This window comes from Vombatus ursinus, unplaced genomic scaffold, assembly GCF_900497805.2.
Source record: "Vombatus ursinus unplaced genomic scaffold, bare-nosed wombat genome assembly UNPS02014778.1, whole genome shotgun sequence".
Classification (NCBI taxonomy): Eukaryota; Metazoa; Chordata; class Mammalia; order Diprotodontia; family Vombatidae; genus Vombatus; species Vombatus ursinus.
The window spans coordinates 17,436,740-17,508,828 of record NW_020954556.1 but is presented as its reverse complement, the minus strand read 5'-3'; the positions used below and the strand labels follow the sequence as shown (position 1 = coordinate 17,508,828).

Here is a 72,089-nt window from a genome sequence, read left to right as displayed (position 1 = left end):
TCACCTCAAAGGTCCTACCCTGAACCCTGTCCATCCAGATCCCACCTATCCAATAAGGCGAGGCTTCTGGGTCTTGTTATCAGCTCTGCCATATCTCTCCAAGGACCAGCAGGCCTTTCCATTAGGTGCTCTGGAAGCAGAACCCTTCTACAAGTATTATCTCCTTCCAATTACAGTGTGAGCTCCTTAAGAAAAGGAACCATTGATCTCACTTTTCTATTTGTATTCCTGGCTTAGCACAGTACTTGGCACATAGTAAGCGTTTAATAAATGCTTTCCCATTCTATCCCATTTTAACTCAATAACAATGAACCGTCAAATGTGGCTCTTGCATTAATGATAGCTCTCTAAATAATGACTATTACATGGAGGCTCATAGGAATCAGAACTGGAAGGAACCTTAGAGACTATCTAGCAGCTCAACAACATTTTATGGCTATGGAAACTACTATTCCTAAACACTAGCATTAATACTACAAAGATTAAAGATGGTTGACTCCTTGAAGCCAGTAAGTATGGCATTTCCTGTGTTCTAGGGGAGATGTAATGATGGAGAAATGTTTTTAAAAATACTTCCACAGCATCTCCAAAGAGTCTTTCAACAATAGAGAAAAGTACAGGCTTGTTAGGAGGAAAGAGGTGGGAGGCAATGCGGACAAAATGATACCATCAAAGCCCATACCCAAAATACTGCTCCTGGAGGTCAACGTTGTATGAGGGTCACTGGATTTTCAAAGACTAAGCCAGAGAAATGCAAGGTACTTCTAAGTCCTTCAAATTCAGTGGGCTTTCCCATTGCTTCTGTTAAAAAATCCTCACGTTGCCTCGGTAAATTCTTGTTAGAACATTTTCTTTATGTATCCCACAATCTAGTATCAGGGAGGTCTATTTTGGGCACCATCCAAAGAAACTTATCAGTGAATTACAGATCTGAACTGACCTCAGAATCCTGAGGTCCTGAATGGACCTCAGAATATTTGGTGGAGCACAGTGCCTTGAGGCAATCCCCATTTTACAACTGAGATAGCTGGTGGTACAGTGGATAGAATTCTGGGCCTGGAGTCTGGAAGACCTGAGTTCAAATCCCACCTCTGACATCTTACTAGCTATGTGGCCTTGGGCAAATCATGTAACCTCTGTTTTCTCAATTGTAAAATGGAGATAATAATAGCACCTACTTCCCAGAGTTGTTTTGAAAATCACATGACATGATGTTTGCAAAGCACTTAGCATAGTGCCAGGTACACATTAAGTGCTATATAAATGCTAGCTATTATTGCTATTGTTATTATTAGATGGGGCATCTGAGGCCCAGAGAAGCTTAAGGTTAGGTAGCAAAGGTATTGTTAGTGGGAATACTCAAAGAATACTTATAGCTGTAATACTTCTATGGAATGCACCCTAAGACAAACATTATATAGTAAAGCTTCAAGATATTGTGGTACAGTAAAATGAAAGATGGATTTAATGTCAGAATTCCTTAGTCTCCATCCCAGTCCTTGTTGTGCCATTGTGAACAAATTCCTTAACATCTTTGGGTTTCAGTTTCCTCCCCTGTAAAATGGAGCAAATACACTATATCTTACAGGATTATTGCAAAGAAAACATTTTGCAAACATTGCAAAACTACAGAAATGTCAATTATTATTATTATTACTACTAATACTACACAAATACTCATATCTATAATATTTTTAAGAAGAATTAATTTTTAGGAAGAGGGATCATATATCCTTCCTTCTCCATTACTTAAAAGTGGTTTGCTCAAGGTCAAAATGGCCAAGCCAGAATGTGAACTGGGATCTGACTCCACATCCATGGTTCTTTCTAAGCCCACCATGTTACCTCCGTGTTGACCAACAACAACAAACAATCCTTGGAGCACACAGCAACCAGGGTTATGTGTTTCTTTTTGTCACCTCTCTTATGTAGTTAGCTTGGTACAACAGAAAAAGACCTAGACTTGGAATTGGAAGACCTGTGTTTGTGATCTGGTTCCAACACCTCTCAATTCAACAACCATTTATTAAGCAGTTACTATGTTGAAGGCACTTGGCTTGGTACTAGGGTTAAAAAGGCAAAAAGCAACAAAAAAATAAAAAACAAAAAAAAACCATACTAAATTTCTGCTATCAAGGATTATACATTTAACAGGGAATACAATATTGTAAACTGGCAAGTTTAGTGTAGCAGCTCACTAGCTTTTGAGCTTATTCAGATCACTTTTCTCTAGGTCTCAGTTTCCCACATATAAAATGAGGGGGTTGGACTAGATAAGGAGTTCTTAACCTGGAGTCTATGGACCCTAAAGAGTTCTGTGGAGAGATTTCAGAAAGCCCATGAACTTGGATGGAAAAAAAAAATTACATCTTTATTTTCATTATTCTCTGGATGCCTTTGTATTCCTACGCATTTTATTTTATGCACTTAAAAACATTTATTCTGAGAAGGGGTCCATAGCTTCACCAGAGTACCAGTGGGATTCATAAGACACAAAAAATGGTTAAGAAGTCTTGGACTGAATAATCAGTAAGGTCTTTTCCAGCTCTGACATTCTATGTTCTAAGGTCCTTTACAACTCATTCTTCATCCTCTATAGCTTTCAGTTTTTGAAATCAAATAAAAATAGGTATTTTTTGAGAATATCACCATAGCTTAAGGCTCTTATAATCCATTAGAATATTCAACAATAGTCTAATTTAGGTGTATATGATGGCCAGTGTAACAGAAGTTTGAATAAATGGGTGCAACTGACAGTCCTATATGATCTAAATTTGAATGAATATTGTGTATGAGAATACATATATGCTAAAAAAAAAAGTTTGGTTAATTTGGAGGATTAAAATTCAAAATCCAAATAGTTAACTCAGACAACATATGGAGAGATCATGAAAAGCTGAGGAGTTGAGAAAGAAATTATGGTAAGACAAATTTCTTTAATAATGAAATAATTTATTATCTTTTTCTTATTATTTTTAACAGTTGAACAATACAGAAGTTTACATATACACAGCAAGGTTCTCTAAAACATGTAGTTTCTAAAAATGCATGTGCTCACTGTAGTAAAAGCACCATTCTCTATGGTCGTGACCCAGGATTTACATTGGCGCGGTATTTACATTAGGAACTGAACATCTGGAAACAGAATTTCACTCTCCCATCTGCTGCTCCCCCTATTTAGGATGTATTTACCCTTCAGAAGACATCCCCACCCCCAAATTGATGATTTTAAAGAGCAATATTACAAAGAGCACCAATTCTAGGAATAAGGGATAAAGGCAAGTGTGGTTCTTAGGCAAAATTTAAAAGAACTGCCAACAAAAAAAAAAGAAAACTTGAAGATAAATTAAATCTAGATAAATCTACAGATTGGCCACTTTACTGACTCTGATTTTTATGATTTTGCTAGAAGACAAGATACTCAATTTTTTTCAGTCATGCAACAGCTGTTTTGAAAGTCTGGATCTAGCAGTGCCAGTCAATTAATTATTTTCTCATAAGTCTATGGCACAAGAAATTCATTCATCTCATAAATACGGAGAGTAAAAAACAAAAAACAAAAAACCAACCATGATAAATCACACATCACTTCCCATTCAGGTAGCAGAAAGAAAGAAAGAGAAAATATCTTATAGTACTGAGAATTATCTAGAATGAGGCATCCCTTTTATCTGGGGCCCATTTAGGTTCTCTCCTCCCAGAAAGTACTTTAAATAGGAGTAGCCAGCTATCTATCCACAACTGTTGGTGCACAGATTTACCATGCAAGTAATAGCCATTTTTCCCACATGTTGACATGCCTGCCTTTTCCCACTAGATATTCAATTCCAAAGGGAGGGAGGTGAGTAGGATGTCAGAGAAGCCAAGAGGAAATAAGGGAGAAGGCAACTAGAGATCATCTATAGCATGGTTAAAAAAAAAAAGAAAAGAAAGAAAGAGAGGGAGGGAGAGAGAGAGAGAGAGAGAGAGAGAGAGGAAACCTTCCTAATATAGCACAGTGGCAAAACTCAAAATTAATACACAGGTACGGGCAGAAAGAGGAAACCTTACCAACTCCGTCATCCAGTCCTAAATATTGTTAGATTGTTACTGCTTTCATTGGTTGATGTGGAGTGAGTACTACCCTCCTCTCAAATACACAGTGTATTCTTGGCCACATCTCAGGGGGTCAGGGCAGAGGCAGTGGAATGCAAGTCAGAAGTTTTGTTTCATTTCATTCAAAAACAAAAACAAAAAACCCGAGGTGGAGGATGAGGGGAAGTGCCAGGGAGTCCCCCCAACCAAAGTGCTAAAGTGGTTGGCCAATTGCAGAACAAGACCCTACATAATGCCCAACACTGAAATACAGTATTGAAATCATTTCTGCCTGTTTAAGGACAGGCAGAAGAGTTCCCTGGTCTGCTCAAAGTGCTGTGCTCTTTGAATTGGTATCAAATTAGCATTAACCTTGTGACTCAAGAAATTCACATGGCATGGCTATCAGCACCTTGAAGAATTCAAGAGCTCTGCTTACCAGAAGAAAGCCTGAAATAAATACACAATGGGTGCTCAGCACTCAATACAAAGCCCCAAATAATAAAGACAATACTTTTTGGGATATTAAAATAGAACAGCGACATGCTACATATACATATGTTACTGTAAGAATTTCATTAAGCTTATTACCTAAGTGCAAGAGTTTGGTTTGTTTGTTCCAAATAAGGACCAGAAGCCTCAATTTCACCATTTGCATTGCAATGGTGAAACCCAAGAATGCAGTGATTGGGTGCTAGTTTAAATCAACTTTCACACAAAAATATGCATGTACCTATGTGTACATACATATCTATCCATAGATACAACTGTCAAAGTCTTAAAGGCTGGGGGTTTACATGTTTGGCCCCTCCCCTCCCCCACCTCAACTACCCCATCTAAAAAGGTTTTCTTTTTAATAAAAACAAAAAAAACAAACAAACAAAACCCCTGATGCAGCTCTTTAACAATAATGCTGGTGGATCAGTGAATTGGAGAGAAAAGGCTGGCAAATCAGTGCTACTATTTCAGCAACGTGGGGGGAATTAGCTGCCTTGGCATGAGTTGGTTTACAACCAAGAGGATCACAGAGAAGAAACTCCCAGGGTTGGTCCCAATAATTAAGGAATTGGTTACCCTGGAGCCCAGCTTGGCAAGCTAACTTTATCTGCTTAGAACTTTTGAAAGCCATGTCTAACCCTGGTGTCAGTTTGACATAAGTGCATTAATATATGTGTATAAATATATATACACATATGTGTATACACACATATATTTATATACTAACTTCCACATTTCTACGCAATCAAATTGAAAAGGACCAGACAAACAGTGTGAAGGTCAAATAATTACTGTTTTATATTGGGACAACACATTTATTATTATTTCAACCAAAGAGACAAAACTGCAGTTTTAAATCAAAGGCACAACAACTAAAACACAGAAAATACTGGCGGCTCTCAGACGCCTTACTTCTAAATTAAATAAACAAGTACACAATTTTGTTCCCTCCCCCAATTCAGGCCCACAAGCTTTCCTACCCCTCAAATCTACACTTCCCAATGTCTTAAAGCATCTACAACTTGGGGCTTGGACTTGTGAAGGTGGTTCAAATGTAACATTTCATTAACCAACAAAATGCTTGTGAGGTCTTGCAAAGGGCATCAGAGCAGGTACCTCAAAGTGCAGGCATATCTGTACCTTTTCTAAACATGTTACAGGCCGAGCTAACTCTCTTAACACTATCTTTCTGCTTGGACTCAGGAAGCAGGCTTAATAAATGCAAAAGGCATACAAGTTGTATTTCAGTGCAAATCTTCTGCTGGTAATCAGAAAAAGTTCCAGCTATTAAAAAAAAAATCCTTCTTTTTTACTCCACCCTCCCACCTCCCCTTTTTCCCCACAAAAACAAAATTAAATAGCACAAAAAAAGGACGGGGAAAAACAAGGAGAGACTTTGGAGTTTAAGAAATCCACTAGCCCTAATTCCCATATTTTTAAAATTCAATAAAGAATCATTTTTAAAAAGATCCTAAAAGTAATCTAGTTTTATTCAGGCTGCTGATCAATTTTAAAGTCTGAGCATAGGCTCTCTCTGAATTTGTACTTTAGAGTATATGGAATGGTTTGAGGCAGCTAAATGTATAATCAGGCTGAAGGTACATACATATGGTAAGGATTGCAGGCAAGCAAGAAAGCCCATGGTGGTTGTCTATCACTGATTAAGCTAGGTAGCCCTTAAAATTGCGAAGTATCTACGGCATTTGGGACCGCTCTAATCACCTTGTGCCAGTTGCTGTATTTTAGTTTTATGCATCTTATGAATGGTCCAAATTCAATGAACAGATTAGCCAAAGAGGCGCAAAATATGAAGGCCTTACAATGTTCAAAAGAAAAAGATTAAGGGGAAAATGAACAGATTTTAGTGAGCAGATATCTACATACAAAGTTTCTAGAACATCTATAAAAGCATGTTGTAAGAATTTCTTCTCCATTACATTAGTTTATATAAAAATGAATAAATAGTATTTATAGATTTAATGTGTTTATGTACATATACATGTGCTCTGTTAAGCTTAAATAAAAATGCTGCAAGGTGGGGGACCAAGCTGGGGAGAAACCATGGCCAAATGGGGGAAAAAAAAATCAGCTTTCTAAATTAGCAACCCCAAAGCCTCCATAAACAAGTTTCTGGGAGTGTCTAAAAATAATTCAACAAGGTGAGGAACTGTAGTAACATTGTACTATCCCCTTGTGTTTACTTGCAACATAGAAAGTAGCAATGTGAACTTTTCCTTTCATTAATGACAAAGCTAGCTCAGCTAGCTCTACAGCTCAATTATTGCTGAAGGTTAAATAGGAAAATAGATTGGAACTGGACCAAATGTTGCTTATTTTTTTTAAGAGGCATAATCATTTTTGTGCTAATGGGAAATGGAGATCATCTTGTTCATCTCTGAGGTAGAAAAAAAAATTATCCCAGAGACAAGTAGTATTAAACTTTGAGGAAAAATAAATGTGTGTCTTGGGACAGCACTATTCAGCAATAATATGGTGCAATCCCCAGAACATGAGATGGGGATAGATTGTACCATTTAGTTGGTGAGAAAAACATTCAAGAAACTTGATGAGTTGTGTAACCCCGAAGACATGTTGTCCAGTCGAGGTGCCTGGTTTAAAGCAAGAGATATTGCCCAAGGCTACATACGGGTCTGGAGAAATTCATGTGCAGTGTTTGAGGGGTAAGTTTTCAGAGGATTAGGGATTTTTTTCCTAGCATTCCCAGGAAAACCTGGGGTGAGGCACACAGTTAAGCGCTCTTAAATGCTCTTTTCAAAGCTTACTTCATAGTTCTGAGATTAGGATCTCAACTTGAAAAGTTTGGTTCCTTCAGGTTTTTTGAACAGAAGTCACAATCGAACAATTTTGCTAGACAAGATACATAAACATAGCAAACAGAAAAATTTAAGATAGGTTGAGAAGACTAAATGATGACAATAAGTAAAAGGGGAAATTACTGATACTTGGGAGTTGGCTCTAAGTCTAAATATTCTTGGATGTTTCAAAATTTGGTTGGAATGTACAGTCTCACAGAGATGAATTTTTATGGACAGAAAGAGAAGCTAGTGGATGCAATCAGATGTGTGCTCCAGAGAGTAGCTTTGTAAACCCACGACCCTATGCACTTTTTTCTGAAAACTTAGGCAAAGCTGATTTGGGTAAAGGTGGTGGAACATCGAAATTTACGTGCAAGGGAATTGTGGGAAGGTCCAATACACTACCTAATAAGATCCAAGAGGGAAAACCATAAGGAAGGTAGCCACTGCTAGAGCCGTCTCTTATAGACCGAGACAAGTCTTGCGATTGTCCTGCAGCTTTATTCTCTTAATGCTTGAGCTGGAGTAGCCCTCGTCACTGCAGAGGCTCTGCATGCTCCCCCTCTCGTCCGAGTCACTCACGCTGCTGCTGCTCCAGTCCAGATCGCCTGTGAGATAGTCTGTGCTTTCAACGTCAACATCAATTTCTTCTATAGAGAAGAGCAAAAGGGAGAGTTAAGGGCATTCACAGTCACAACAGAGCAGACATCTCGGGTCCCATCTCCAATGAATGCAAAAACGGTTTTCCCTCCCTGAATGTATCTGGGGAATTGAAGGGAAAAAGACTGTTTCCTGAAATAATCCATTTTAGCCACTGCTTAAGTTCTTCAGGTGAGTGGCAGTTCTCCATTTCAATTTAGGCTGCATCACGCCAATGAGGTAACATGGTTATTAGAGAAAAGAGTCTTGGATTTGGAGTCAAAGGAGCTTTGTTTGCATTTTGGCTCTGACACTTTCTAGCTGTGAGAACAGAGGTAGGTTACTGACTATCCTGAGCCTCAGTTTTCTCATCTGTAAGTTAGGGGTGATCCTTGCACTTGCACTACCTACCTTACAGAGTTGTGAAGGTAAGCAATTTATAAACATCAAGAGTACTAGGTAAATTCAGTACTTCTTTGTGGAGCATAGAGAAAAGAAAATATGGCTGTGGAGGAGCAAAGGGAAGACATTTCACAAAACAACCCCAGTCACTGCGGAGAGGGTCTCACCTCTGTCTGAGTCAGAGCGTTCTGAGCAGACTGTTGATCCTATGCTGTCCATTCTTATTCTCTCGATGCCCAACTTCTCCAGCTGCCTTTTCAGGTGCCGCTGTTCTCGCTGTAACTGGTCTATTTGGTGTACTGCTTTTCTGTCACAGTCTTCAAGCTTCTGCAGGTTAAAGGAGTTTTCAGAGGAATCCTTAGATTAGGTTTAACCTCATAATTAAAACTGCCTTGAATCTGTGTCTCATTCCTGAAATACACTCCTGTCCCCAGAAGGCTTTTTGGTGTCTTGACTTTCTTGCTTATCTCAGAAAGGAAGTTCACTGGGGAGCCACTGTTATTGTCCTCCAATGTCTATGACATCAGTACTCATTTCCTTAGAGGGATCCCAGCTTTAGATCATGAAGGAATCCTAGACTCCTTCTAGTTCATTTTTAAATGAGGAAACAGAGGCCCAGAAAGGTTAAGTGCCTTTTCTGAGGTCACGTGGGCAATGAGTAGGAAAGGCAGGCCTTGAAGCCAGGTCCTGTGGCTCCACTTCCTGGGCTCTTTCCACTGCACCACCTGACCCCTGAAGAATGTGGTCTGGTACCCCAGCATCCTAGCTTTGGAGTCAAGAATGCTCTGAGGTCTGTCTTATGTGTCTAGGGAGACACACTGAACTTGAAGCTTCACAACATTTGAACAGCTTTGAAGAAGCTATAGGTTAAAGGGTCTTGAGAAATATACCTTAATTTAAAGTCATTTTTACTCAACCTATCTCCTTCAGTTACAGAAGTACTTTTTTTGTGTCACGTTAAGTATCAAATTAACTTCTTTTAAAGCCCATAATAACAGTTCTTTTTAAACCATTATTTTAATCACCTGGCGTAAGAGCTCAGACATCATTTACATTTCCAGGGAGTGCTCATTTTAACACCTCCCTTCCCAATCCTGCCATGTTTCCTGCCATCAGAACACTATCCTTTACAGCAGGAGTATCAAACTCAAATAAAAACAGGGGCCACTAAATCGTACTAAGGACTTCTATGGGCAGCATACGGAGTTAAAAAACCACAGATTTATATATTTCTTATTTCATTAATATATCAAAGAATTAAAATCAGATTGGTACTACATTTTAATGTAGATTGAGCTTCACTTGGGGACACTGGGAGCCACATGTTAGACACCTCTGCTGTAGAGCGGAAAGTTTTAAATGATGGCATCTTTTCCCAGAATTATCTTAAGAGACTTATCAACCAGTGTTTCTCCTACTGAGGAAGTAAATATAAAAGTACTTTAAGCAGGAATCTTGATGACTGGGATATGGAATAAAATGAATATAATATTAACTCTTCATATAAACTATTTGTTATCAAGCAGTCCAGACCTTCATAACCAAGAAAAGTTCTTACTGGACAGTTAGAAATTCAAGGGAAGAAGCCAAATGTACACTCACCTTTATGTGTAACTTTGCTTTTGTTAATAAACTTAAAGTAGTGTGACGATTCGACTCAGGTCCAAGCGGTACGAGCCCCTTCAGCTTCTCAAGGCACAAGCGAAGATGGGCACGTCTGCAATGCAAAAAGTCACATTTTCACTTCAGAATACAATTGCAGGCAGGACAATCCAGCAAAAATAAACAGTAATAAAATAGGACAAGATAGATTTGAAAGATATCATTGGAAGAGATCTTGACAAAATCAATTTTCTTTTCCTATCAGATGACTGAATAAAAAACCAATGAGTATTTGGAGCTTTGTATATGGGGTAAGACCCCTTTTATACTACTGGTAATTTTTTGGTGATGGTGGGTGCTACCATTTGCTTCTATAGGCTTTACTAGATCATGTTTCTCTTGTTTGGAGTTATGTTTCTGGGAACATTTTATCCAAAGTACATATAAATCCATACAATTATGAGACATTCTGTGGCTAAGATCCTACTCAATTTGTCTTTGACATACTTTTAAACAGACACTGATAGGTCTCCTACTAGGACTAGAAAGAAGTACTTTATTGTAATTAATCAATTAAGTAACAGGTATTTATTAAATTTCTGTTATGTGCCAGGCACTAGGTGCAAATAATGAAGCAATCGCTGTATGCAACAAACATTATAATGGGGAAAACAAGAAGGACATATATGAATACATACAGCATAAATACAAATATATACAAAGTAGTTAAATACAAGGTGATCTGATAAAGAGGCAGTAGCAGTTGGAGAAATTAGAAAGAAATGGTTTCATGCAGAAAATGGTACTCGAGTTGCATCTTAAAGGAAGAAAGGGATTTTATGAGGTAGAGGTAAGAAAGAAACATATTTCAGGAATATGAGACAGCCAGTGAAAAGGCATGGTGATGGGAGAAGGAGTGTTGTGTATGAGGAACAAAGAAAAGGCAGGTTTGGCTGATCTCAGAATATAAGATGGGATGTAACATACACTGAGGCTGGAAAGAGAAGTTGGGGGCAGATGGTGAAAAGATTTCGAATCTAAACTGAGGGGTTTATGTTTTATTGTAGAGATAATAGTAAACTACCAGAAACGACATGGGGTGAGAGATCCTGAGGAGGCCAGGATATTACTGAGGTTACACACGTGGGAAAGTAGAAGGATGGTAGTGCCCTCAACAGAAAGAGGGGATGGATATGGAGATGGATATGTAGTTCTAGGAGTCATCTGCATAGAGAGAAAAGTTAAATTCATGGGAGCTGATGTTACCAATAGAGAATGTAGAGAGAGAAGAGACCCAGGACAAAACCTTGGGGAACATCCAGTTAAAGCCACAATGTGGTTGGAGAGCCAGCAAAAGAGATCGAGAGAGGTCAGGAAGGTAGGAGACAAACCAGGAGAGAGTAGTGTAACAGAAATCCAGAGAGGACAGAGTATTCAGGAGAAGAAGGTGGTAAATACTGTCAAATGCAGAATATAGGTTGAGAAGGATTAGGAATAAGAAAAGACAAACAGATTTGGCAATTAAGAGATCATTAGAAACTTTGGAAAGAGGAGTTTCAGTCGAGTGATAACTTGGAGGCCAGACTGCAAGGGGTTGAGAAACAAACATAAGGAGTATAGACAACTTTTTCAAGCTGTTTGACTGTGAAGGGGAGGAGATACATTGTCTGATAGCTTAAGAGAATGATAGAGTCCAGTGAATTTTTTTTATTTGTGTTATTATTATTTTCTTTTAAGAATAGAGTAGACTTGGATGTGTATACAGTAGGAAAGGAACTAGTTGATAGAAAGAGGTTGAAGATTTGAGAGGGAAGATGATACACTATGCTAGAAAAGGATGGGATCAAGTATACATGTAGAGGGGTTGGCCTTGGCAAAAAGGGTCACTTTTTTTTGGTCGGATACTGGGGAAAGGAAAAGAGAGTAGGAAATGTTGTCATGGGATTTTGAGATAAAGAGAATGTGAGAAGCTTCTGTGGGAGAAGAGGTTCTCCTTGAATTGTCCCAATTTTCTCAATAAAGTAACAAGCAAGCTCCTCAGCTGAGGAGATGTAGAGGGTGGGAAGGAAGGCTTAAAGAGAGAAGAGAAGCTTTGGAATAGCTCCTGTGGGAAGAGAGACAGGGAATCAATTAGGGAGAAATAAAACGCCTGCCTTGATGCAAGGAGGGCCCAGTTGAGGTTGGATAACATGAATTTGTAATATATCCAGTCAGCTGAGGTTTGGCAAGAGAAAAGTACTGACAGGTAAATGTCCCTTTACAGATAGGAGACAGTCGAATATAGGTACTTTCCAAGCCACTGGGCTTAACCGAATAAATCAGGGAAGTGTGCAGAAAAAGTTGGGTAAAGATAGAAAATAATATATGTCTTAAAAAGTTCTAGGTAAGAAGAATTTACTAACATATGGTGTGTGGTTCACAAGTAAGTATCCATGAGGTTTCTCTGAAATAACTGATACCTTGGTTTGGACTTAATTATGCCAAAATTTAAGAATCAGCCCAGTATAGTTTCTGTGGATATAAGGAAAAACCCTACCACAATTTACTTTTTCTTTAGGGCATAACTGAATTATACTTCCTCTATAAGGCCTTTTCAGACCGCTCTAACACAAACTGATTTCTTCTTCCCCTGAACTCACACCTTTATTATTGATAATACTCATTTTGTTGAAACAGAAAATCTATGATCTGTTGTAGCCTTAGTTTCTCAAGTCTATGCTTCCCCAATTAAAGAAAAAACTTTTTGAAGGCAAGGACAGTATCATAAATGTCCTTCTGTCACAATACTAGTCACCATTTTGTGCAAAGCTGATATGTAAATATCTGTTGATTGATTTGAGGGGATGAAGGACAGTCATAGAGTCAAAAGGATTAAGCTTCTTTTCTGCAGCTCCAGATGACAGAACTGGAACTTATGGCTGGAAGTTAAAAGAAGGCATTTTGGTTCAACATAAGGTGGAATTAAGAATATAAGCTTATCCAAAAATGGAATAGGGCTGTCTCTTGTGACATTATGGGTCCCTTCACTGGAAGTGTTAAAGTAGAGCATACATAACCCCCTTATCAGGATTATATAGAGATTTCAGTATAGGATAGGATGGACTTAATGACCTCTTACTTACTTACTTAATAACCTTCCAACTTTAAACACTATGCTACTGTGGTAGTACATGCAATAATTCCCTTGAGTTTCAGAATTTCAGATTCCCTGCAGCCTATAAGTAAAGTAATTTAACCATGGACAAAGTCAAATACATTGACACTTGGTTTCTCCTTTTGGATTTCCTCCTCTTGACAGTCTTGTTTAGTGGTCTTGTGTTAAGGAGAGAAGGCATTATAAAAGGTCTACCAGAAAGAGAACAAATCTTTAGAGAAGGGCCAACTGATCAGCATGCATGATCCTCACATAGGAGGTCAGTTCTTACACCTCCTCATGACTTGAGGATGTTCACCTACTGTGGATCAAATAAGCATCGTACTAGGCAGGTACTAGGTAACAGTATCTGAACAAAGAGGTCATCATCCATCTTTTCCTTTGATTTGACCCTACTCAAAAGCAGGGAATGGGAGTGTGTACTATCAGCAAAACAGTCACTCTAGAACATCTATAACCTTTCCTTATCACCAGGTTTTCTTAGTAGAGAATGACATGAAACAGGTCTTAAAAAGGAGTTAGTTATAAATGTAGAAATGTGATTTCACAACTACTTTGGAGTTGAGAGTACTGACTGTATAAAAAGCACCACCCCTTCATAAGGCTTCCAATCTCCCGGAAAATATTTAGATTTGGAATGATTGACCTATCTGCAAGTGAGGAATCAGATTATCAGTTTACCTCACCTCATTACCACACAAAAAATTAAAAACAGAGAAAACAGCTGTTAGCAGGTGAAAAACATTTTTACTTTGTAAGGGAATATTTTGGATGAAATTCAGAAAAATAGATTATTTTATTGAAGACACCATGTGAGATTATAGTTACTTATTCCTTCACACACATACATTTCTACTTAATACATATCTTATCAGCCAATTTCCAAATTAACAACAGAAATCAAGGTTGACCAAAACGAGCATCAAAACCATTTTAAATTTGATGGGGGGGGGGACTGGCATTTGCAAAGACTACATAACTCATAGCACTATCATATTAGTCTTTCCTTGGTATATTTAGGTTATCTGAATATTTAAATTATTTTGATGGTAGTGGGCAGATAAACATTCTTCTATTTTTAATCATTTCTAGAACTCTAAGGCTCATAAACCAACCAAGACAGCTGTTATTATTTAATAATAGGTGTGGTAAAAGTATTTAATAAAAGTATTTAATTTTTAATTTAATTTAATTTAATTTAAAAGTATTTGGTAAAAGTATTTAATAATGGGTTTGGTAAAAGTATCTCAAGCTTGTCAAAGAACAAAACAAGATTAAGTCTCTCTGCCTCTGTCGTTCTGTCTTTCTCTTTCTAGAAGTTCAAGTCAAGGGTACAAGTGGTAATTCTTCACAAACTGGCTTTGCATTTATGAAAATGTGACTGCAGTCCCTGGGGGGAATGTAAGATTTTTAGCTCCATGATATTTTATAGACATCTGTAGCAAAGTTCCTTTACCTGCTGACAATTTAGAAAGGGCAGTTTAATTATTCTAAATATACCTTTGGCCTATAATAGTTTTCATGGACCAATCTACCTTTGACCTGAACTGTAATTAGCAATTAGAAGAAACAAACACAACCCAATGATGGCCAATTTTTTTTGATCCAGTCCTTTATTTCAACAGTATAGAGAACTCCCAGTGTGGAAACTCCTTTGACTGATGAGTAGTTTAGATCCTTGGATCAAGGATTTAGAGCTAAAAGGGAATCTCAGAGGAGGCCGTCTACTCTAACCCCTTCGTATTACAGATGATAAAACTGAGGCCAGGGAAGCCATTAAATGACTTTCTCAAGGTCATAAAAGTATTAATACCACGGGCAGAATTTGAATCTAGGTCTCCTCTGACTGCAGGGACAGTGTTCACTGAATTATGATGACTCCCTTAAAACTGAAGCTTTTGTCTTGACAGTGTGTGTGTGTGTGTGTGTGTGTGTGTGTGTGTGTATGTGCATGTGCGCGCGGGTGTGCATGTGCGTGTTTTCTGTGGGAAACATGGAGGCAACTAGAGGAGTGTCAAAATTGAGTTGGTTTCTCTATTCACATTTTCTAGATCTGTGTGACAGGTATAACACTACAGTATGGGCAGATTATTGAGTATGGAATTCTTTCAACCTTGTTTCTGTTTGCAGAAGGGTGATTACTGCTAGGGAAATGAAGATAATTAAAGCAATTTAATATTTCTTTTTAAGTCAGTTGGGAACTGAACTGCATTTTACTAGGCAGATGAGAACTGCAGGCTGTTACTCTATAAAGGAGATTGAAGTCTTCTGGAATTAAAAGATTTAAGAGAATGTCTGACCCATTTCCAGGGAAGCACAAATCTTGTTTATGCCAACAGAACTTTTTTTAATCTTAAAAAAATTCACATGAAGTTAATATGTGCAAGAGGAAAGATTCCTTCATGGTCAATGATATGAAGAAAGAACAATTAGAAGGGAAATTAAACTACTCAGGTAAAGGCTCAAATACACTCTAACATCCACTCTTGTGTTCTAGGGAGCAAGATTTGAAACTCAAGTGCAGAAGAATGCTTTGTTAGATACAGTTCTGGTGGATGTTAGAGGCAGAAGGAAAGTTAGGTATCATCTATCCTTCTACCCCACACATAAATTTCCTCTACAAGATCTTCAACAAGTCTAGTTCCTGCTTTAATATTTCCAGAAATGAGGCACTTATTACTCATAAAGCTATCCCATTCCATTTCTGGATACCTCAACTTGTTAGCAGGTACTTCTAATTCATATTGAGCCAAAATCTACCTCCCTGTATCTTCCACTCATTGTTCCCAGTTCTTTCCTCTGGAGCTGCAAAAGCTCTTCACATGGCAGCCATTCAAATATTTGACATTAGCCATCATGTCCCCAGTAAATCTCTTCTCCAGGAGCACCATCCCTGGTTCCTTCAACTATCCTTCATATGGCATAGTCTCTAGTTCCTCAGTTTTGAATGACAGGATCACAAATTAAGAGACAGAAGGGACTTTAGAGATCATCTAGTTCAACCTCTTTACAGATGAGGAAACTGAGGCTCAGAAAGGTTAAATGACTTTGCCAAGGTCATATGAGTACTAAAGTACAAAGCCAGGATTTGAACCTGAATCCTCTGACTCCAAATCGAGAGTTTATCCCACTATACCATACTACTCTCTTCATCAAGATTACCTCATTCTATCTATGCTCAGTTCTTGAATGTGTCCTTCATGATGTGGTATCCAGAATTAGAAACAATATTCTAAATGTAATTTAACCTGTACAGTAAGTACATTGTGACCATTACTTCCCTTGATCTGGACATTAGACTTCTAATAATGCAGCCTTAGATCACATCTTTATCTTGGTAGGTTGAACAGTGTTGGTTCATGTTAGGATTTCAGTGAACTAAAACCCATAGACCTATTAACACCAAGTCAAAGAACAGAATTTCCATTGATACCCCTCATTTTTCAGACCTGACAAAGGACATTGTTTATATTTCTCTTATGTACCCATGTTACATTTTGCATTGTAGTTTATTACATATGTGTCCTATCTCTCTATTAGACTGTTAGCTCTATGAGGGCAGAGACCATGACTTACTTATCTTTGTAGTTCCCCGGCACCTAGCACAGTGTTATATAAAATGTTTACTATATATATATATAATAAAATGTTTGTGAAACTGAATTTAGGTTAACTATAGCCTCTTAAAGGATACATTTGCAGGCAAAAACATGAAAGAAATGAAATACAGTGCTATTCTAGGGAAGAAAATGTAGACAGAATCAAAGATCAATTAAACTTAACAAATGTTGTTATTAAATGCTTATTATGTAGAATGTCTCTACTAAGGCCCTACTCTAATGTCCCACAATGAAGTGAGGGTGACCATGGATTCTTGAAAGCTAAGCCAGTGAAATCTATGTTTTGGCAGGTCTTATCGGACTAGAAAATCTTTAAGTACAAGCTTAGTGACGGATGGTTTGTTTCTTGTTTGAGGATCTGACCACCTAAGGTGATGACTTCTTCAGCCATAGTAACTCAGAGTGAAAGGAAGTGAAAGTAAAAGGAAGCAATCTGCATCAGTAGAGAGAGTACCTATATAAAGGAAATCATAGGTTCCTTAAGTACTGAAACAAGTGATGGGCACTAGAGCCCATAAAGAAGAAAAATCACCATAGTTCCTGTCCTCAGAGTTCATAGTCTAGGAGGGGATATAACATATATACAAATGACTATAATGCAAAGTAAAATGTGGAAGGTGCCCAGGAGAGGTAAATGAGAGAAATGGGAGAACTGGACAGGAGGGATTACCTAGCTAGAAGTTCTCCCTCCCTTCTCCCCTGTAATATTCACTTATTGGGATAAAGGGTGTGGCTGTGGGTGAGAGACAGGTAGCTTCATATCTTTATATCTTCCTTTCTGAAATGAACAACTGGGATTCTACAAGACCTACAATGCATTTGTATCCATTAGTTTTACCAGAGGAGAATTTTACTAGAGCAGATTGGTCTAAGAAGGCTGGTAAAAATTCAAATCTCAAATGTAATTTTAAAGTACTCATTACAGTATAAATGCTATATTATGATATAACTAGTAAAAATTTAAATTAGTAATTAGGCCCAAACTTGCTATACCAATGCCTCCTGTACACCCAGGCACACTAAGTCAAATGGGACAACCGGCATGGAATTTAAAGACTTTTTGAAAAGACATTTTTCTAAAAAGAGAACAGAAGAAAAAAGAACTCCCATACTATATAACTGCACTGCACGTTTTCCATGATTCATGCCAGCCACAAAGAAAACTGTCTACCATACGAGGCATTCCTCTTAACCAAGCTTCATACTATAGGTAGGCAGGAGGGCAGAGCAAACTACCAACTGATAACTTTGAATCTGGCACTCCTTATTTAAGTCTTCAGACTCACTCACACTATGATTATGCTGTCTCCTCAAGCTGACAAATTTGGAAGCTTGCGAATGGGTAAGTCGAAGGGGCTAAATCACAGATAGGCCATGAATGCCATTAACTGAGGGTACTACATCTAGCCAGTGAATTTAGAAAATATATGGAGTTATATTTTTCATTTCTACCACTCCCCAAAGTATTTCTTGGCTTCACCAAATTGCTGATTGTCAGAGGAGTCTCATAGGATTGTCAAGTCAGGTCTTATTCTGTTTTTGATAGATATCAGGAGGTGCAATCTTGGCAAAACAATTATTCATACTCTCCATGGTTTAAGAATCAAGAGTGGGTAATCTGGTGGGTATAAGTAGACTGTAGTATAATTTCAGTGGTGGTCTATGCCCATTAAATGTGATATAAGGGCCATCCTTTAGGAAATGTATTATTGGAAAAGTAGGTGAATCGGTAATGTGAAAAGAGATGAACAGGCCAAGCGTCATGCTGGATCCACAAAAGACAAAAAGGAGCTCAAGTATATTGGTTGTGTCTCCTACAGAGGATCTACTGGAGAACACAGACAAAAAATATACAAGACCGAGAGGCATAGATAGGTTACATTATAGACTGATAGAGAGAACCCACATGGATAAGATCATAGTTTCATTGAGGTAGCATTTAAATCAAATATCCCCTTTTATCTGATTCTTGCAGTTATGGGTGAGGCATGGAAAGTAGTTACAGGATTAAGGCATAGCATAACAGTTGCTATATATATAAGTAGTAAAACAGGCAAGTTGGTTGAGGGCTTGAAACACACAGCCTTCTGTCACCTCCAAGTCATTACATGTTACCTGGATTGGCTGCTTCATTCCTGTCAACCAAAACAGGTCTCTTCCCTGGCTCCCATTTCAAAAACTTTAAGATACCACCTCCATAAAACTCTAGTTTGTCCCAGTCAAGGCACACTACTCACCTCCTCAAATATGAAATATTTCAATGTATTACTCTGTATGGCCATACAGCTCTCCATTAGATATTTTTTACATACTTTTCCCTTGTGTTCATATTGTATGCCTAGACATGTGCGTGTATATCTGTATACACATACATATATATTTACATACATTTTTATTTATTCCTATCTATCTCATTTTCTCCATCGGACTAGGTTCTTCAATGATAAAAGCCAAGGTTTTCTGTTTCCTTTTTAACTCTTTCATGGCCTAATAAGTATTCTGCATATCATAGGCACTAAAGTAATATGGTTGACCAATGGAATATGATCTATTATCTTTGAGAATTTTTCACCCTGTAATTAGAGTGTTCCTGAAAATTACCTTTTTTTTTTAATGAAGAACCCAATACCTAATAAGAGTAAAGCTAGGTCCAATATTGGAATAATGGGTGCCAGAGGGAAAAATGCTACTTTACTTATATGGGGAATTAATCTTACTAACTCAACTCAAAATTTTCCTGATTTTATATTTCTGGCTCATTACAATGTTAACTCTCATGGCTAATTACACAAATTTGTAAGTATGGTATGATATTTGGTGATTAGATAGGAAGAGACTAAAAATAATAAAGTGAGTATAAGAATGTGTGGCCTTTGTCAATATTCCCTTGTTCTGTTCCTCCAGGTCAAATGAGAGAAAAGTAGGGGTAGAGTTGCATGTACTGAAGATAAAAGTTATCATATTAATAGTTCTGCAGTTTCTCACAGAAATATTAACGTCCTCAAAAGATACTGATGATCTCCAAAGTCCACATTATGATCAATAAACAAAGGATCCAGTTTTAGCCTTGATAAATGTAGGTGTATTTAAATGAGAGGGAGCCAGACACATAGACATGCTAGGGAGAAAGAGAAGACAGAAGGAAAGAAAAAGGCTCTAAACTTATTCTTCAAAAGCAGCTGCAAGTGGATTACGATCATCCTCTTGTTTCTCTGGAAGGTTTTTAAAGTTTCTTACTAATCTAGAACTAACTTCTTCTGGAGTCAGAATTTACCCAGAGGAGGGTTATGACATATCATATATGATGGAGGTATGCCTTAACTAACCACAACAAAAAAAGTACGTCCTTTATAATTGGTATTTGATGATTCTCTCTTTATCCTAGTACTCTACTTTAGTTTGGAAAAGTGCTCTAACTGTTGATTTCTAAGCTAAGCAATGACTTTTGACTAGGAATGTGAGAACTGAAAGTGCTATTACACAGTGGTCTTAAGGATAATCCCATATTCAGTTTCTCCTCCAAGCTTTACTAAAACATAGGCCATCAAAGACATAAATTAGCAGTAACATATTTTTGGAATTTAGACATTGAACAATACCCACTTTGATTTTTTTCTCATCCCTTTTAAACACAGATCAGACCTGGATTATCACATCCTTCCAAGTACAGCAACAACCAAGCTAGTTACAGCAATGTTCCAACAAGTGATCCATGTGATTTCCATTTACCACATTTTACAGCAAGATCTGATGGTGGTCAAGGTGTGGAATAGTGGAAACATGGTGTAATGCCATATATGAGGCCCAGTGGGGGGTAGGGAAGAAGGGAGAAGACATCCATTCTTCTGGAAATAAGATCTGCAGTCATTTACCAGACTGAAAATCAGGGAAACCACTATCAGAACCTGCAATTAATTAGGGTAGCCTTGGAGTAGATCTGACCAAGGATTTGTATCCTGCACCAAAGGCTAGCCAACACTGAAAGCAGAAATGTTTGAGAGTAATGAAAATGGCTGTTCGGATCACAGCTTACCAAGTTCTTTCCCTAAACTATGCAATAAATCATTAAACAATAGGATCAGAAGGCTCTGGCAGAGATGATATAGTCTGGTTGCCTAATTCCAGGTAGATTTACATAAATAAACTATCTAAGAAGGATACTTCTAGAATCTTCTTTTAGTGTCCTTTTAACTGTTTGAAATGGACTCTAATTTGAATGCCCACTTACGATTGGAATTTCAATTAAAAAAACATAAAACAAAAAACAACACACCAACTCTTGTAAAAGGCTTCTCTTGTATTTCCTTACGAGTTAAAGGATCACAGAATTTAGAGATGAATCTTACACATTATCTAATCTAGTCCTTTCATGCTAAAGATGAGGAAACTGAGCCCAGAGGAAAAAAGTGGCTCGCTCAGAGTCGGACAGGCAGTGCGTGCACTGCAGGTCTTTAAAACAGTTTTTGACTCTACATCCTATCACCTATTCAGAGTCAATCAATGTGATCTAAAATGGAGATGTTCAGTGCAGCATCTCCATGGGTGGATTTTCTGATTAAATAAAACACTAATTGATTATAGAATTTCCATGATGCTTTATAGATTTCAGTTTTTTAGGAATCTAAGTGCAACTGTGCTCTACAGTATGAAAAAGAAATAAATGCCATCTGCTACAAGCCATTTACCCAAATTATTATGTTCCTTAATAAGACAAAGACACTTCATTCTTTTAGTGACTCCTGAAAATACAAATGGCTAAATTCCCCAGATTTTACGAAGCCTAGATGGTATTAATAGGATTCAACTACCAGGTGCAGGGAGATTCCATTAATAGGTTTTCACCTAATTTTTCAGCATGGTCAAATTTCAATTACCCACCTTAATGGGGGAGAGAGAATAGCATAAAAAAGTAAAATCTAAACATTTGAACCAATGGTTCTAACCTTTCTTCCCGGGCCAGTGCTGTCAAAATTTTGCTTAGCCAAATTAGCCATGTTGATTTTCTACTTTTCTGGTGCTATTCACATTCTAGGAGTGGGAGCAGTGCAAGATTATCCTTCAGACAGCAATCATGAAGCAGAGGAATGGAAATAGCATTATGGTGAAATATAAAGAATCCTGAATTGATATTCAAAAGACTTGGGTTCTAATTCCCACCCTCTTATTACTACCTGTATGACACTGGGCGAGTTGTGACTTCTCTGGGCTTTAGTTTGCTCATTTGCAAAATGAAGGGGCTGAACTAGATGATCCCTTAGGCCCTTTCAGTTCTAAATCTTAATGGTTAGGCTTGTTTTGCTTGTCAAAAGGCAGATTTTAGTGCCATATAAAATAAGTGTTTAACAATTACAGATGTCCAGAAATGGAATGGACTGCTTTGGGAGGTGATGAATTCCCCTGTCACTGGATGTCTTCAATGGAGTTTTGACCATTGTCATTTGGAAGCACTTAGAACTAGCTAGCACAACTACAGTTTCAGTCCTAGTTTCTTAGACAATAATTAGTTATTATGTGGCATCTACAGCACACTATAGAGCAAAAAGGAAAAGATTTGCAGTGAGTTAAGAGTTTTCTATCTGAAATTGTGAAAATGCATGAAAACCCCAAAAGAAATCAAATTTCCCCAGCATGAAGTAATAGTTATAGGTCATAACAAAGCTAAGAGAATAGGAGAGGAAAATACAAAGATGAACATGCTGAGAATGACAAGACACAAAAGATTTTTTTTCTTCTTGCCTTGGAAATCAGGACATATTTGAGTTTCTGGTTAACTATATATCCCTAAAGAGAAAAGTTTCAAGACTCATACAAAGCAGATTAAAGCTAGAGACTTTGATCACTGGTGAACTATAGTGATAGAGGTAACACAATATAGTAGAAAGAGCACAATATTGGAGTCCATGTTTTGCTATTTATTACCTGTGTGACCTTGGGCAAAACATTTAACCACACTGAGGTCCAGTTTCCTAATCTGTAAAATGAAGGTGTTTGAATCAATGATCTCCAGAGGTTCTTTCCATCTTGAAATCTATGATCCTAAGCCATATATGTAAAACTGAATAACAGAAGATAGAAAGAGGGAGCCAGTACAGTATAGTGCAAAGAATCATAGTTCTCTGGAAGTCTGAGTCTCAGAAGAACTAGGTTCTAGTCTTACATCACTACTTATTAGCTATACTTAGTCCAAGTTTTCTCATCTTTAAAGTTAGGATAATTATAGCTCTTTTCATCTCACAAGATTGAAGATCAAATTAGATAAGGCATGTGAAAGCACTCTGTAAACTGTAAAAAGCTATAACATTAAACTAATATATTAGAGAAGTTCATGTGCAATGAGTTTCAAACACCCTCATCTCTCAAGACATATGCCCTATTAAAACCTATAAATTCCATCTTAGCTTGAGAGAACCTTCCTATTCCCAAATCTTTCCTCTATAGCGAGTCAAAGATTCTGATCCCCGTATAGACATAGTATTCTAGAACCATTTATTTTTAATCACCTACTACATGCAAGGCATGGGAGATACAAAGATAAAAAACAAAACAAAACCCCAAACTATTGGATTGTATGAGTACAGTATTGTTCTGTGTGAGTAGCCACACAGAAAATACTAATGAAAATAAATAGATTATGATCATTAGATTCAGAGTGGAAGGATCTTAAGAGTTATCTAGTCAAACTCTTTTGTTTTACAGATGAAGACACAGAGACCCAGAAATATCTAGTGACTTGCCCCACATCATAGAGGTGTAGGTAGCAGAACCGGTGTCTGAAATGAGGTTTCCAAAACCAGGACTTTTTCCATTAAAATGGCTCCTTTTCTTACGGTCATTTGAAACTGGATACATGTTCACACATCTAGAGTGATATTAGCACAGTCCATCCTAAAGGCAGAGGATATAGCCTATATATATATATATATATATATATATATATATATATACACACACATACACACACACATACAGACATACACACATATATACATATATATACACATGTATATATATTTATATATATATATATACACACACATACATCCTCTCAAATCTTGTTGGAAGTAGAGGGAGTAAGAGAGTACAATTAATTGTTAAACAATTAATAAAATTTTCATCCAGACCCACTATATTTTTTAAGTCACACATAAAACACCCACAACTCACCTATTCTTTTCCATTTCATTGTGTGTTGATCTGAAAAGAGAGGGAAAAAAGACAGTAAGATTATTCTTGCCTAGAATGGCCATAAAAATATTACCATGTCTACCATTACAACCAGTCTACCAACTGCCAGAGCTAAAAGGGATGTTGACAGACAACCAGTCCGTATTCATTGTCACTCGAGGAATGACCAATTAGACTATTTGATGGGCTAGAAGAATGTATGCATCTAGATATTACTATGCTATAAGAAATGAGAAAGGGGATGGATTCAGAGAAACCTAAGAAGACCTGTATGAACTGATACATTGTAAAAACAAACATTTTGAAAGACTTAAGAACTCTGATAAATGTAATAGTCAACCATTTTTCTGAAGGACCAATGATAAGGAATGCTACCCACCTCCTGACAGACATGATGGCCTAAATATGCAGACTGAGACATGGACACACATTTTTAGACATGGACAACATGGAAACTTGTTTTGCTTGATTATACATATTTGTTGCAAGGGTTTTGCTTTTCTTTTCTCTTTTTTTCCAGTAGGGGGGCAGGGTTGGAGGGAAAAAAATTGAAAAATAGTTTAACAAATGTATGCAATCAGAATATTGTCCTAAGTAAAAGTAACAGAGTTATGAAGTGCTTATTTTCCTTTTGGGAAAGTAACCAATTAAAAGAAAAGGTCAAAGTGTACTTGAAGTACTCTAATGGTGTCACTCCTATGCACAAAAATCTTCAATGACTCTTTACTGCCCACACAGGAAAGTTCAAAGTCCTTTGCTTATTTTTCAAGGACCTCCACAATTTGGAACTATCCCACTTTTCTAGAATTATTTCATATTATTTTCCTCATTCCATTTTCTAGCTAAACTAGACTACTCTCTGTCTCTTGAACTCATCTTGAGATTTTCCAGCATCCTTTCTTTGTTCATGATTTTACTTAGGCCTAGAATGTTATCTTTACACCTGCTGACTTCCTACTCATTCTTTAAAACCAAATTCAAAAGCCAGCTCCTCCAAAAAGCCTTTCTTGATTCCCCCATCAATAATGACTTACCCCCTCAGACTTCAAATAGCATTTTCCTTGTTACCAATAATGTACTTATGTAATACTGCATATTAAATTTATCTGTATGTGTATCTTACTTCCCTTTTAGACTGTAAGTCCAATAAGGGTAAATTGCATGTCTATGTTAAGCTTTGTATTTTCCCCTAGGAGAGGAGTTTTATTGAAATGTGCATTAAATTCACAAAGAGAAATAACCCCACACCATATGTGAATTTAGGGTGGTATCAGTAGTAGTAACATCCACCTATTTCCCCTAGGGTGAATGTAATACAGCAGTCATCATTAGATCAGATGCCTTTTTGCTGGTTTGGATTACATAACAAAATCTCAAGTTGTTTTACTTATATCAAAAACAAGTTGTCTTACTTTGACTAAATGATATAGTTTGGAATGAATAAAACAAACTTCATAGCAATCTTACTACTAGTAACATCACCCATATTCTAAGTTCCTGATGAAGAACGGCAACATAACACCTTTTAGTAAGGAGTTGAAAAAACGCAATTTTAGAAAGATTATCAACTTGCTCAACCAGTGATGAGGGTTAGTGTTATACCATATTTCCAGTTTTGCTACCAGTATGTCCCATAACCTATGAAAGGAAGCATGTTACTGCTTCACTATGCTGTCCTTGTCCTCTCCATGAGATATGGCTAATACTACTACTTGACACATGAATTAAAACCTTCAGGATAATTAGCTTTGATATCTATAAATCTTTTTGATGGTAAACAAATCATCCTAAAACATAAAAACTTGATTTCCTTTTTCTTTTCTTTCTCATTAAAACTTCATATCCCAGAGACCTTTGGGAGACAAGTTTTAAAGCTTGGTTTGAAATTTCCTATTTCATAGGCCACCCCAGAAACATCCTAGAACAGAACAAGCCAGTAACTAATATGAATCCATACAAGTGCGGATCCATGAGTTAGCAGTTGTAAAAGGGCTTTCAGAACTTCGGGTGAAAGTTAGAGTGGATATAAAGTCCTAATATTAGTGTTCTTATAGTTGATCTTTAATAAAAAAGCATTATATGGAAAAGGTTTCTACAAATGCTATTAGAAGTCAACAGTCTCCTAAATACGTTTAGTCTGGGATAGGAAGAGCTTCACCAGCCATCTGGCCCATCAGTTTTCAGATTAGGAAAGTGAAGTCAGAGAGGTAAGGCGACCTGCTCAAGGTCACAGAGGTGGTAAGTAGGAAAGATGAGCTGAAGCCCAGGTCTTGATACCAAGTCCAGTACTTCCCCACTGTACCTGGAAGCTGTAATTTCAGAGAACTTTAAAGAATCACAAAATAGGAATTGAATCTGACTATGATGTAGACTTTTACAAGATAGCATCATGATAGACAATGAAGTAGTGGGCAGAAGTGAACCTCAGCCTAAGGTCTCGGAGTTGAGCACTTACATGAACAAGTCACAGAAGATTAATCGTAGAGGACTAGAGACCACCCTCAAGAAGTTCATTCATAGTAGTTACTGGCTTATTCTGTTCTAGGATGTTTTGGGGGTGACCTATGATATAGGAAATTTCAAACCAAGCTTTAAAACTCATCTCCCAAGGGTCTCTGGGATATGAAGTTTTAATGACAAAGAAAAGAAAAAGGAAATCAAGATTTTATGTTTTAGGATGATTTGTTTACCATCAAAAAGATTTGTAGATATCAAAACTAATTATCCTGAAGGTTTTAATTCATTCAGTTTGTCATACATAGCCTTCTTTATTCCATTGTTAAATAATGATCCAGAATTTTATTTCCTAAACCAGCTAGCTGGATGGCCATAGTTTATAAAAATGTTGATGAAGACCTTTTGTTTAAGGCCACATGGCATTTTAATTTTAACAAAGATAAAATTTTACATCTTTTTAGATTATATTTTTGACTGTACATATGACTGTGACATGGCTACAACTGGGTAAGGTCCTCCTGTCTTGGTCAAAGGAACTATGCTTAATAGAGGATGGACAGGAAAAAAAGGATAGAATCAAGAGAGGGCAAAGGTAGAGAGTGGCTGGGTGTGTACATGCTTTTCTGGTCATAGCAAGAAGTAAACCCTAATTAAAAAGCAACTATACAGAATGTATGCATGCTAAATGTAAATTTCTTATTTATTTTAACAGTCAAAAATGTAAATTACAGTTTGGATATCAAAGTTAAATTTTTTGCTAGAAAGTATATGTCTTTTTAGGCTCTAAACTTACACAGAGTTGAAAAACCACAAAAGTCTTGACTATTTACTCAAGAATGTTGCTAATACTATAAATTTTAAACCCCCAAGAGGGACAATTTTCCTAATCTCTAGCATATTTCATTCAGTCATTCAACAAACACTTATTAAATGTTTATATAAATGTACTGTGATAAAGGGAGACATGAAGATAAAGACAGTGTCCCTATTCTTAAGGCTACAATCTAGAAAGAAAAGAAATAACAAGTACACAAATAAAAAAAATTTTGAACATAAATGTATAAAAGGACTTATAAGCTAAATTGTAGTCACTAATCATAACTGAGATATTCTTTATTTAAAGAATTAAGATTCCCAAAACAGAACTCAAAGTGACTACTTCTGAGCTCCTTCCTTCTATATTTGTTTCTATGCAAACAACTTACTAATATCTTATGTCAGCTGAAGAAATATATGCCCTTTTCCAATATTCAATTTGATTATTGAAAAGTCTTGATAAATGTCAAATTTCTCCATTTAAAAAAAGATAACATTGAAAAGAACAGCAAAGAATTATAGTCCTATTACTCAAGTTTTAACCATATCAGACACTTGGGAATACTCCTCAGTTACAGAAATACTTCCCCTTTCCAAATAGTCAGTTGTTTTTACTACCAGCTTGAAATAAAGCTCATTAGCAGTCTTTCAACTACTTATCCACTAATATTCCAAAAGCTGCCTCACTTTAGCAAAGCATGTTCCAAAAAGGCTGTGGTCTTCAATTTGAAACAAGGAACTGATTAAAAAACATTAATAGGGAAAAACAATCACTACAAGCACTATTCATTACCCTTCATTCCAAAAATCTAAAGGCAGATACTGCCATTTCCAAATAGGACCAACCAATAATTCTTAGTATTCTATTTGAATAGCTTTCAATGATCCAATCTTTACAATCGTGCTTATTGACTTAGGGCAAGGAACTTCCTTCTCTGAGCCTCAGTTTCCTCATCTATAAAATAAAGGATTGTTCCAAATGATCCTTAAGATTTCTTTCTAGTTCTAAATCCTATGATCCTGTTATCTAAACATTACAGATAGAATTAAACTCAATTTAACAACTTCTTATTAAATACTATCCGCAAGGTGCTAGGGTATGCTTGGTTAACCCCTGCATTTTCAATCCCAAGAAGGTCTGACATGAAATTAAAAATTATTCCTGATAAATGAATAGCTACTTTTTCATTACATGTACCAGGAAAAAGGAACCCAGAAATAACAAAGATAAAAATCAGTGAACATGGAACAGAAACAGCCATTCCATGGCCATGTAATACAGTAGTAATTTCACCCTATCACCTCATAACAAAAGCAATATTATAACCCTAACAAGGACTTGTGCGCAATACCTATTCAAATTAAGGGGTCAAACTACATTCCCTAGTGAAAAGTGTCACTGGTTAGGTAGGGCAATTACAGACACAGGTGACTAAGAAAATGACCACATTTAAAATAAGACAACTGGCTCATGCAATTGTTTGGTGATATCTTCACATTTAATTATATTCTCTTAAAAATCCTTGAACATGTCTATGCTTTCAGATAGCACGAATTTATTTAAGACTCCTGCAAACCTCATGTCTCCAACTCACAAAACTGAGGATACCATATTTACTATGGAGAAAAGAATAAACCTACTGAGAGAAATAATAGTTAATAATAATGGTTGCAAAAAAATCTTTTCCACTTATGAACTTAGCATGAATCTGGACCCATATTATTTATTTTCATTCTTATTCACTCCATAAAAAACAGCCCTTTATGGAATCATAATATGGGTAAGTGCTATCTTTAAGGATAATATGTATAACATAACACATGGGTTGTTTTGAAAATCAGGGATGAACAAAAGCAAAAGCAATGAATGTGCATTTTCCTGAACAGATATAATTTGAAAACAAATATTCCTCCTAAACATAAAAACTTGGTTAAATTTATAGCATAGCAAAACAAAACAAAACACCCCAAAACAAATACCAAATAAATGGCTCATGGCTTTAATTCATTTCAACAAGCATTTACTACCTTCTATGTGCTAAGCACTGTGCTTGGTATTGGGGATACAAAAACAACAACCAAATAGTCTCTGTCCTCTGAGACTTACATTCTATTGGCCTAATTTCTTTTATAGTGTAAAAAATAATAATACTAACTTATACTCACAATGATTCCAGATAACAAAGTGCTTTCCCATAAATCTTTTAATTTAATTCATACCACTATGGTTAGGTATCCCAGTTTTATAGATGAAGAAATGAGGCTTAGAGAGGTGAAGGAGGTTATTTGACTTATAATCAAAGCTACCTGACATTGGATAATTGGCAGAGGTGGTATTTTAACCTGTCTTCTAAGTCCTAGGTTCTGGTAAGAACACACCTTTCTTTGCCACACCTGCCTCTTCATTTTGCATAAGCACCTTTCTCAAAGAGCCATACATATTACATATACACTAGCAGCTCTAAATTTCATGTAATGCCAAAGTGAGGGAAAGAAAAATGCCAAGTAAATACCAAATTTACTTTTAACATGTCTTCCTGAACCAAAAGTATAGCGCATGTGTGTGTCTCATACATCTTGTAGTTCCACTTGCAACAAAATGGGGGTAAACTAGGGCTAGGAAGGCAGCAAGCTACAAAGTGATTGTTAGCTTCCTAGCCTTTAGTGGCTTGCACTGTGCCATAGGGACTGTCCAAATAGAGCTACTCTAAGGAGTTATTCACTGGGAAAAAAAAAAAAAAAACCCAAACCTCAAACAAAGGTAGCTAGAAAATCACATGAATCTCTAAACCAGTGACAGAAATGTCAATGTTTTTAATTTACTATCTTGGAAGACATAGTTCAACGGCTCCATAAAAATAGCATTTCAGAAACTGCCCATTCAACTTTACACACAGCAGGCTGAATCTAATTTGGATAAATTGACTTTCCAAGGAAATTCTTACCAATCAAGAATTACTGACAACTTCTGATCCCTAGCTACACTGAAAGACTGAACCATTTTAATAATTTCTCCCCGCCCCTCAAAACAAAACATATGCCAAGGTTTCAATTACTAAACCTCCCATCTATAGCTGTTAGTAGGAAGAAACAGTAAATAAATCAGCAACCCCAAAAGAGAACCAGCCCATTTAATCTAAATGCCAAATGAGAAATTCTATGACTTCCTATGCCAAATTGAATAATTTAATCTGTTTAGGGAAAAAAAAAATCCTTCACAATGAAAACAAACCAAAGGAAAGACACTGTCCAGCATTTCCAATTACAGGGAAGTTGCTCTGAATTTGCAGCTTTTGAAAGCATAGTATTGTCACTGCTGGTGCTTTCCCCCTCATTTCTTTTGCACTCTTCCCCAACCCCCTTCCCACAGGGAGGTAAAACAAAACAAATAAATCTCCCTCCCCCAAAACCACCTGGAGAAATCTAAATTCTCTTTTCCTCTTCCTCAACAAAAGAAATGCTTTCTCCACAGGCTGGAGGTTGTGCTGCACATTACTGTATCATTGATATGTACAGAATATATTTACAGGGTTGTGATCACAACAGGCAATTGTGTTCCGCAGTATAAGTGTACAGAGAAGGGAGATAATGGACTAAAGAAGAGATATATTTTTCAAATCACCTGCTGCTGCTGCTATTCTTGGATTTGCTCCTCCGTTTTAAGGCATCTCTGTCCTTGTTATTGTATGGTAACATGGAGGCATAACCATGTTCAGCTTCTAGAAAATCAGAGGATTCAGTCAGTAAATGATCCTAGATCGTTCAACCTCTCTTCCTCTACTTCCCCCATCCAGGACACGTCCCCACACTTGGGACAACCTCCTTCTATTATTATTTTTTAAAGGGATATGTTAAGACAAACAAATGAAAGTGGTATTCAGAGAACAATGAAAAAAAAAAAAACAAAAACCTCAACACATTTAAAAAAAAAAAAACATGCTCCGAGTTTTAGGCAGGTGGAAAGGAGGATTCCAGATCCTCATTGTTGAAAAAGAACAAAACACACCACCGAAGCTCAAAAAGCCAGATGTTTCTTATACTAAATACCCAGCAGGTTGGTGGTGTTTTAAATAGGAAAACACATACACATACACACACACATGCACACACACATGCACACACACGCGCGCGCACACACACACGAAAGATTCAGACGAACAGGATTCAGAGGAGTGGAGAATGGAGGGGGGGCGGGGTAGAATGGACCTTCGGGCTGTAAGCGTGGGGAGAACGTTAGGGTGAAGTAGGAGCGAGTCCCATTCGTGAGTGGGTGGTTAGCTCCGTGGGGGAGGGCATGTGGGTAGGGAACTTGGCTGAGGTAAATCTAGGGGTGTCTCTACATTTTAGTGAGAGCTACAGGTCTGCTTGCCTCCCCAGGAGGAGGAAGGAGATGCAGCGCGCACCAAGCTACCCAGTGTCAGCTCCCTCTCCTCCTTCCCTTCCATTCCATTCATTGCCTCGTGGTGGGAGAGGGGGCCGCTGTAGGATGGGGACGCCCCCACCCCACCCCCACCCCTGGCCCCGAGTTGAGGTGGGGAGGTTGGGGCGCTCGCGGTGTTGCCCTCCGCTAACAACCCTCGGAGCGATCAGGGCTCCCCGCCCCCACCAGGGCTTTGCACAAGGTCCCTCCAGCCAGTCCTCCCTTCCCCGTGTGTTTCCCCTTTAGGCCCCGGGGCACCCCTCCCCGACCCCGGCTTCGGGCCCTCAGGGCTCCGCCCCTGTGCCTGCCCCCTCCTCCCCGTGGCTGCTCCCTCAGTCCGTCTGTCCCCCGTACCCCGTGGTTGACTGCCCCCTCAGTCCGCCTGCTTTCCCTCCCCAGTGGTTGCTCTCTCAGGCCCCTGTCCACCCCCCACCTCAGGCCCCCTGCGGGAGTCCTCCCTGCCCCCGTGCACCTCGCTCTCGCCGCTCCAGGTAATCGGCTGCCTCCAGCAGCAACTGGATGTTCATCCGAACCGCCGCCGCCGCCACCGCCATTCTGCATCCACCGGGGGCCAGAGCCGCGGGACCAAACCCCAGCGCCCGCGGCCTCGCTGCCCGTCCGCTGGACAGACGAAGAGATGGACACCCCAGTACACACACACCACGCCGGGGACCACGATCCCTGGGAGTCGGCCAAGGGGCGACAGAGACACCGACACTATGACAGGACCCGGAGCAAAGGCACTGCCACCTACACTGCCGAGTGTTTATCTCCGACTCACCCCCTAGCCACCCCCCCCAAGCTCCTTCACTTGACAGACCCGCCTTGGAGGCCGCCCTCATTGGACACGAGGTTAGACGCCCCGCCCCTTCCCTTGCCCTATTGGGGAAGGGCACCGGGGTGCCGCCCCGCGGGCTCCGCTCCTCGCTCTGGTTGGGTGAGCTTGACAAGGCCCCAGCCCCACCCCCCCAAGTTCCTATTGGGCTACCAGTTCCTATAACTCCGCCCCACACTCCCTTTCCCAAGTTTTTATTGGTTCAGAGGTCCGCGACCGGGCCCCCTTTTCACTTCATTGGCATTGGCCAATTACTATGGAAGACACGCCCCTTCCTCTATCTACCATTGGCGAATCTTTCTTAAACATCCCCGCTACGATGATGTCATCCCTTTCTCTAAGACAGGTAAAGTGTGAGTGGTTGAACAGCAAATGCCCGCCCATCTTTATTCTGTCCTTTCATTGGTTGAGAGAGACAACACGTCCAGGAGGAGCAAAGCAGTTTCGCCCCTTTTTTACATAGACTCCGCCTTCGTGAAGGGTAGCGAAACCAGAGTAGGACCTGTTGACTAAGTCCCACCCCTCAGGAAAACTTGCAGTCTTCTCTTAAGGCTCCTTCAATGTTAGGGATCACGTCACTCTTGAGGTTAAGCCAGTCACAACCTGCAGCGAGCTACCACTGGGTTTGGGGCCAGGTGCCAGGCAGGGACTAAGGGGCCTGGGGATGCTAGCGCGGACCCCGAGAAGGGATTCAAGGTACGCTTCTGGCCGAGTCTTCGTGTAGCCCTTTGCTTCAAGGCTAGCTTATACCGATTTTGCCGGGATCATGTCTTTCACCTCATTCCTATGATTCATAGGACCATGGAATGCTTGAGTTTCACCGAATCATAGAATGTTAGGGCTGAAAGAACCATATTGTCTTGAGACTTGTGGAGGCTACTTTGTCCCAGAGGTGCTGTACCTTTAAAATCACCATTATCATAGAGATTGCTGTTATCTTAAGGAATAAAATACAATTTAGCGTTTAGCTAGATTGAGTAATTTAGCACCAGTGGGAACAATGGCAGCACTGCTGGGGTTAAGTTTCTTAACTGTAAGAACAGGTTCTTTCCTCCATCCCTGTCCTCCAATAAAAGTGCTAGGCTTCCATGGTCTGAAGCCAGAGGATCATAGGATTTAGGACTGGAAAGAATCTCTAAGGTCCCTTAGTTCTGAAACCTAGTGAAAATTAAGCTTCAGCAGAACACTGAGTGAGCATTCAGGGTCCTGGCAGAACATTCCTGAAGCACCTGCAATTCAGACAGTCTGTACCGTCAGTCACAATGCCTACACAACTCAAACTGCTTTCATATCTTCTCTTGCTACCATGTGTGACAGTGATCATTTGAAGTGTGTCACATGATTATTGTGCATAGGGAAGGGAAACAAATGCTTATCTGTCAAATGCCTCAGCAAGTAGGCCTATTGCCCAAACATTTTGCCAGAACTGGAATTGGAGAATGGGGGGAAGAGGGAGAGTGTTGTTCAGCTTTATTGAAAGCAAACTTCAGTCTGCATTTTACAGTATCACTCCAGTTCAAATCTGCTAACCAACCAACCTCCCCTCCTCAAAACAAACCAAACAAACAAAAAAAAAACCCTTAAAAACTAAACCTCCCAAAGCAAGCTAGAAGTAAAATTTCCAGTAGTGTCTGCAAACAATTTTTCCCTTCATAATGTTGGGTGCAGAGGATATTTGGTTAAGATCTGGAAGTTATTAGTTATTAGTACTTACAAAACAATTTGACATGGATTTTGATCCATCTATAATCTCTGTAGGCTTCTTGAATTATAAAGTAAAAAATTCAATATAACTTGTTTCAGGACATACCAGCAACTTAAGATCTTTTGGCATAAAAGCAATATTAATTATAAATAATATGAAAACTTAACATTTTCCCCTAGAGAGCTAAAAAGTTCATTTATACTAGTTTGGTTAAGAATATAAAAATGCCTGTGAGATAAAAGATGAAAGTTACTTGAAGGTAAGTGATAGAGGCTTACTATCTCTTCTCTATTTAAACAAGAGGGAAGGTGGGCCCTTGGAAATTTGCCCAGCTTTATAGGAACCAGCAGCAAAGCTTAAAAAAAAAGAAGATATCAATTCCCAAACCACTGGATGATCAAGAAAAACAAATGTATTTTTCTAAAACTTGAATAATTTCAGTTGTCAAAGATTTGGACAATTACTAAATTCTGGACACACACAAAACAAGTAGTCAAAGGATCACTTTAACCATCCATGAGGATGGTGAAAAGTTTTTTTGAAAAATACTTCTTTTTTATGCATGTTAATAATCTTGTAGTCAACCTTACTGGAACACACACACACACACACACACACACACACACACACACACACTCTCTCTCTCTCTCTCAATGGAAAATAGAAGGGCAAAGTCTAAACTCAAGGCAGCAACTGGGAAATTTAAACAAACCCAGGTTTGTATTAAACACAAAACTAGAACATCAGGTTTAATTAAAAAAAAAACCAACAACACAACCAAAAAACCAAAAGGACTGAATCAAGGCAGGTAGTACCTGTTTAATTATGCTACTCTACCTGCAAAAGCTAGAAGTTCCACAAGAGGGCTTTGGAAGGTATATGGTGCCACCTACTGGAAATGAGACAATATAAAATGTAAAACATGATGGAATTTCTCTCCACCTGTTAGAAATTATTATTCAGAAACAAAAACAATTATTATAGAACCATTACAACTAATTAAGATAAACATAAAGTAAACTTAAAAAAAACATACCTTCACAACATACAGAGGAGTCTTCGTTTCATTTTGCTATTTATATTCTTAACATCTTGCCCTGGACATAGTAGGCACCTAACAAATGTTTTTTAAACATTTATTTAATTTTAAGGTAAATTTGAAAGTATATAAAAATAGCAGGGGGCGGTATTGAAGAAAGCAACCTTTTTTATAATGGATTATTTCAAGATATTTTGAAAACCACTACCTTTCCAGAAGACTCAACTATACAGGTTAAGAATTATAGAATCTGAGAGTTGGAAGAGACCCTTAGTCTCTAGCCTAAATTCCCAGTCATTTAGAATTCTTTTCTTTAGCATATATTTAAAATGGTCATTTAGCTTCTGCCTGAACAATTTAGATGTCAGGAAGTTCACTGCTTCACAAGGCAGCCCATGCCATTTTCAGAGAGTTGTTATAAAAATTCTTCCTTTTATTAAGCTTATAGCTTTGATCCATTGCTCTTGAACAACACAAATACAATCTGTCTTCTTCTTCGTGCCAGGGTTTCAAATATTAGAATTCAATTATAATGCCTAACCTGAGTTTTATAAGGAAAGCTAGCCATACACAAAGGCAAAGTGGCTGAAGAATATAATGTGATGTTAAGGTTTATATGTAAGGTTCTTATGCATATAAATATCTATAAAGGTCTTAGTGTGGGATTTATGGTCACTATACATGTCCTCTTTTCTGGAAAAATCACATTTAAAATATTCTGTCTCACTATTCTTATGTCCCATTATTTTTATATATTGATGGATTTGCCTTTTTCAATGGTGCAGGTTGCCACTCATTCATGTTTTCTTCCCTTGTGCTATTCTTTTCCAGATTTCTTCCATAAATCTATCATACAGGATGTATCCTGCATACTCAGACGTATCTGCTCATTCAAAGGATCACAGGATCCTAGGTTTACAGCTGAAAGAGACATAAGAAGCCATCCATCTACTACAAATCCCATGGTTTTTTTTTTAAATATCATGGATAAAGGTGAAGTATCAAGAACAGAAATTTAAAGCTTTAACCATTAAAAAAGTTCCAAGAAATTCCAATTCCAATATTAGGGCAAATAGTAAGTGAATTTCAAGTGAATAAGAATTAGAAGATTGAGATCTACAAAAAAAAAGAGAATCATAGTCTGAACATTTTGATTGCTAAAGAAAACTCACAATGCTAGCCTGTATTTTGTACATGTATAGCTATCTCTGTAGTATGTAAGCACATCACTGATGATTCTTGTTGAAAAACCTGCACTAATATGTGTAACTATGGCAGCAAGGCAAGCTTGATTCACCATGTGTCCTGATTTTTTGGCTGTGGAAAATATGATCATTGTAGACATATGCTTAAAGGAAGCATTAGGTTAAGGAGGAGGCAACCCATTACCTAATACACAGTAGTAAGAATAATTCATGTCTCTACAATGCTTTAAGGTATTCAAAGTACTCAGCTGCGATAAGGGTTTTCCAACTATCTGGCTATTTTCCAGGAGTCTTTGTTAAAAGTAGAGCAGCGAATTAACCCTTGAACTGCACTGCTGATCATTTCATCCCTTCAAAGTTAGAAGAAATGACTGGAGAACTGTTACTATGTACTTAATTCTGACCAGTAAGAAGAAGAATGGATAAAATAGAAATGACAAGAATCTTAAGACAGTGTATGAAGGGAATGCTGAGCATAATCTGGCATACACCATAGAATTTAGGAAAGTAGATTTTTAAGTTTAAAGAAAAGACAGGTATGATGGCATGATTTTTACTACTATTTCCTCATCTTTGCTATTAACTACTGACCTCCAGCTCCTTCTCCCAACTTTCTCAATGACCTTAGCAACTGGCTCACAGTTCTTCTCTCTACCCTGTCCCCTGCCATAATTTTCAATATTCACGCATGTCCAAAACTGAACTTACTGCCTTTCCTAAACTTTTCCTTCTGTCTTCATTATTTCTAGCAGTGACACCACCAATCTAACTCTAAATCTAACTCAGTCACCAATGTTTAAGTTTTGCTTACCTTTGACCTTTCCCTCTTTCACCTCTTTAATACAATCAGTTACCAAGTCTTGTTGATTCTAACTCTGCAGTATTCCTTGAATCTGGTTCCCCTGTCCCCATTATATCACTTTCTTATGGCATGGCTACATCACCATACTGGTCACCATCTTCTAGAGACTCTAGTTTAAAATGAGGCATTTATTTCCATATATGGACAGAATAGCCAACAACATATAATGTGAACTAGAAATATTAATACAGGGAGGCAAATTTGACCTGAGACTTGGAGGGATATGACAATATGACCCATGGCTGGAATATGACTAGGGAAGGGTATCCTTGATTCAAAAGAACAGGTTAGATAAAAGGGATAGTGAAGTAAAAGTATGTAACATGAGTCATTCTTGACTTTTCCTTCTCCTTCACCCCCTTACATACAATCAGTTGGCAAATTGTGTTGATTCTACCACATCTCTCACATTTAACTCCTTATTTCCACTCACAGAACGTCTATCCGACTTCAGGGATTCTATCACTAACATGGACTACTGCAATAATCTCCTAATTGGTTATGCTGCTTCCATTCTGTCTTCTTTCCAATTTGTCCTCCATAAACCGCTAAATTTTTATTCCTAAAACACAAATCAAACCATGCCATCTCTTACTCAAAAATCTCAATGACTCTTTCCTGATAAAATACAGAATCCTCAGCCTGACATAATAAGTCTGTCCACAACTTAGCTTAGATTTTTGTACCTAGTCTTATTTCATCATGCAGTTTTGGTTATAGTCAAACTGGCCTGTTAGTTGTTTCCTGTGTACAACATTCAATCTCCTGTCTCTGTGACTTTGCACAAGAGGTCTCCATGTCTAGAAAGCATTCTCCTTTCCTCTCCTCTGCTTCACAGAATTCTTACCTTTCTGAAAAGCACCAATGAAGTGTTATCTCCTACATGAGACCTTTCCTGATCTGTCTTTCCCACTTTTAAGCATTCTCTCCTTTTTGAAATAGTTGTTCAGTTGTATTCAACTCTTTGTGACCTCATTTGGGGTTTTCTTTGCAAAAATACTGGAATGGTTTGCCATTTCCTTCTCCAGCTCATTTTATAGATGATAACTGAGGCAAACAGGGTTAAAAGACTTGCCCAGGGTCATACAGCTTGTAAGTGTATGAGGCTGTATTTGAACTCAGGAAGATGTTTTCCTGACTTCAGGTCTGATGCTCTATCCACTGTGTCACCTAGCTGCCCTTTTTGAAGTTACTTTGTATTTATTTACTTGTATAATGTAGTCCTCTAGTAGAATGTAAGCTCCTTCAGGGCAGGAACTGATTTGCTTTTGTCTTTCTATCTATAGTGCCTAGCACAATGCTTCACATACTAGTAGGTGCTTCATAAATGTTTGCTGAATGAATTAATGAAGAGACTTGGGAAGAACTCCATGAACTAATAGGATGAGAGACAGAAGCCAGAATTTGGATGAGGATAAATGGAAGAAAAAATAGAAGCAGTCATAACAACTACATCTCTAAAAATTCTGAGATCTCTGGCTCTGGAGCCCTTTGCTACATTCCCAGGATTAATGTGACTATCCTGGTTAATCAGTTATGCACATGATAGCCCAAGACCTACCAATACAACACTCTCCAGCATCAGATCATTCAAGTCATCAATCCAATAACAAAAGCATTTAAGATTACACACACACACACACACACACACACACACGGGAATAAAGTAACAAAATCATTTTCTGCCTTCAAACACAAATGGGTATACATTTTCTATACATTCAAAGTGGTGATTCACATAGAAACTTCCTGGAAAACACAAGTGATTGGGGAAACTGCTCCTAGCACATGAGAGGAAAGGTTTTATTCCCCAGGCCTCTCAATGTACCCTCAGTGAGCACTTTAGAAATCTACTTCTGCACTGGCTCTGGCAAGCTCCCTTTGCACAAATCAATTTGATGGGTCCTCTGAGTGTAGCTGTAGTGCTGTCATCTCCTCGTTAACAGACAGTGGCCCATGACATCCAGTTACTTCAGTTTACCTCTTTTTACAGCTGCCCAGGCACACTCTGGGTCTCCTCTTTTGATGCCATCCCCTTGTCCCTTCCTTACATGTATTTTCCAGACTCCCCTCTTCCCACCCTTCTCATCTTTACCCATATTTGGGCCACCTGACACAATGCCTCAAGCCAATATAAGTCTTCTAGGATTCCAACATCTTAGAGCTTTCTGCAATGAACAATAGCCCCCATGCCTCATAATTGTGGGCTACTTGAAGCTGTGTTGGGGAACCCTCATTAAAGGAGACCTACCCCATTGCTCAATACTGTAAACATTTAATAAATGTGCTTCCTTCCTCCCTTTCTTTTTCTTTTTTTTTGGTGAGGCAATTGGGGTTAAGTGACTTGCCCAGAGTCACACAGCTAGTAAGTGTTATGTGTCTGAGGCCAGATTTGAAATCAGGTCCTCCTGACTCTAGGATCCAGTGCTCTATAGCTGCCCCCATTCCTCCCTTTCTTTCAGTTTTCAAACCACTCACCTAGTAGGAAATGGATGACTTCACAGAATCTGAGTTTGAAGATATCTAGAAGTCATCTGGTTCAGTCGACACCAGGAACAAGAATCTCATCTACATCATCTCTGATAAAGGATCTTTCAGTAGTTACACAGTGAAATCCAGATCATAAGGCTCACGTGCAAGCCTGATACAGGCTGCTTCCCGATATGGGGAGCTTCAACTCACTTGTACTTTCTATAGAAAGGACAGCTGACAAAAATTATTTTTCTTCTAGTCTGGCCTCACTTCCTCTTCTTCATGGTTCTGATCTTATAGTTAACAAGTTCCATAAGGCTATCCTCCACCTGTAAATTCCTTGTCCCTTTCTCCTTCTACAGTTCTGCCAATCCAACAGGCCCACCATTTGCTTTCTCAGATCTCACTCCTGAGCAATTAAGTGATAATGAAGTCATGGCACCATGATGACTGGGACTACTACAAATTCATGTTCTTTAACTTCACCTGGGGACCTTCACCACTACATGAAAATCCTTTTGTCATCCTGTGACACTCCCCACACTGGCTTCTTAAAACCTTGTCCTCTCTCAAGTCCACTGCTCACAGGTCACCCCATACATGCCTTTACGTACTGTCTGACTAAGATTGAGGCCATCCTTCCTAAGCTCCTTCATCTTACCTCAAAACCTCTCTCTGTCTTCTTCAGTCTCAGAAAACAAGGTGCTCCTCCTGGCCAATGCTCACTCCTCTATTTGTGCTCTGAATTGCATCTCCCATTCTCCTCCAAGAGCTTGCCCAATGAACATTCCCTTTTTCCTTGTTTTCAGTTTCTCCTTATCTACTTGATCCTTCCCCAATGCCTAGAAACATCTTCAGGTCTTCTTTATCCTTTAAAAAAAACAAAAATTCCTGTGACCCTAATTAGCTGGTCAATCAGCCAATCAACAAGCATTTTATTAAGTACTTGCTTTATGTGTTGTGTTTTGTGATAAGCACTAGAGATACAAAGAAAGGCAAGTCTCTGTTCTCCCATTGTTTCATACCATCCTAAAGCTATCTTTTTCTTTACTGCTAAATTCAAATCGAATGAGATAATATTTGTAGAGTGCTAAGCATGGTGCCTGCCACATAGTAGGTTAATAAAGGTTTGTTCCCTCCTCCTCTACCTAAACTACTAGAAAGCTGTCTACACTTACTTCCATCATTCCTTTACCACCCTTTCAATTCTTTCATTTCTGAATTCTCAACCATAGAGAATGATCATCAGACCAGGAACTGTAAAACAGAAAGAGATGACAGAAAACTAAAGGTAGGATAGAAAGGAATTAGCATTTATAATAAGTATCATATATAAGCTATATAATATGGGACCTAATGTGTGGCAAGCACTTTTTACAAATATAATCTTGTTTGATCCACACAACAACCCTGCAATCTAGGTGCTATTATTACCCCTATTTTACAGTTAAGGAAAATGAAGCAAGCAGAGAGTGCCTTGTCCAGGGTTCTACGGCTAGTGTCTGATACCAGATTTGAATCTGGGTCTTCCTGATTTCAGAAAGTCTAAGTTTGTGATCTCTGAAAAAAATCACAGAGAATGGTAGATAGAGGGGCTAGATGACTGAGAGTCAGCAAATGTCCTGATTCTGAAAAAAGGAAGGGAGGAGAATAAGCATTATATAGCATCTACTATGTGTCCAGCACTGTGCTAAGCACTACACAAATACTCTCATTTGATCCTCACAAAAACCTATGAGGAAAGTGCTGTTATTATATCCATTTTACAGTTGAGGAAACTGAGGCAGACAGAGGTTAAGTGACTTGCCCACGACTTGCCCAGAGTCACCCAGACAGTCTGAGGCTGAATTTGAACTCAGGTCTTCCTGACTCCAGCTCCAGCATTCTATCCACTTTGCTACCTAGCTGCCAAAAAAAAGAGAAAGGTAGATTCTTCAAACATGAACCTGTGAGCTTGACACACCTGGCAAAAACCTATAATATACTAATAAAAGGGAGATGTGTGGACATGTGGAAAGGCAAGTAATCACTAAGAGGCAGCATGGGTTCACTATGAACAAGACACATCAGACATCCTTCATTTCCTTTTCTGATAGAATATTGAACTGAGCAGATAAAAAATGTCATGGGTAGAGTCAGTTTAGAGTTAGATGTTAGTTTAGCAAAGCATTTCAGAAAATCTCTCATGTAGCCTTGAGAGAGAGAGAGAGAGAGAGAGAGAGAGAGAGAGAGAGAGAGAGAGGGAGAGATGAGGAAGGCCGATAGAAGAACTGGCTGAACAATCGGAAATGGAGTGCTGATTAATAGGCTGATGCCATCCCGGCAGAAATCCTTGAGCGGTATGCTAAAGGACTTTGTCTTTAGATATATTTAGTTCAACATTTTTATCAGTGATCTGGATGAAAATAATAGACAGCATGATTATCAAATCTGCAGATGACATGAAACTAGGATGCAAAATTAACATGTTGGGTGACAGAAGTGGTTTCCAAAGAGATTTCAACAGGCAACAGTGGTGAATTAAACTTAATTAGGGGAAATTTAATGGGAAGAAATGGAAAGTCCTTCAATTTGGGCTAAAAAAGGAATCAACTGCACAAATATAGGAGTCATGGGGTACAGGAGTCACACATAGTCAAGTATGAGGAGTGCCTAAGCAGCAATAGATGTATAAAAGATTAGAAGGTGTTTTAGCAACATGATCAGGCTTGTTACTTAGGAAGATAATTTTGTTAGCTGTATGAAAGATGGATTAGAAGGAAAGGGCTGAAGGAAGACCAAACAGAAATCTAGCAAGAATTGATCTGGGCTTGAACTGGGATGGTAGTTATATAAATACAGAAGAGGCAACAGATACAAGAGAAACTGTGGAGGAGAATCAGCACATCCTAGCAACTGACCAAATTTAGAGGGTCAGAGAGAGAGATGAGTCTGGAATAACTCTGAAGTTTCAGTGAAGACTGGGAGAATGGTGACATCGTCAAACAACAGGGAAGCTTGGAGGAAGGGTAAATTGCTAAGGGGGTGGGGGCGTGAATTATTAAATTCCTTTTGGGGCATATAAAGTTTGAGATGTCTATTGGACTTCCAGGACATGGACAATAGTCAGTCTTAAAACAATACTTAAATGACAATTGTCATTTTGAGAATTCTGCAAATTTTATTATACTTCCTTAAGTGTCACAAAACTAAAGCTAGTAGTATTTAGGGATAGGAATTTCTGCTCAAACATAACTGATATTTCTCTACAATTCAACTGAACCACTATGGTGGTAAGATTAAGAACTCAGACACATAACACTTACTAGCTGTGTGACCCTGGGCAAGTCACTTAACCCCACTGCCTAGCCAAAAAAAAAAAAAAGAACTAAGGAAAGCAGTGGGTGGACCACTGAACTAGAATACAGTAGGCTCAAGTTTGGTTCCTGGTTCTGCCACTACCTGGGTGACTTCTTTGCATCTCAGTTTCCTGTCCAATCAAATGAAGGAGCTGGACTAGATAATCTCTATAGTCCTTTTCACAGCTCTAGTATTCTGTAATTATTATCCTTGGAGAAATAAATCTAGAAAACAGGGCAGTGTTTTTTTTTTTCTAGTTTAGCCTCGTAACTTATCTATTTCTGAGTATATTCATCATATGTCTTCATTTGAAGAGTAATTTAGTATCTTGTTCCTAACATGTATAAAAGAAACAAAGTTCAACATCAAATCTCTCGATCCTATTACTGCCTAATTAAAATAATTTAAAGAAGCCTGTAAAGTTCCTTCTTTTGTTACATACTTCATTATGAACCTGAGTGAATTCTGAGGCACATCTTCAAAAGAACACAAAAATAATTATATAGTCTTATTAGATGAAATTCATGTAAAATGAAAGGGCTGGAATGACTTCTTGGAAGTTCCTCTGACTCTAAAATTCTATAGTTCTAATCTTATGTTTCTGTCTTTCACTGGCTGTCTTGCATTATTTTTTAAAGTATCTAACTTCTTTCCACTCAAATTTCATTTCAATAACCTAGTAGGGTGTGGAGGTAACATGGGGTTTCTGATGGTTATACCAGTGGAACTTAAGCACTAAAGGGTCTCACAGAAGATAGGAAAGGCTGTGAGGACAGAGCTAACAACATTCTATGTGCCTGATGAGCTAAAACCACTGCAGCTCATGAAGTCAATCTAAAGAGCTGTGGAGAGGCTGTCTTCTGCACTGATGAAAGAGATACTCACACTGATTATTCTTTAAGTACATAGACTCAGCATGATCTAATATTGTTTTTTGCCACTAACCCATCTCAGAAAAAATAGAAGCTGTAGCATAACTTCACTGGCACATAGCAGCACCGGGCCTCTAGTGCAAGGGTTTTTAAATTTGGAGATCCACAGACCTTCAAGGAATACACAGACTTCAGGAGTTCTGTTAACTTGAAAAATAATTATATGTTAATTTTCACTAATAGAATTTAAACATTTCTTTCAATTATTTGTGATACAAAAAAGAATTAACCCCTGCTCTAGAGTGCACAAGTAGGAAAGGAGAAAACAGAGCTGCTTAATCTCTCCAGACAGTTCCATATGGATTTGTAGCTAGACTTTCCTTTTTTTTTCCTTTAAATTAAGGCTTTGGCATTGTCTAAGGAATGGCTAACCTTTTGCTATATTGGCATACTTGGACACTTTCTTATTCAATGGGCCCAGCCTAACACTGTCAGTCCTAAATTGTCTTTAATAACAGGAATGTGACACAGAATACAAAAAAAAAGTTTGATTTTGAAAAGCATCATGATTTTTCATCCAGAAAAGTTATCATCCTAATTAAAACATTATTCTATATTCTCAAAGTATGCACAAATTAATGTTTGGGAAGACAGCAGAGAGCAATATCAAGTGGAAAATGAAAACTCTTCTAGCATTAAAACCCTGTATTGGCTAATTCATAAATGGACAATTAATGAACTAAAAAGCCAGTTTTCTGTTCTTGTATTTGCTATCTGAAAGCATGGAAAAATTTCAAGTAATCTATCATGGTAATCTATTGAGTAAACTACAAGATGATACTAAATGGGATAACTTTTTTGATTTTTGCTTTATGTGGGTAAATAACTGTATACTCAATTCCATGAAATAATGAAGAGAATTATGGGATAGTTTCCATCTTTAGGACTTTAAGGGAGGTAGGTCTATCATTTTATTTCATTTTACATGGAATACACTTGCCACTAATGTACTTTAAGAATTATTATCTGCAGTCAAAACTTAACACATACAGAATCTTAGTCTCATAGCTCTAGAGGAAGATGTCAAATAATATGTTTAAGATCTAACGATCGATCAGTGCAAAGACCAAAACACTCAAAAATTAGAAATGAGAAAATCATTCCTCAAAAATTAATATTGGATACTTTCCAATTAAACAATTGGTTAAACAGTAATATTCATTATTGTCTTGGTCTTATGGTCCAGGTGAAAGGGCACTGGATCTTTGGAATCAGATCCAAATCAGATCACGCTAACTACAGGCTGGTCCTGTCCATCAGCAATGGGGCAATTGTGGCCAAATCATTTGGCATCTCTGAACCTTAGTTTCCTCACTGATAAACAATGATTATACAATTTGCTTGAAATATGTACCAGAAATGGAGGGAGATAAGACGTTGAGATCATTTGGGGCACTATTAAAATGGACTAGGCAGGATGAAGCTCGGAAATATGGCAGTGGCAGGGAGAGTGGAGGTAATGCCGAATGGGAGGAAGTAATGTAAAAAGGGAAGAGTCAAAGGTTTTGAACCTCAGGGATGGGGAGAGGGCAATAGCAGCACTATCACTGAAGGGGCAGGGGAAAAAGAAAGGAAAGTAAGTTCTATTTTGGACATTTTGAGTATGAAAAGCTAGTGAGACATCCAAGTAAAGATGGGCTTTTCATCAGCACTAAAGAATGGGGGCTGTGGAAAGATGTTAAGATAAAGCAAAAAAGTCTGGAGATGCAGACTTGTGAATAATCTACATGGACGTGATATCATGAACTATGGGAATAAGTAGTTCATATCATTGAGAAAAAAACTTTTGTTGGAAGTCTATTTTTAGAGGCAGAAGAGGCAGATGAAATGGTATAAAAAACAAAGGAGTGGTAGAGAGACAGAAGGAGAACTACTAGGGCATAGCATCATACAAACCATGGGAAGACAGTTTTCAAAAGCAGTAGAAGTGTTGAGGAAGGTGAAAATCAAAGAAAACCCACCAGATTGGAAAACAGTAAAGTCATTTAGAGTAGTGGTAGAGATGGAAGTCTGAGGCGTGAGGGTGTGGTGAAAAACTAGAGGCAGTCAATGTAGACTACTCTTTCTGTCTAGCAGTGAAGATGAAGAGATAGGATAGATTAAGAGGGTAGCAGGAAGAAAGAAAGGTTGTTTTTTAAGAGAGATGTGAGTTGATTGTGGGGTGGAGGCTGGAAAGAAGGAGATTAGTGGAGCAAAGTCCCAAAGGCATTATTAGGAGATTGGATCAAAGAGGTAAGCAGGTGAAATTTGGCAAGATGGAAGGCTACTCCATCTTCTGAGAGTACAGAGAAGGGAAAGAGAATAGGTGACAAAAGAAATCTGAAAGGATAGCCCTTCTTGGTGATAAACAAAGGACAGTGAAATTATTTTATAATCTTTTTGATTTAATAAAGCCTCAATTTTCTTGAAGGATTTTGCTGGGGGGAAAAATCCAGATCTAAAGTAGCATGATATAAAGGTGAAACCTCATACTTCCAAGTTTAATTAACTCTGTTTGAAGCATTTATTATTATCATTCCATTAAAAACAGAAACAAAGATCTATTTTATGTCTTTAAATAATATTTTCCTCAATTGTGTTCCTAATGTCAATGCCAACTATATAATTGCTAGTTAAAAATGGTGTTTAGGAAAACATGAAATATCAATATACTCTATGACCTAAACTGACCAGCCTGAAACCCAGAGAGAGATCACATTATCAGAACACAGATGCCAAAATTTAATTCTATTTAAAAATCCCAAACTATATTCTTCCTCCTATTTCTTGGGCAATCAGAAGCATAAATATTTCTTGGTCAAACTTTCCAGTGATCAAAATATTTGAACCATAAAGAGAAATACTTTATTTGGGACAACTTGAATCCAACAACAGACTATTTAAAAAAAAAAAAAGTCCAGGGGATTGGAGTGGGGAAAGGTGTCCATGAAGCAAATGACTTCCACAGGAATAGAAATAATTGAAATGAGTTTGAAAAATTCCCAAAATGAGATTTTTCTAAAAGAAAGAAGTAAATCTTTCTTCCTTTGAAGCAGGGCGAGCATTCCAAGACACTTCATAAATAAGATTATCTTGCTCTTCAGGATGAGAGAAGAGACATCCTGTTTTTGATACACAATTAAATACACTATCCTCTGTTGTGCCCAAGTGGTGGAGAAATCACTCTTCAACAGTACAATCTAGACATCAAGCAATAAAATCCAAAGGTCTGTTGAATCCACCTTTTCTATTCATATATTGCCTGTGATGGGAGGAAAAAAGTCAATGTTGTTAAGAACATTTTTACAAGACTAAAGTCTGTGATTGTGTTCAATATATTCTTCAAGTCTGTGATGAGGCACTATTCAAAATAGCTTAATTTTTATCAAGAAGGGGAAAAAAAATTACCCAAGTCAAAGTCTATCAGATTTCTTTAAAATAAAAAATATAACTTATAACAAAAGACTCACAAGGGGGACAGTAGCAAAGGAAGAGGAAGGAAAGAGACTTCAAGGACATCTCAAATAAAAAGTAAATGAATCATATTAATTTTAAGTAAAATTCAGAAAAGTTAAAGAGGTATAGAAGAACTTAACAATGGACTAAGTTGAAGATTAAAGAACGTTCTGGCCAAATAAACTCTAAAGCAATTTGAATGCTTCCTTCCTCCTTTATGCACTTGATAATAAAAGAAGGGAGGAGCAAGATCTATATTATTACGATGTGCCTCCACTGAATACTAGGACACAAGGACCAAAAAGTACATTCAGTGGTCACAAAAAATATGTAAGCCTATTGGCTATTTGAAGGCTTTACTTGAAATCAATATATAACCCAATTCATAATTTTCCAGGAGATGTTCATTTTCAAAGATAAAACTAAATAAAAGGGACAAAATTTAAAGAGTTGTATTTGGGTTATAAGTAAGGAATAGGGGGAGAAGGGAAACATCTCAATATGCCAGCAAATATTCCACAGTAAATCATGATGTAAATCTATTATGTCAGAATACAAGAAAGATCACTCCACAAATAAACTAAGAAGATACCAGTGGACTAGGCCTTAAATTTCTACAAACTTGATTATCTTGGAATAAAATTGCTTCTTCCCAATATGTAACTTAGAATGTTATTAGCTTGATCACAAAAAAGCTAGTAACCTATAGTATAGATTGGGAAGATATACATACCTGTACTTCCTCTTCTGAGACACATTTATGGCATATGCATTTACAGAACCATCAACTTTTTTCCCCTGAAAAAACAGAACATGAAGGGTACACTGAGTTCCTTCATTAACAATTTTCTTATTGAACTATGAGCTTTATTGGATACTGTAGACATCTCCTAGCTGTGAAAAGATTTCTTTGAGGCTAAGGGGGTTGTTGAGGGACAAAAGAATAGATAGGGTTTGTTTACTGTTCCTGGTAGCAATCAGTAGGGGAAAGTAGGTAGCGCAGTGGATACAGTGCTAGAGTCAGAAAGACCTGAGTTCAAATATGACCTCAGACATGTACTAGCTGTGTGACCCTGGGCAAATCACTTAACCCTGTTTGCCTCAGTTCCTCATGTGTAAAAATGAGCTGAAGAAGGACATGACAAACCATTCCAGTATCTTTGCCAAGAAAACCTCAAATGGAGTCATAAAGAGTCTGACAAGACTGAAGGAACTGAACAACAACAAAAAGTAATCAGTATTCATAGTTTTTTTTCTATTTCTATGTTTATGCTTACATGAGAAATATGTTTATGACATTCTCAGTACTATTCCATCAGTAAGAAACATTTCTCTTTGGAGGCCAAATTTTAAGTTAACTCTCCCGCTGCTTGATATCATTTCTAGCTATGGGTAGAATAAGTCCTAGGTAGGCAATGCTTAAGTATAATATAGTAATTCCCTAAATAATCTGAAAGACAACAAAATTATCAGATGAATTTAGAAAGGATCAAGACAACATGACTCCTCTTACTAACTTATGTATCATACATCATCCTCAAATTACAATTGAGTTATTTTAATGGTTAGCCAAATTTTCAGGTTATTGAATTTTACATGAGATACAAAAAAGCAAATTGTCAACGCACTGAATTGAGACAATGTACTTACCATTAATAAATGTAAAATGCAAATACTTAATATTCTTCTCCATTGTCTACTCTTTTGTCCATTTATGCTTTAAATATCTGTTTGCATCAGTGATATCTGCTTTAGATTATGAACTCCTAGAACACAGGGATTGTGTCTATTTAGAACAGAACTTTGTATAACAACTACCGTAACACCAGGTATAATACTCATCTGAAGTATGCTGGCATCAAAGTACAAAAAGCATCATTTATTTCCATACTAAGAAGAAAACTACATATGCTTTTAGGATGATCATTTCATATTAGAGAGAAAGAGGTTAATGTGAGAAAAGACACCTGTCAAAGTATTTGAAGCACTGCCATGTGAAAGAGTAATATTTTAAGTTTGTTTGGCTTGGCTTCAGAGAACTTTTAGAATTAGGACAAAGTGTAGAAGTTGCAGAGACAGATTTCAGATTAATATAAGTAAAAACTTCTACCTATCAGAGCTGTTCAGAAGTGGAATGTGGTTCCCTATCACTAGAAATCTTCAAATAAAAACTGTATGATTACTTGTCAAGATTGTTAAGATAAAAATTGGATTATATAATATGTAAGGTCCCTTCCTATTCTAATCAAGGCCAGTATAAAACCTTCAGGGATGCTAGAAAGTACACCCTCTTTGTCGCATATCTTTCTGAAAGTATCACAATCTTTGTGTGGCTTAAAAGGAAAAAAAAATGCACTTTAAGGTCTTCCATCAATTAATTAAGAATTCATTATGTGTCAGGTATTCTGTCAGGCCTTGGTTTTACAAAGACCAGAAAAAAAAAATTAAACAGTCCCTAGTTTTCAGAAACTTAACTTCAATCTTATACACACTCCATTTCCCATCTCTGTGCCTTTGCAGTCTGTCCCCCTCTGTTCTCTCTTTGCCTTTCCCAGACTCTCCCTTTGCCACCATCCCTCAGTAACACCTCTTCTTTTGAAGTTCATAGTATCAAAATTTTCTGCCCTATGAGGATTATGATGGTGACTGTTTGTCTACCCCCCAGGGCATTCTCCATCCTCTCTCAAGGAGTTTACTCGTTGTCCTCCTTTCTTCCCCAACTTGTACCTTTATAATAGGGGCCTTAAACTTCCTAATCTATCAATTCATCAATCTACTTAACTCTCATTGATCTACTCCTTCATTCCACCTCAATCACAGAGTGAGATGGTCACACACTGGATTTCACCATTACCTACAAATGTTCTACTTCCTTAAGAAAAAAAAAACCCTCTTATTATTTCTCTATCTGCCCATGAGCTCCCATCATTCTATCTTTCTTTGTGCTTCACTCTTCTTAAACCTCTTCTTTGCCTTCTTTATGACCTTCAATCCCTCTACTCCTCAGTACTTTCTTAGGTCATTATCCCTGCTCTGTCTTCACTTTTCACTCTTCCCAATCTCTACCCTATAGTTAACCAATTCACTACCACACTATCCAAACCTCAGCAATGGATTACTCTCATCATCTGCCTCCTTTACTCTTGCTTATAATGCTGAATATAACTAGAGGAAGTCACACATGAATGTTGACTGGGAACACTATAAATTCATGTTACACAACTTCAACTGGGCCCTCACTGCAATAAGACAATGCTTTTATTCCTGCCTACATGATTCCCTCTAATCTCACTCTCCACGGAATTTACTCATTTAAGAAAGGATTATGACATGACTGCTCCCTTCTCTCTTCAAGCCTCCCACACAGCCTCCTGCCCTCCTCTCAGCTGAGAAAGTTGAGGCCAACTTATGTGAATTCCCTCTTCTCCTGTTCTCATCTCAAAACACCTTGACATCATCTGTCACTCTCTCCTCTTTTTCCCGTTTCTCACAATGAGGTGGCACATCTCTTTACTGAGACCAACACCTCTTTGTATTTGAACCTATCCTTTCTACACTTCTCCAGAAGATTGAAACTTCAACTATCACTCCCCTCTCTGTAATATTCAAACTCTCCTTATCTTCGTTCCTTCTCTGATACTTAAAAACAAACCTTAGTTTTCTCTACCCTTAACTAGACTCTACTATCCCCTCAAGCTAGATCTTTCCCCCTTTTCTAAGTCAAAGGTTCTAGGAAAAAACGAATTTCTTTTCTTCCCAATCCCTCCCTAAACCTTGGCAATATGCCTTCTGACCTCTTTACTCAATTGAAACTACTCTATCCCAAGTTAAAAATGGTCTCTTAATTGCTAAATGAAATAGTTTTTGTTTTTATCCTATTTGACCTCTACTAAATTTGACACTGTTGACCACTCTTCTCCTAGATAGTCTCTTCCTTTCCCAATTTCTTGACACCACATCCTCCTGGTTCTCTTCTGACCCATATGATGTTCTTTCTCTATATCTTTTGCTGTCCCATCATCCATATTCGTCTCTAACTTCCTAATATCCATATTACTCCCTGACTAGGTATTCCTTAATGCTCTGGCCTGGGTCCTCTTCTCTCTCTCTCAGTAACTTCAACAGTTCCCATGGGCTTAATTATCATTTACATACATATCACTTCCAAGTTTATATATACAACCCCAGTCTCTTCCCCTGAGCTTCAGGTTCATATAACTAAACACTGATTAGATATTTCAAACTGGATGTCCTGGAGACGTTTCAAACTCAACATGTCCCAAACAAAGCTCATTATCACCCCCCTCCTTTCTCCTTGGGTTGACTATTATCATAAGCCTTATTAGCCTATATTTCCCCAAATCTGGATAGGAAATTATCCATTAACACAAGTGCTTGAACAGTGTTAGTTTTTTCTGGAGCAGAAGAGGAAAAAGAGAAAAAAAATCAACATACTGACATATCCCAAACACTCACAACTTAGTTTGCTTAATAAACTGTGGAACAGAAACTATAAGACATATCAGTTCTGGGAACAAAAAGTACAGTTTTAACATATAAAACACAGTTAGAAAGACTTTATATAGGTCCCTATAATCTACTATGCCAGATACCAAATGAATATGGCACATGTAGGAAGAGTATTATTCTTTGTATTATGATAGAAGTTATACAAAGTACTATATGGAAGTCATCGGCAATTGAATTAAATCAACATTTGATCTAACCATTGTGAGACCCATTTATAAAAGAAAAGGAATAACAAACTAGCATCATCATCTCATATCTGATACCAAATTCAAGACAATACTTCTAAGAATAGAGCTCTTTGAATCTTTGTACATTATTTATTTATACACAAACATACTCTGTACCAGGTAAGGTTCATAATGATAAGCAATAATAATAGCTAACATTTATATAGCTTCATTATTACTGATTCTCAGGACTGTACATATATAGCATCAGCTATAAGTATGCTGCCAGTTGATAATCCAATTAATCTTCAATTTTTATTCAACTATGACAGCAACCTCTGCTAAAATGGCAGATCTACTTCATCACATACACACATACATACACAGTACTGTCCTATACTAAATTATGTAATACAACCATATTATACATAGTAGTAGTAATAATGATAATGACAATAATAATAATAATAATAATAATGATGATGATATATTATAGCCTATGTTTGTATCTTATCTCCAAAAAGTCAATAAGTTCCATGAGTGCAGGGACCATGTCTTAGCAAAAGCACAAGAAAATGCATTTCATCTGCTGAAATGAAATTTACTTAGGTGCGTACAAGTTGTAGCCCCACGTGGACTATAAAGCTTCTTGCATGTAAGAACTGTATTGTTTTTCCATCTTGTATCCCTGACAGTGCCTTGTACATTATATGCACCTCAAGTTTGTTGAACTTAACTAACCTAACTTCTCAGAGGGATGTTGTGAGAATTAATTACAATGTTGAGAAAGTGCTACTGGTGGTGGTGAGTCTGAATGTTACTGTGACAAATGTATTTCATAGTAACATAAATGTAAGTTAGTTATAGCACTCCTTATATCCAGCACTAAGTTCACTTAAAAATGAGCATGTCTAAATAACAGAGGAAGAAAAGGCCTTTTCACAGTTGATCTTGGGATTTGGTAGAGCCCAAATTAAACAATGTGTGCACAATATATCAAAGATTCAGGTTATAAAGTAAAAAAAAGAAAGCTATTTTAAAAGCAAGAGTATATCCTGGGAAAATATTTTGAACTGATTAAAGATTTCTTGACTGGCAATACTATTTGATTTTTGAATACTGCTCAAAATACTCTACAACATATTAACAATCCTATACCAAAGAATTAAATTCCATCTTCCTAAACCCATTTTGAAGAATCTATTTGGCAGAAATCATCAGTCTAAGAAAAAAAAGTCTAAATATTCCTCAAATGCAAAACTATATAGATTCTAAATTCCTTCTTTTTAAAGCATATGCAAAAAAGATAATTTAAAGACACTTTGCAGAGTCTTTCATTCTCAAAGTATGAGAAATACAAATTTTCCCATTCATTAAGTGCCTGTGTGTTGGCACTGAGATTATAAAAAGAACTAACACAAATTCCTTCCTGTCAAGGAATTTACCATATAATAGGATATGATATGTACATAAGTAATAAGGATAAAAAGGAAAATGTAGTAAGTGCAAAACTGAGGTCTACACAAAGTACTCACGAAAAGTGTGGGAGATATTACTATAAAGGGTGATGGGGAAGGACTGTGAAGAAAATGAGGGAAGCTTTCATGGAGGACATGGCACCTAGTCAATGAAGAAAAGGACTTCAATAAGTAAAGAAAGAGGGTGAGAAGAACAGTATTTCTAGCATGAGGGACAGCCGAACAAAGGTAGGGTGACAGGAGAAGTAGACAGTGTGGCTGAAATAAAGTACTGAAGCAAAACGATATAAGGCTGGAAAAATAAGTTGGAGCCTTAATATGGATGGCCTTCAATGTCAGGTTAAGGAGGAACATCCAGGTAGAGATTTTTAACAGAATGTTGGACTATAGCAATAGAACCTTTAGGAAAAGTAAGGGGTTGCAGTATAAATTCGAGAGTAACAACTTCAGGAATACTTCAATTATCTGTAGGATAATTGAAGCCATAAAAGTATTTAAGATAGTAATAGCAGCAGCCTCTGCCTTCCCACCCTGGAGAAACCTCTGCCCTGAGGCTTGCTTTCCCAACTGGCAAGGTCCTATCCCAAATCACTATTTCATGAGGGGTCCATCAATATTCATTTCACTCCCAGCTTGATTCACCCTCTGGATTTCTCCAACTTTTCACTAGCTACTTCTCACACACAAACCCCTTTTTCAGGTTCCCTTTATGTGCTGTCTTCCTCAATTAGAAGGCAAGCTTCTTGAGGATAAGGACTCTCTTGTTTATCTACATTTGTGCCCCAGCCCTTAATTGGTACAGAGCAAACACTTCTTAAATGCCTTATATATCTTTACAATGTGCTTTAAAATTTCACAAAATGCTTTATATGCATTATCTTATCTGATCCTTCCAATCTTAGGAAGTATTGTTAGCTACATTTAACAGATAAGAAAATGGAATCTTAGACAGGTAATACAATTTGTCCATGGTCAGTGAAAGAGGTGGGATTTGAAGCCACGTCTTCCTGACTCTAAGTCCAGCATTCTACTATATCTCTGTTGATATCACAAAGATAAGAAATAGTTACAAAGAGGGCTAAAGGGGTGAACCTCTGGGGGAATTCATGTTTAAAAAAAAGCAGGAAAACAATTAAGAGCCAAACAAAAGAGACAGAAAGAATAGTCAAAATGGTAGGGGATGAATCATGAGTCGTAGAAGTCCAGGAAGAAAGAAAAGGGTATGAAGAAGAAAGAGGGAGATGAACAATGTGAAATACTCCAGATATATTGAGGATGGAGACGGAAAGAAAGCCAATGAATTTGGCAACACACATCTTGAAGAATCATTTCAGTAGGCTGATGGGGATGGAATCACTGAGGGGGCAATGAGTCTAAGTTACTCTTCCTAGAAAGTTGGCAGTGAAAGGGAAGCTACTTGAAGGATAGGCTGAGGGGTTAGCAATGGCAAAAACTGTTTTGTTTTGCATCCTTTGTCCCCAAAGGCAAAGGACATAAGAAAGAAAATTTGGGAAGTGAACTGGCTAAAAAGACAGTGTCTAAGAATGGGATTTGGGTTTCTGGACCACAGCTTAAAATACAAGAATGATGGACACAGATAGAGTATATCTCACAAAAACTGGTAAGAATATATAGCTTTTTGCCTGGTGCTATAAAGAGTTTTCCTATAAAAAGGACTCAGGAGAGGGAGAAAAATGCTAAGATCTGTCTAACAAGCTGGATATCATAAAGAGTAGCTACAAAGAAGAAAGCACAGCAGTGCTAGGGATAGGGAACTTTGCCCTCTTCTGCACTTTCATTCTGTACATTAAAAAATTTTTTTTCTTCATGCTCTTTGTTGGTTCCTTCACCTTTTGAAGGACGTAACTTATCATTAAGGCAAATCAAGAAGTGTTTGTGCACATTTTGTTTTTTTCAAGAAGTATGTTAAATCATGCATCTACCTATACATACCTACATACTTATTAAATAAATTGTATATAATAGAAATTTGTAGTTTCTAGTAGATGCCTCTTTCTTGTTCTTTTTTATATACTGAAATGTTTGTATTTGTTAAGTTCACAATAAAAAAGAAAATTTAGTTTAGAGGGAAAAATTTCTATTCTGGATATGTTTCTCACTATTGGGGAAGAACTTACTGGCTAAGGTAAAGATGTTAGAAACTCTGAGGGGAAGGGAATAAGAATTTATTAAATGCCTACTATGTGCCATGCATTGTATTAAGTGCCTATTTGGTCCTCACAACAACCATGAGATGGATGCTATTATTCCGCTTTTACAGCTGAGGAAACTGAGGCAAACAGAGCTTAAGTGAGCCCAGGGTCATTTAACTAGAAAGAGTATGAGACCAAATTTGAACTCAGGTCTTCCTAATTTCAGGACTAGTGCTCTATCCACTGTGCCACTTAGATGCCAACCACTCCCTTTTGGACTGACAGAAGAGAGTAAAGTTGTACTTTGATATGCACACTAGTTTGGGAAAGAAGTTCTCAAAGATTTTAGAGGAAGAATAGGCTGGATGACCAGTTGTCCGGTATGTTATAGCAGGGATTCCTTTTCAGGTTTGGGCTAGATTTGATGAGCCCTGCAGGCCCTTCCAACTCGAGCAAAGTTAAAGGAACTGGGACCAATAGAATCAAGGCCACTGGTAGAGGGATTAGGTTTGGCAAAGAGAAAGCCTAACTCTTCCTGTGAGATTGGAAGCAGTTTTTTTGTGTGTGTGTTTTTTTGCTGAAACAAATCAGCCATAAATATCTGAAGCAAATAGAGAGCACAAGGAAGACCAGAAAGGATCACAGACAAGCAAGATAGCTTTGAAAATTTCATACTGAAGTCATATATTTAAAAAGATAACCAATTTAAGAGTGCTGCTGTCAATATTTTGGCAAATATGAGATGCTTCTATTTTTGATGTCCTTAGGGTATATGTCTGAATAGTAGTGAAATCTCTAGATCAAAAAGTATGGACAATTTTTATCACTGTCTAGTATAATTCAAAATAACTTTCCAGAATGATTGGACACTATCAACACTACCGACAGTGGATCACTCTTAAGCCCATTTAAGTTCTGTTGTTATGGTGGCAAAGCAGATAAAGAGTGCAGGGCCTGAAGTCACTAAGACCTGAGTTCAAATCTGGCCTCTGACACTTGCTAGCTGTGTGACCCTGAGCAAATCATTTAATTGTTTGCCTCAGTTTCCTCATCTATAAAATGAGCTGGAAAAGGAAATAACAAATCACTCCAATGTCTTTGCCAAGAAACCCCAAATGGGGTCATGAAGATTCAAACACAACTGAAAACGACTGAACCGACAACAACAAAAACTGTTGGTCACCAAGAAAAATAAGCACGATAATGGATTGTTATTGTCGGCCAGTGTGCATATTCTTAAGGGACAACTCAAAACGTATTGTTTTAGATAATGTTTCTCAAAAATAAAGTCAGAATTTTTTATTGCAAGATAAACCATAAAGAATTTGAAAACTTTTTGAAAAGTACAGGTCTTCCTAAGTGTGAAAGACTGTATATAATACTATACAGTATAGTACAAAGAGCATCCCTCTGGGGAGATCTGGGTTCAAATCTTGTCTTTTATACTCACTAGCTGTGTGATCCTGGTAGTCACTGAATTTGCACCTTAGTTTTCTCATTTTTAAGTCAGAGGCAACTACTTCACAGACTACTTCACAAGGCTTTTGTCAGTACCTATATAAATGTCAGGTGTTATTCCACATATCTATCTATCTATCTATATGTGCGTATTTATGCACACACACACACACACACATACATATATATAATCTAAAGAACAGAGGGAAAAGTACTTATTTAGTGAAACAGTTCTTTTTCATTCTTTCTCCTTTCCTAAATTTAGTTATGAAAAGAATAACTGTGCTTCTCAATCTTTATATGGCATTAAAAGAACATGCAAAAATGGCACAACTTCTCTGGCTGAATTCAAATTGGACTGCTGAGAAGTTTTCCTTACTTTTGTGGTGTCAAAGGAAGCAAATCCCATTAATTTCATCATTTCAATTTCTTCTTCTGTTTTGCCTTCCAAGTCTTCTTCTACAAAAATAAACAAATAATTTTTAAACTTCTTTCGTTAGGGCAGGCAAATAGATTATAAGGAATCAACACATTGATGTTCATTCTACCACTTCATAGCAAAGCCCAGCACCAAAATAGAAAAAAAAATTAAAAAACAAAAACAAAACAACAAAACTCCAACAAACTTTTCTCCACTTAAGATCCCCACAAGTCTTGAAATATTTGAAGCGCTGTCACATAAAGAGAAATTAAAACTTATTTTTTTGTAGCTTGAAGGCAAAACTAGAATCAATGCCAGAAAGTTACTGGGAGTAGATTTTGGGCTTTTAATAAAGGAATACCTGATAATTAGAATTGTCCAACAACTATATGGACTCCCTTGTTAATTATTGAGTTCTCCATCTCCAAAAGCATTTAAGCAGAGGTTGTCTGGGATACTATATAGGGGATTCCTGCATGAGATGAAAGGCTAGACTAATAATCTCTAATGTTCTAACTCTAACAGCCTATAAGTCCGTGACTATAAATCAAGAACCAGGAAACATTTACATACCATGTTCCTTTTCTTGGAGCAGAGGGCTGGAAAAGCCTTGCCCCATACTATAATGCAGGACTTTAAAATAACCCAATCCAAAAGGAAACTGCCTTCCTTTAATGGCACTTCCTTGAAAGAAAATTCCTTTACTTCTCTTTTTCTAAAATTCTAATATTTTTAGGTCATGAAGTGATGGTAGTTAAAGTTCACAGAATCACATAAGAAATCTTTCTAAAACATCCAAAACATCTCTGACAAGCCTTCAAGTAAGGGTCACTTGAAATTGTTACACACCTTTATAAGAAATGAGATGTAATTAGAGCAATTTTTTAAAAGCAACAAGCACAAATTAAGATAAAAATACAAAGACTGTTGGAAAACACTTTTACCACCTAACTGGACATATCTAAATAAGGTTATGTGTATGTTAGGTCTTGTAATATTACCAGTAATTTGACGTTCTTTGCTTTTTGTTTCTTTAGTTTCTTTCTTCTCATCATCCCTCCTTTCTTTTAGCCGGGAAGGGGAAGGAGAAGAAGATCGGTGCCTTCTTGGGGATCTGGTATCAGATAAGTATAAACTTTAGAAACAAAAATATGCTGCAGTAATAAAATCAACATAAGTCCAGGGACTAAATGTCTGAAAAAGAAGGCTGTAGGAAAACAAAAATAGTTGTCCCACTACCTAATCAAAAGATGTAAGCTTTGCCTGGTCCTGTGAATATTTACACAAATTAAATAGAATTTCCTGTGACTTTTTACTTCTTAGTTCCACTTCACACACAACATATGCAAATAAAGGAGTGGGTGCTAGGGTGATAAAAAGTTTAGGTAAGAAGAGACTCTATAGAGCTTGCACATTAGTATTTCTATCTGGAACAAATGGTATAGATAGACAAGTTGGGCCAGAGTTGAATGGCAAGAGAGTGGGCTGAATTACTACTTTCAGGAAACCACAAAGCTCTTTTATAGATCCTGAGCTTCACATGAAAGCAAAGGCTCATCTTTTTAATACTAATTGTTGATGTTTCTTTACAGCAGTGAGATATGGAATACAACTGCTTCCAAAGAATTAAAAAAGAGTATCATGAAGAGGGCAATGAAGAAGAAGGTATGTGCAGATTTCAACATAAAACCAAATAGGCTGCCAAAAAAGAATAAAAGATGTCATCATGAAATTGTATGAAAAGAAGAAGGTAGGCTGATCACATGAGACAATAGGTGTTACATTACTACCCCCGAATGATAGCGGAACCTTGAACTGATGCAGTGAAGTATGTAGAACAATTTCTATAATAACAACAATGATGTAACTTTGAAAGACTTAGGAACTCTGATCAACACAATGACCAATCACAATTCCAGAAGACTCATGATGAAACATGCTCCCAATCCTGATAGAGAGGTGGTGAACTCAGAGTGCAGATTGAGACATACTTTTCGGACATGGCCAATGAAGGAATTTGTTTTGCTTGACTATTCACATTTGTAACATGGGTTTTGTTTTTCTTGTATTCTCAATGGGGCCTAGAAGGATGGGGGAATGCCAGAGGGAAAGGAGGAACTTCATGAAAATAAAATAAAATTTTAATTTAAAATTTTTTTTTAAAAATGGGTGGATCCCCACTGGTGATTTTATGGAAGGACAAGAGTCCGACAAGATGGACAAGTATGATTGGTTTTTGATTTGTATCATTAGAGGGAACTCCTGAACTGATGAAATCACAGATCCATTTAAATATTAAAAAGAGAACCACTATCTCATGGAGCTCACAATCTAATAAGAGAATATAACAACAACAACAACAAAATGCAGATAACTAGAATACAAAATGTTACAATTAGGTCCTGATCAGTGCGAATAAAGAATCACAAGAAATAGTCACATTATTTGAATTCACACTGCATATCTATTGGGCTGGAACCAATGAACATTTTGTACAATTATACTTTCAATGAGTGTGAATTCAAATACACAACCATTCTACAGGATTATTCACACTAATTGGGACCTAGATGTACATAAATGTATAAAGAAAGCACAAAGTGCTATAAGAGATTCGAGGAGGAAAAATATGGTTAGTAAATGAGAGTATGACACCAGTATGAATAGGATTGGCAAAAAGAAAGAGGAAACTGTTTATTCATTGTAATGATTAATATTATTAAAGGTAGAGTGCATCTTATTCTTTTAGGAGCTCACATTCTGGAACGTATACCTGAATAAGGTGAGAATAAGTTTCACTGCCATGGGTAGATCTCAAAAAAATCCAAAACTCATCACGAAAGACAAAACAACAAATAGCAGTCAATTTAGTTTTACTGCTTCAATGCCCCTTTGGCTCCTTACCTGGACCTCCTCCTATGTGGAGAGCGAGAACGACTCCTCCTCCTATCTCTCTCTCGGGATCGGGACCGTTCTCTACGCCTTCTCTCTCTCTCTCTGGATGTAGAACGGGATCGTCTACGCTCTAACAGAACAGAAAAGAAAATAAGAAATAAAAAGGATTTTTGAGACCATCTAATCCTAACCTCTTATTTTACAAGAAAGAAAATGAGTCCTAAAAGTGATTTCTTCAAAGTCACACAGCTATTTAGTGACAAAGCAGTCTACACAACTTGGGTTACTGACTACCAATTCCAGATTCTTTCTATTAAATCATGCTGCCTCCCTCAGATAACAACCAAGACTATGTCTTTTGGATATGACATCCCTGACTAGCTGCCAGCCAAAAGGCACCATCTCTTACCAGCCATCCTATCAGTACTGGATTCATTCTCTTACTCTTTCCTACACACTGTGCCAAGAGGAGGAATAAGCATATTCCCTGCTTCTTATTACCACTTACAGAAAACCCTCCTTTTGTTGCCATCACTCAGCAACTTACATTTCTCTGAAGTTTATTTGATACTTCTCTATGACTCCATCCAAATTCTGGTTGGTATTATCTACTAGTTCCTAGATCATTCTCCTTCTTTTTCCGAGGGTTCAGCACCTGGCTTACATAATCAGTCTCTAACCTCAGTCTTTATAGTTGAGGTATGCATACACATTGCTGTCTTCCTAATACCTGGACCTCCCAAGTCATCTCAATTATTACCATGTTCTACATCTTCAAACTACCACCTTAGCCACACAGAGGAGTGGTCATACCCTTGATTTCATTCTCACTCATAACTCTGACCTTCTTGAACTAGACCTATGAAATTATTTTCATAGGCCATACCCTCCTGTCCTTCCATGTCTCATTTTTATACATCCTAAACTTATTTATTCTCTTCCTGATCTCGTCACTATATCCCTTCCAGTTTTTACAACTCATTCCTGCTCTAAAACCACCTTCCTACCTTCAAAAAGCTTGACTTTAACTTGCTTAACTTTAGTCTTCTTTCCTTAAATCCCTTGCCACACCCTGCCCCATTACCACTCATTCTTTTCCAAATGGGAACCTGGTTTTTGTCCCTACTATCTACCTTCCCCAATCTTACTCATGTTGAGAAACATTGCTATTCAGGTTCCCTACAAATTTATATGAGGTAACCTTAGCTAGGTCTTTGCTACTATGCCACAATTCTTTTTACTCATCTTGTATTGACTTTTTATCACCCTCTTTTGCATCTATTCCAAATAGTTTCTTTCCAGCCACATGCACTACTCTCTCTTCCCCAGAAGATCTCATGCCTTCTGTTGTACCCTTTATCCCGTATCATCTTCTCTCACGCCTCAAAACACCATCTCCCTCCAGGAATTTTCCATTTCATTCACATTCTCTCCCTAACCTAATCGTATTTCACTTTATGTAGTGGCTTTTCCTGCCACCTATACACATGCCCCGCGCTCCTATGTCCTTAAAAAAAAATTTATCTTGTAGAACCAAGAAAATATACAAAATGACCACAACAATGTAAACAGAAGCAACAAAAGAACCAAACTGAATTGGGCAAAATTATAATGACCAAGAACATAAGAAATCACCTCTCTCTGCTTCTTTGCAGAGGTGAAGGACTATGGGTGTGGGGCACCGCATATGTCAGACTTTTCCAATGTGTTAGTTTTGCCACACAGTTTTTTTCCCCCCTTTTATTTTTTGATATAAGAGATAGCTCTCTGAGATGATGAGGGAGGAGCTAAAGGGAAAGGTATATTGGGAAATGTGGTGATCTAAGAACAAAAGATATCAATAAAAATTTATTTAGGAAAAAATATCCTTACTTTATCCTGCCATCCCTTCAAGCTATCATCCTATTATCACTCTTTCTTTTATAGCAAAACTCCTTAAAAAAAAAAAAGACACCTAAACTCACTGCTTCTGTTTCTTTACCTCTACTCTGTCTCTAGATTTTTTCAATGTACTACTTGACTGAAAGTTCTTTCTCTAAAGTTATCAGTGTTCTTAACTGCTAAATCCAACAACTTTTCTCAGTCCTAATCCTTCTTGCTGATACCATGTAATAAACCCTTTGGGAACAGGGATGGTTTTATTCTTTGTACCTCCAGTGCCTGGCACATACTGCACATTTAATATTTAATAATTTAATAACGCTTATTACTCAACTGGCCTCTATAAAGGTATCTGACACTGTTGAACACTTTCTGCTCTTGGATACTCCTTTCTGCATGGGTGTTCTTTTTCTTTCTGGTCAATTAACAAACATTTATTTTTCTCCATCTCCCCTCCACCCAAATACGAAAAAATAAAACACTTATAATAAACGTACACAGTCAAGCAAAACATATTCCTATTTGGCTGTGTCCAAAAATGTATCTCATTCCGCAGTCTGGAGCTAGGTAACATTCTTCATCACTGGTCTTCTGGAATCAGAGTAAATCACTGTTTTGATGATCAGAGTTCTTAAGCCTTTCAAAATTGGTTGTTTTTACAATGTTGTTGTTATAATATAAATAGTTCTTGTTTTTCTCACTTCACCCTGCCTAGGTTTACATAAGTCTTCTCAGGTCTCTCTTATAGAATAATAGTACTCCATTATATTCATGTACAATAACTTGTTCTGCTACACCCCAATTGATGGACATCCTCTTAGTTTTGAGTCCTTTGCCACCACGAAAAGAGCAGGTATAATATTATATATATACACACACACGCATATATAATACATAACATATATTAGATATATTATATATCACATATATATAATATATACAACTTATATAACTTCTATATAGAACCTTTTCCGCTTTCCTTGATCTCTCTGGAATATAGTCCTAGCTGTGGTATCACTGGTTCAAAGGGCATGTACTGCTTAGGTTTTCTTTACAATGGTTTCTTGGTTTCCCTCTTGTCTAGTCAATCTTCAGTCTCTTCTAGGATCACCATCCATGTCCATCCCCCATGCATGAGCATAGCACAGGCCTCTGTTCTGATGTTCTGACACCCCTTGCCCTCCCCCCTTCTATAGTCTCTCTTTTGGAAACTTAATAAGATTCCATGGGTTCAATTATTATCTCTATGCAGACGACTTTCAATTTACATAACAAATCCTCATCTTTCCCTTGAGCGTCTCCAATTGCTTGCTGGCCATCTTTACTGAGATGCCTCATCTAACAGAGAATTTATTATCTTCCCCCCCAAAACCCACCCACCCCTCTTCCTAACTTCCCATGTCCAGGGTACCACCATCCTTCCTTCTAACCAAAATCACAACCTAGAGTCATTCTTGAGAGGCAATGTAGCATAAGGGATAAAGTCCTGGACTTGGAGTCAAGAAGCCCTGGACACGAATTCTGCCTCAGATACTTAGCAGCTATGTGACCCTCAGGTGTCACTTAACCTCTCTGAGCCTCAGTTTCTTCATTTGTAAAATGAGGGAGCTGGACTCAATAACATCTAAAGTCTCTTCCAGCACTAGCTCCACGGTCTTTCTTCTCCCTCACCATCCATATCCAATCAGTTGCCAAGTCTTGTAGATTCTTTCTCTAAAACATCTTTTGCACGCATTCCCTTCTACCTACCCTTAAGTCAAAATCCTAGTTCAGTTCCTTGTCACCTCTTCCATGCCTTAACTACTACAACAATTTCCTAATCGGTCTCCCTAAATTGACATCCCTAAAGCACTGCTTTGACCACATCATTCTCCTACTCAAGAAACTTCAGTGATCTCCACTGGCCCTACAACATAATACAAACTCGTCTGGCATTTAAATTCCTTCACAATCTGCCTCCAACCTAACTTTGAAGACTGATTTCATGATACTCCCTCTCATGTATTCCATGTTCCAGCTCAAGTAACCTCCTTGTTCCTATCCATACATGATATTCTATTTCTTTCCTCAGTGCTTTTGCATAGGCTGCCCTCATGCATATAATCTCCTCCCTCCTCCTTTCCACCTGTTTGAATCCCAAGCTCTCTTCAGGGCTTTGTTCAAGCACAACTTCCAATACAAGACCTTTCCTGATCCCAGTTCATAGGGGTTTCCTTCCCCACAAAGGCCACCCCCCCATTACTTTGCATCTGCTTATCTATTTACATAGTAATTCCTGCCCTTAGTAGTAAAATATAAGCACCTTGGTAGCAGGGACTGTTTCATTTTTGTCTTTGTATCCTCAGTCCTTGTAGAGTGCCTTGTAATAGGCATGTAGTAAATGCCTGTTGGAATTAGGTTGAATTCTTCCTTTTTATTTAATTCCCAGAACAATCAATTCTGAAATCATGACTTAGTGGATAGAGAGATTTGGCCACATCTCCCCCAAGGGAGGACTTGATTTCTCCCCCAAGTGAGGACTTGATTATCTTCATAATATGACAAAGTATCAAGGACTAGCACTTAAAGTTTCTTCCTTCTCCCTCCAAGTTTTACCATCCTTTAGAGTCCATTTCCCATGATCTTTTTTCCTCTGAATATCTATAGCACTTATTCTATCACTCATTTGGAATTGAGCAGAGACTGACTAATTAGCTTTTTATTTATGAGACTTGTAATCTAAGTAAATTCCAAGAACATGAAGGGCAGAGATCAAGCCTTATTCAACATAATAAACAGTAATTAAGCATTTATTGTGTACAGAACACTGTACTAGGCATTAGATTGAAACAAAGTTTAGGCTAAACATAGATGCCCATACAGAGCTTATGATCTAGTAGAGAGAAAACAGAAAAGAATATTATAATACACTACATTTTGAGATAAATGCATTGCCATTTATATTTTTCTATGTGAGGTTCAAAGAAGTCAGAAAGGCTTTATGGAAGAGGAAGCATCTCAATCAGGTTTAAAAAGAAAATTAGGAGTCTGACCTGTGAAACAGTGGCTATGATCCTGGACTTGGAATCAGGAAGACCAGAGCTCAAATCCTTGCCTCAAATACTTTCTAGCTGTCTAGCCTTAGGCAAGTCACTTAACTTCTCTTGGTCTCAGTTTCTTTATCTATGAAAATGAAAATAACATCCACTTTGCAAGGATGTTTTGAGAATCAAATGAGCTAATATATGTAAAGCACTTTTTAACTTAAAGTATTATATAAATGTTTGCTATTATAAGCATTAATATGAAATAGGCTAAATAAAAAGGTAGAAAAGGACAATGTATTGGGGGGAAGGATGAAGTCAAGTTTTTCTGGAGCACAGATTAGGTACAGGGTAGTAGTATGAAATGTAATTAGAAAGGTAGGGTGGTGTCAGACCCTCAATGGTCTTCAAAGACAGGATAAGGCATTTGAATTTCACATGAAAGGCAACTCGGGGTGAGTGGGAAAGGGGGCAGGGCAGGAAGCACTGAAATGTTCTAGCAAATGGATATGTCCAAACTGGTGCCATTTTTCAAGATTATTCTGGGATCATTTATCTAAATGGTCCTCTGTCCTCTTTTCTCCAGTCAAACTTTTATCCTATAGTTCAGGTCCTCATCACTTCTCACCTGGACTAATAACACATAAAACCTTTTAATTCTTCCCTCTGCCTCTAATCACTGTCTTTTCCACACCACTCATTACACAGCTTCGAATTTGATATTCCAAAAACACAGATGGAACCATGTCACTCAGCTACTCAAAAATCTTCAGTGGCTCCCTAGGACAAAATGCCAACTTTCAGCTTGGCACTTAAAGTCCTCTAAATGTGGTTCCCAACTACCTTTCCAACTTTATTTTAAAATTATTTCCCTTCCCACAATCTCTATTCTAGTCAAAGTAGTCTGATAGCTGTTCCCCATACAAAACAATTCACCTCCTATCTCTTGGTCTTTGCTCAAACAGTACCTCCCATCTGGAATGCACTCCCTCATACATGCCTCAAAGAATCTCTAGTTTCCTGCAAAACACAGCTCAGCTGTCCTCTCCTCCAAGAGGCGTTTGCTGATGCTGCCCGTTATCTTATGCTTTCCCTTTTGAAAATATGCCATTACTAGAACAGAAGTTCTTTGAAGGTTAGTACTTATCTATTTTTGCCTTTGTATCTTCAATTTATCAGTACCTCACACAGAGTAGGTGCTTAATAAATGTTTACTGAATTCAGTTGAGGAAGTGGAATGATCATATATGGCCCTCCCTTTATATCTTTTACAGTGTAGGGACCTCCTAATAGTGAAGAAGAAAAAGTACTGGCCTTGCTGGGTTCCAGTTTCTGCTCTGACACTTAGTAGCTATGTGACAATGAACAAGACAGTTCCCTCTTTCTGGCCTCAGCTTTCTCTGCTGTAAAGAGAAAAAAACCAAGACTTGCACTACCTATGTTAGGACCATGATTTAGATCTGGAAAAGCTCTTCAAGGTACACTTAAATCACTGTAAAGATAACAAAACTAAGTCCATTAAGATCAAACAATGTGAAACTCAAATTTTAATTCAGACCCTCTGAAAATTGAATAATTGACTTTGTAAACGTTAAAATACTACTTAAATATGAACTATTATTATCATAAAATGCTGATTTGGGTAAGAAAGGGTTTGTTGTTGATTATGCTATAATAAGAAAAGCTGTGGTCTGGGAGTCAAGAGATCTGTATTTGAAACTCACTTTGGCATCTGAGTGGAGAATGGAATAGAGTGAGGGAGATTTGAAGCAGAGAGACCAATTACGAAATTGTTGCAATAACCTAGAAGTGAAGGGAAGAGTAGTGTCAGTGAAACCCAGAGAGGAGAAATTATCCAGAAGATGGTCCACAGTGTCCAATACCGAAAATTAAGTCAAGAAAAACTGTGACTGGGAAAAGACTATCAAATTTGGCAATTAAGAGGTGACTGCTAACTCTGGAGAAAGCAGTTTCAGTTAAATGATAAGGTCACAAGCCATACTTGATGGGTTTAAGAAGCAAAAGAAGGAGCTCCCAGGGAATAGTCTCGATAAAGAGGTAAAATCCTCAGCGGAGAGACAGATGGGAGAGATTGCAGGAGAGGCCTGAGGGAAAAGAAGGTGCATCACAGCTTAGGGGAATGAGGTAATGACCGGAAGGAATAAAAGGATTGACTTGCGGCCGTTAAGTCCCAGTTGTGGTAGGATACCGTTAATTTGCTCTGGGCATTTTCTCTGGCCGGCCTCCGTGCCTCCCTCCACATCTCCACCTCCTGGCTTCCCTAGCTTCCTTCAAGTCCCAACTAAACTCCCATCTTCTACAAGAAGCCCTTTGCAACCCCTTTTAATTTTAGTACCTTCTCTCTGTCAATTATTTCCTATTTATCCTCTCTGTAGCTTGTTTGCGGACGTTTGTTTGCCTGTTGTCACCCGGTCAGACTGTGAGCTCCTTGAGGGCAGGCTGTCTTTTGCTTTTCTTGGATGCCCAGCGCTCCGCTCAGCGCCCGGCACGGGAGACCAAGCTTATGCAAAGCTTCGCTTCCTCACCGACACCGAGGCCCGCGCTTGGGACAACGCACCGCTCCCTCCCTGACGAAAGTAAACAAACAACCACCACCTGCTCCCAGGCCCGGGGGCGCAGGCCCAGGCGCCGGCTCTGAGGGAGCCAGGGCCGCCGCAGGCTGGGCCCGGCCTTCCCGGCGAGAAACCGCTCAGGCACCGCCGTCCGAGCGAGGGAAGGAAGGAAGGAGGGAGGGAAGCAGGGACAGACCCACAGCGGAGGGGCAGACTCTCGGCCCGCCGTCTAACTCACTCACCCCTCCGTGGGGAACGGCTCCGGCTCCGGCCCATGACCCGCCGCGGGCGCCACTTCCGCCGGACTAAGAGCCAGAAGGCGAAGACTCGTAGCCTAAGCGGGAATCGGAGCACTTCCGCTGGGGCCGTGTTGTGTGCCCGGAAGTCCGGCTAGGCAACATCCACCCTCCGATTTGGAGTTCCGCTTCCGGCCCAGCTAGCCCTTGCCAAAGAACCTCCGGGCTCCTAGTGGATGTGGTCCTGAGGAGAAGTCCTAAGAGACGTTCCCAACCCGCGATGCTCCAAAACTGCCGCGAGGTGCCCCTCCCTTTCAGGCCTGGTGTTGTTTACTCGTTTTTTCAGTCGTGTCTGAGTCATCATCACTCCATTTGGATTTTCTTGGCAAAATACTGGAGTGATTTGCCATTCCTTCTCCAGCTCATTTTACAGATGAGGAAACTGAAGTTTCACATTCAGGGTGAAGTGACTTGCCCAGGGCTCAGGTCCTCTTGACTCCAGGCCTGGCACTCTCTCCACTGCGCCACCTGTGGTAAGGGAGGTTTAAGGAGCACGTGAATGCTGCCTGTGTGCAAGGCCACTGTGGGTCCAAAGGGAGATGAAACTGTTGTGCTCGGGCATCAATGCAGCGATCCTTTATTAAGCACTACTGTGTGCCAGGCCCTGTGCAAAGTGCTGGGGATACACACAGAGGTGACAGACAGTCCGTCTAATGGGACAGACAATGTGCAAAAAGATATACGAAGCAAGCTGTTATACAAGATAAATAAGAACATGATTTAAAAGGGAAAGCACTCGAATTAAGAGGGGTTGGGAAAGACTTCCTGTAAAAGATGGGGTTTTATTTGGGATGTAAAGGAAGTTAAAGGTCAGTAGTTGGGGTGGAGTAGGAGGAACATTTCAGGCACGTGGGACAGCCAGAGAACATGCCTAGAGCTGAGAGATGGAGGGACTTGTTTGTGAAAGAGTCAGGAGGCCAGTGTCACTGAATGGAAAAGTAGATGTTGGGAGAGTAAGGTGTAAGAAGACCAGAAAGGTAGGTGAGGGCTAGGTTATGAAGTTAGAATGGCAAACAGTATTCTGGATCTGTTTCTGGAAGCAGTAGAGAGCCACTGTGGTTTATTGGGGGGGGGGAGGTTGTGACATGGTCACACCTGTGCTTTAGGAAAATCACTTTTAGAGGCTGAATGGTGGATGAATTAGACTGGGAAGAGACTTTGAGGCAAGCACACCAACCAGCAGATTATTGTAATAGTCCAGTTATGAGGTGATGAGGGCATGTACCAGAGTGATGGCAGTGTCAGAGGAGAAAAGGGGGCGTATTCAAGAGATGTTGCCATCGACAGGCTTTGGCAATAGGTTGGATATGGGGAAGGGGAGAAAGGAGGATGACTCCTAGGTTTCAAACCTGAGGGCCTGGGAAGACAGTGTTGTCATCTATGGTAATAATAAGGAAGGTGGGGGGAAGGTTTAGAGGGAAAAATAATGAGTTCTCTTCTGGACATGTTTAGTTTAAGATGTCTACTGGACATCCAATTCAAGATATCTGAAAAGTGGTTAGAGATGTGAGATTGAAAGTCAGCAGAGAGTTTGGGGCAAGATAGGTAGATTTGAGAATCGTCTACATAGAGATGGTAATGAAATCCATGAGAGCTGCTCAGATCACCAACTGAAGTAACATAAAGGGACAAAAAGAGCCCAGGATAGAACCATGAGGGCATGATCTGGAGGATCCAGCAAAAGTGACTGAGAAGGAGCAGTCGGACACAGGTAGGATGAGAACCCGGAGACAATAGTGTCCTGTAAACCGGAAGAGCAGCGAATATCAAGAAGGAAAGCATGAGCAGCCGTATCAAAGGATACAGTGAGGTAAAGGAGAATGAGGATTGAGAAAAGGTCACTGGATTTGGCAACTAAGAGATTAAGAGGTAACTTTAGGGAGAACAGTCTCTGTGGAATCTGTTGTAGATGACCTTTCCCAGGAGTTTAGCTACAAAGGGCAGAAAAGATATAGGACAATAATTATTGGGGATGGAAGGATGAAATGAGAGTTTTTTCAGAATAGGGGAGACACAGGCATGTTTGTAGGCAGTAGGAAATGAGCCAGTAGAGATCATAAATTAGAGATAATCTCAGGGGAAGAGGAGGGAACAAGCGTTTAAGCAGCAGCACCTACTATGTGCCAGGCACTGTGCTAAGCGCTTTACACATATCTCATTTGATCTCCGCAACAGCCCTTTGAGGTAGGTGCTAATAATACCCCTGTTTTACAGTTGAGGGAAGAGGAGACAGGTTAAGTGATTTGCCTAGGGTCACCCAGCTAGCAAGTGTCTGAGGCTGGATTTGAACTCAGATCTTGACTCCTGATCTAGCAATGCATCCATTCTACCATCAGGTTGCCTAGGGAAGACACTGGCATTTAAGGGGTTTGAGAAAAGCTTCTTGTAGAAAGTGGGATTTTAGTTTAGATTTGAAGGAAGCTAGCAAAGCCAGAAAATGGAGATGAGAAGGGAGAGGATTCTCTTTATAGAGACAGTCAGTAAAAATACAATACATCTCAGGAGGGAGAGTCTTGTCCTGAGGAACACCAAAGAGGCCTGTGTCAATGGATCACTTCCGGGAGGGGACAGTGTAAGGTGTAAGAAGACAGGAAAGCTAGGAAGGAACCCAGTTATGAAGGGCTTGTAATGCCAAACAGGATTATATATATATTTATATATATTATATATATAGATATTTCATATATAGGGAACCACTAGAGTTTATTGAGGAGAGAGGGGTGACATGGTCAGACCTTTGCTTTAGGAAAATTACTTTGACAGCTGAAGGAGGATGGACTGGAGTTTGGAGAAAGTTAAGGGAGAAAGACCCACCAGCAGGCTACTTCAATAGTCCAGGTATGAAGTGATATGGACCTGCATCAGGGAGGTGACAGTGTCAGAGGGGAGAAGGGGGCATATATAAGAGATATTATGAAGGTAGAATTGATAGGACTAGACAACAGATTGAATATGGAGCAGAGGGTAGTGAGGAATTGAGGATAAAAAGTAGATCGTGAGCCTAGATGACTAGGAGGATGGTAATACCCTCCACAGTAAGAGGAAATTTAGGAAGAGGGGAGGGTTTGAGGGTAATAATAATGAGTTCAGTTTTGGATATGTTAAGTTTAAGGATATCCAGTTTAAGATCCTTGTTGGACAGCTAGAGATATAACATTGGATGTCAGGAGAGAGAGGTTAGGGCTGATAAATAGATCTGAGAATCATCAGAATAGAGATGATCATTGAAATCATGGGAGCTGATGAGATTACCAATGAATAGTATAGGAGAAGAGAAGAGGACCAAAGACTTGGGGGATACTCTTGGTTAGTGGATAGGACCTGTATGAAGATTCAGAAAAGGAAACCAAGGAGAAGCTGTTAGTCAGGTAGGAGAGCCAGAAGAGAGCAGTGTCATGAAAACCTAGAGAAAAGACAATATTAAGGAGAAAAAGGGTAACCAATAGTATCAAAGGCTACTGAGAGGTCAAGAAGAATGAGGATTGAGAAAGGTCATTAGATTTGGCAATTAAGAGATCACAGGTAACTGTGGAGGGTATGTCTTCAGTTGAGTGATAACATCAAAAGCCAAACTGCAGAGAGTTAAGAAGGAGGGAGAGGAAAGGAAAAGGAGGTAGCTACTGCAGATGTCTTTTTGAAGGAGTTTATTGGGTAATAACTAGCAGGGATGGACCAACCGAGTCATGTTTTTTTGAGGAAGGGGATGG

General features: G+C 38.2%; 2 protein-coding genes across 2 annotated transcripts; both read right to left on the bottom strand.

Annotated features, from left to right (window-relative positions):
• Positions 1–5,346: 5,346 nt before the first annotated feature.
• Positions 5,347–32,452, bottom strand: MXD1 (MAX dimerization protein 1). Its single transcript, XM_027865161.1, has 6 exons — positions 32,156–32,452; positions 30,886–30,982; positions 23,970–23,999; positions 10,032–10,146; positions 8,597–8,756; positions 5,347–8,038 (listed from the first exon to the last, which is right to left on the bottom strand). The coding sequence occupies exons 1-6, from the start codon at positions 32,235–32,237 to the stop codon at positions 7,851–7,853; spliced, it is 672 nt and encodes a 223-aa protein (XP_027720962.1). The 5' UTR covers positions 32,238–32,452; the 3' UTR covers positions 5,347–7,850.
• Positions 32,453–46,893: 14,441 nt separating this feature from the next.
• On the bottom strand, positions 46,894–68,455 carry SNRNP27 (small nuclear ribonucleoprotein U4/U6.U5 subunit 27). The gene is made up of 6 exons (XM_027864975.1): positions 68,329–68,455; positions 60,619–60,739; positions 58,716–58,828; positions 57,673–57,752; positions 48,241–48,305; positions 46,894–47,313 (listed from the first exon to the last, which is right to left on the bottom strand). Exons 1-6 carry the CDS (start codon positions 68,360–68,362, stop codon positions 47,259–47,261), a joined length of 468 nt encoding a protein of 155 aa, XP_027720776.1. The 5' UTR covers positions 68,363–68,455; the 3' UTR covers positions 46,894–47,258.
• Between the last annotated feature and the right edge of the window lie 3,634 nt (positions 68,456–72,089).

Bases quoted from the DNA above. Each gene is read 5' to 3' on its own strand.
- MXD1 (XM_027865161.1), bottom strand. From the start codon at position 32,237: ATGGCGGTGGCGGCGGCGGCGGTTCGGATGAACATCCAGTTGCTGCTG. The intron at 30,983-32,155 runs GTGCACGGGGGC...CTGATTTTCTAG, and splicing joins CCTGGAGCGGCGAGAGCGAG to AAGCTGAACATGGTTATGCC. The intron at 24,000-30,885 runs GTGATTTGAAAA...CTCTCTTTTCAG, and splicing joins AAGAATAGCAGCAGCAGCAG to ATCAACACACAATGAAATGG.
- SNRNP27 (XM_027864975.1), bottom strand. From the start codon at position 68,362: ATGGGCCGGAGCCGGAGCCGTTCCCCACGGAGGG. The intron at 48,306-57,672 runs GTAAGGAAAACT...CTGTTTTTTCAG, and splicing joins CTTCCTTTGACACCACAAAA to GGGAAAAAAGTTGATGGTTC. The intron at 47,314-48,240 runs GTATGTATATCT...CTCCCATCACAG, and splicing joins TCTCAGAAGAGGAAGTACAG to GCAATATATGAATAGAAAAG.